This window comes from Triticum aestivum, chromosome 4B (assembly GCF_018294505.1).
Source record: "Triticum aestivum cultivar Chinese Spring chromosome 4B, IWGSC CS RefSeq v2.1, whole genome shotgun sequence".
Taxonomy (NCBI): domain Eukaryota; kingdom Viridiplantae; phylum Streptophyta; class Magnoliopsida; order Poales; family Poaceae; genus Triticum; species Triticum aestivum.
The window spans coordinates 672,244,932-672,314,766 of record NC_057804.1 but is presented as its reverse complement, the minus strand read 5'-3'; the positions used below and the strand labels follow the sequence as shown (position 1 = coordinate 672,314,766).

The 69,835-nt window shown below is 45.4% G+C and overlaps 5 protein-coding genes and 1 long non-coding RNA gene across 10 annotated transcripts; 3 read left to right on the top strand and 3 right to left on the bottom strand.

The window, feature by feature from the left end:
- The first annotated feature begins 12,214 nt into the window (after positions 1–12,214).
- LOC123090455 (anthocyanin regulatory R-S protein-like) lies at positions 12,215–26,095 on the top strand. Its single transcript, XM_044511748.1, has 8 exons — positions 12,215–12,652; positions 15,166–15,269; positions 15,673–15,900; positions 18,831–18,927; positions 19,027–19,041; positions 19,150–19,206; positions 24,879–25,553; positions 25,727–26,095. The coding sequence occupies exons 1-8, from the start codon at positions 12,215–12,217 to the stop codon at positions 25,940–25,942; spliced, it is 1,830 nt and encodes a 609-aa protein (XP_044367683.1). The 3' UTR covers positions 25,943–26,095.
- Positions 26,096–29,374: 3,279 nt separating this feature from the next.
- LOC123094080 (protein HLB1) lies at positions 29,375–35,796 on the bottom strand. The gene is made up of 14 exons (XM_044516160.1): positions 35,388–35,796; positions 34,144–34,263; positions 33,983–34,052; positions 33,720–33,830; positions 33,386–33,469; positions 32,823–32,873; positions 32,187–32,216; positions 32,026–32,088; positions 31,852–31,917; positions 31,606–31,722; positions 31,079–31,114; positions 30,235–30,354; positions 29,956–30,126; positions 29,375–29,855 (listed from the first exon to the last, which is right to left on the bottom strand). Exons 1-14 carry the CDS (start codon positions 35,687–35,689, stop codon positions 29,745–29,747), a joined length of 1,452 nt encoding a protein of 483 aa, XP_044372095.1. The 5' UTR covers positions 35,690–35,796; the 3' UTR covers positions 29,375–29,744.
- A 2,749-nt stretch (positions 35,797–38,545) lies between these two features.
- On the bottom strand, positions 38,546–40,750 carry LOC123089862 (probable L-gulonolactone oxidase 4). The gene is made up of 2 exons (XM_044511420.1): positions 39,967–40,750; positions 38,546–39,726 (listed from the first exon to the last, which is right to left on the bottom strand). Exons 1-2 carry the CDS (start codon positions 40,651–40,653, stop codon positions 38,629–38,631), a joined length of 1,785 nt encoding a protein of 594 aa, XP_044367355.1. The 5' UTR covers positions 40,654–40,750; the 3' UTR covers positions 38,546–38,628.
- A 6,594-nt stretch (positions 40,751–47,344) lies between these two features.
- On the top strand, positions 47,345–51,887 carry LOC123094079 (heat shock 70 kDa protein, mitochondrial). Its single transcript, XM_044516159.1, has 6 exons — positions 47,345–47,543; positions 49,195–49,271; positions 49,372–49,450; positions 49,567–50,136; positions 50,269–50,889; positions 50,999–51,887. The coding sequence occupies exons 1-6, from the start codon at positions 47,475–47,477 to the stop codon at positions 51,614–51,616; spliced, it is 2,034 nt and encodes a 677-aa protein (XP_044372094.1). The 5' UTR covers positions 47,345–47,474; the 3' UTR covers positions 51,617–51,887.
- A 4,773-nt stretch (positions 51,888–56,660) lies between these two features.
- Positions 56,661–60,082, top strand: LOC123094077 (glycolipid transfer protein 2). 4 transcript variants are annotated; one of them, XM_044516155.1, is made up of 8 exons: positions 56,661–57,231; positions 57,347–57,477; positions 57,588–57,640; positions 57,768–57,823; positions 57,980–58,110; positions 58,197–58,332; positions 58,566–58,709; positions 58,816–60,082. In XM_044516155.1, the coding sequence occupies exons 1-8, from the start codon at positions 56,953–56,955 to the stop codon at positions 58,849–58,851; spliced, it is 966 nt and encodes a 321-aa protein (XP_044372090.1). In that variant the 5' UTR covers positions 56,661–56,952; the 3' UTR covers positions 58,852–60,082. The 4 variants fall into 4 exon arrangements, with proteins under 4 accessions (XP_044372090.1, XP_044372092.1, XP_044372089.1 ...); XM_044516156.1 differs by lacking the exon at positions 58,816–60,082 and having other exon boundaries at positions 56,763–57,042; positions 57,176–57,231; positions 58,566–58,773; XM_044516157.1 differs by lacking the exon at positions 58,816–60,082 and having other exon boundaries at positions 56,662–57,231; positions 58,552–58,709.
- Positions 58,268–60,313, bottom strand: LOC123094078 (uncharacterized). 2 transcript variants are annotated; one of them, XR_006445744.1, is made up of 2 exons: positions 60,086–60,313; positions 58,268–58,847 (listed from the first exon to the last, which is right to left on the bottom strand). It is a non-coding gene; the product is annotated as an uncharacterized lncRNA (long non-coding RNA). The 2 variants fall into 2 exon arrangements; XR_006445743.1 differs by having other exon boundaries at positions 60,081–60,306.
- Positions 60,314–69,835: the final 9,522 nt, after the last annotated feature.

The window sequence follows — 69,835 nt, the reverse complement described above, 5'->3', positions numbered from 1 at the left end:
CCAAACAGGCTCACGTTTCATGCAATTTTTTTATTCTCTTGGTGAACAGTGTGTACAACAATGAACTACTTTGAAAAAGAAAATATGACTGTACACCGTGAGCACCATAAGTGAAGCCGCATGTAATTTGGATTTGCCATGGGCCACAAAATACGACATGGGATTCATCTACAGATTAATGTGTTACCTAAAGAAAATGTTTGACCACAAATGTATATGCCATGTGAATTTCAAGTTACTTACAACTCCAATTAATAGTGTATATGTAATGTCAATTTAAAGTTGCGTAAAACTGCAATTCATAGTGTTTTTCATGTCAATTTAAATACGTATCCTATTTTTTATGCACAAGACTTAGAGGTTGACCCTGTCTAGCTAAGCTGTGGGTCAGTGGTTAACATGGATGAGAGGAAAACATCACCACATCCTATTCTCTCATTGTCATGGTAATGATAGCAAGAAAAAACAGATTGCATAAACAACAAAAAGATGGGAATTTTCATCGCTTCCTAGCTCTCTTGTTCATTGAGACGGCAGAAGGATCTAATGATCGACTCGATGCTTAAAGTGAAATAAAGTTGACTGCATTATCGACAAGATGACAGGGCAAATTGGAAACAACGATCAAGATTAGCAAGCAACTACATTAGTGAAGTGAGTGATCACACTTGATAGTGGATGTTGCAGAAGTACTCGAAAAATAAAAGAAACATATGCATACAATGGAACAAAGATTCTGCAAGGAATTCTTATACATAATTCTCAGTCCTAATTCTCGTATCAACAAATGTATTGAGTTCCTGTTTCCTGAATTAGGTCTGTATGGCAAGATACACCAAAAAGAATTTGTACGGATTGTGTGATCAAAAGAGGGGGGATGAGGGGCAACAGAAAGTGCTGTTTTTATATTAGATGGATCAAAGAATAGCTGTTGAATACCGGTGCATATACCTTACAATGCAAAGTTTCAAATATTGTAGTAATAAGTAAGAACAAGTTCATATTATCATATATACATAGAAGTGCAAGGTTTCAGGATTCAGGAAGGGAGAAAAGACCTCAGTCATATGATTCCATAGTGGAGCAGCCGCCGCTGCGTCCGCCGACAAGATGATGGCAATCATGTTGTGGGGCGCTGTGTAGAGTTTTGGCTATGACTCTTTGGTTGTGAATCGCCACTGTTCTTTTCCTCGCATCTCAAATGGCAGCTAATAACAAGAAGAAGAAACAATCCTTAATACATTGCAAAAGGACCGACATGGAAATCACCAAGAACCACCTCACAATACTGGAGGCAAGAGGACATTTCTCAAACATCTCCCCATCTCCAACCCGTGACTGCTATAGGAACGAGTAGTGTTGCTGAATTTTGAACAATCCTCATAGGGGTTGACTCCTCCGCCGAGCTAGGGTTCGTCAGCACAGCGATGGCCCACGCTCTCACGGCATGGGTTGGTCGATGTCGCACTCAGCCATGACGAAGCGGCCGCCGCCGCGGCATCTGCACTGATGGCCCTCGCCCTCGCAGCCCTTATCGACTGCTGCGTGCCACCGTTACCATGCGCCGACGATGCCCTTGCAGCGTTGTCCTGTGAGACCACGCTGGGCCATCCTCAAGGCGCCCACCTGCAAGAAGCCAAAACATGGACGATATAGTCACCGGGCAAGGACGAGCCACGAGCCATGGACATGGGTGGGTTGAGGCTGATCCCTAGATCGGACTGGGGATGAGATGGGGAACATAGGCGAGGCAGGAGCGGGAGAGTGTAGGTGCCGGGGTGGTTTGGGACTTCGGGTTCGGGAGAGATATCCTCTGCAAATTGAGATCGTGGGAGAAGTGGAGGACGTGCAGGTTTTCATGTTTTTGCTGCTTTTTTTTTTGAGGGAGTGTTTTTCGCTGCTTTGGAACGTGGATTTTCTCGGTAGACTTTTTCCTGCGTGGAAATCGTATGAGAGCGGGAGACGTGGGTGGGAGGACGTATCCATAGCTTCTGTCGACTACTCAATGTGTACGTGCAATGCACGTTAATTTAAAAGTGTAATAAGTGCATGCGGATATTAAGTAGGAATTTGCGTGTTATTAAGTGATTAGCACTATATTTGGCATGAAATTAAATGCACGCTAAACGTGTTGAGTGCTCGACATTGAAGCAGTCTAGGTCGTTGGATTGACATGATTTGATGGCCGAGATTAATTTGATCTGCCCCTTTGGGTCTTTTTATATTGGTATAGATATGATGCACAACACATAAGAAGGATGACAACCACACCTGGATCATGGAAACTTACGAGCTTCATGGCTTACACAGAGACATGCCACTGCTTGTAGGGTCATTGTTCACGCACATTTGTGATGACCTAATTAAGAGATAAGAAGCCCTCCACCACCGGTGTGCCTCCATGAGGCCATCGCCATGTGTTGTTGTTGTTGTTGTTGTTGTTGTTGTTGTTGTTGTTGTTGGAATGTGATCGTTATGGTGGAAGGTCTACGGGGAGGAGGGGGCGGTGATGCCACACCTAGATGGATACTCTCTCGGTTCCTAAATATAAGACGTTTTGGCAGCTGAATTGAGCTGCCAAAACGTCCTATATTTAGGAACCGGGGAAGTACTTGACAAAAAAAAATAACATGCTACAACATATCAGAGCATAACCACGGAAAAGAGAAGCTTAGAAAAAAAATTATAAGAGGCAAACTGAAATCAAAGGCCCATCAGAAAATGTAAGAAAGCGGACGACACCGAGTGACTGAAGACTGTAAAAAGCGGGCGATACCGAGGCAAATTGAAATCAAAGGCTCATCAGCATCATAATTACCGGCCTCCTGTGACGCCTCGTCACCCGATCAAGACAACGCTTTCTTCACCTTCGCCTTCAACTTCTGTGGCCTCAACTATTACTCGATCTGAGCAAGGGAACCCACCAGCCTGTGATATGATAGCATCCATAGATCGATCTAAGCAAAGATATATCATATATGAGGCAACCAAGTTGTCTACACTGGTTTCTTAAGATATTCCTAGAACCTATTAAAATCTGCATGGCCTTTTTGCAAGTTAATTTTGTAGGGATGGCATAAATAGTTTTAGCATAAAGGATGAGAAACATGGGACATACCTTATTTCTTACTAAAATATCCATAGAAATAGTAACGGCCAAATTTACATCCCAGAGACGTGTCCATTCTAAAACAAAAACATATGGTACTTTGGAACAGATGTAGCAAGTACACCTACAACTAAGACGAAATTTGCACACACCTGTGTGTGTATGCACGGTACTATTCATAACTGATTTGTATCAGTATGTAGAGCAATAATAAGGCAAAAGTGAACTTGCTCCAAATGAAAGAAAAAGTTGGAGCTAATTATCATTAATAGCTAAAAAATATCTACTGAAACCAGTACTGTTTCAAGCATAGTATGAAGAAAATTTATAAAGACCTTAAATAGAAAAAACCAATCTGGTATTATATTTGCATCTCTGTACTGAATAAACATTTAATAACTATATTATTTTTCAGTTCAAAGACATGCGTTAAATAATGTCCATCAGTAGTCAGAACAGGTCACTGGGAACACCTCAATTTTGCACCATCGAGAAGCGTACGAAGATCTTCTTGTCCAGGAAGATCGTCCTTGTGCACCATCACTTCCTCACTGGACAGAACAAATTAATCCAGCAAGTTAGTGATCCTAAAAGATTATAACACCACAATCTTTGGGGCAATAACACAAGCACCTGGTGCAGCGGAGAGTGGTGTGCGTGTGGGTCGCCTGCTCGTGGAGGCGTCGAAAAGCCAATAGGGAGCGAGCGCGCCGGTGCTGCGTGGTGGCAGCGGGGAGGTCCGGCAAAGGGAGCAGGGAGGGAGGCGATGAGGCCCGGCGATGTCGGCATCTGGGAGGCTGTTGACGATGTTGGTTGGGAATGGACGTGACGTGCGGGCAGCAATGGGGCACCGGGCGGCTGTTGGAGGTGGATGGCGAGGCTCCGGCCGCCGTCCTTCGGGGACCCTTGGTCGGTCAGCGACGGATCTGGCGACCTGGTCTCCCGCGTCCACGGAGGCCACCAAGCAGAGGAGGATGGCATCGATGGGCCACCCCCTAGACCTCTCGGTGCCCGGCGCCCTCAGGAGTAGGGGCGGCGACCGGAACAGCCGTCGGCATGGGAGTGGCGGCGGCCGGCGCAGGAGGCAGGCCGGCGAGGGAGGGAAGGCGTGCGGCCAGCGCGGGAGGCGGAGGCGGGGGCGGCGAGGGACGCGTGCGGCCGGCGTGGGAGGAAGGAGGAGCGGAGAGGTCGTGCGGGCGTGGGCGTAGTGCGCAGTGGTTTTTTTTTGTTTGAAAGGGTGTGTGTGGGTTAATGATCGTGGCTTAAGCGTGGCTTGTTGTGTTAAACACGGAGATATTTTAGACCCTTGGATCTAGTAAATAGACAGTCCGTGTTATTTGGATCTGCCTCTCTCTTTCTTTTATAGGGGTAGTAGATGCGTGACCAGCGTGGATGGGAGGTCGAACCATCACGACGTTCGATCCCCTTTAATAGTAGAGACTCTTTGACAATGCCTCCATGGAGGAAAAGGCGCCCTCCAGCGCCATGCATCATCATCGGTAACGACCCTCGTCGAATCAAAGGTTTCCCAGAGCCTTATTCCTCGCCACCTCACCAGATCCGGGTAGGGGGGAGAACCTGTGAGACCGAGCCACACGGTTCCGTTCATATTCATCAACGGCGGATCGCACCAACAAGGAGCAAAAGGATAGCACGACCAGACAACACCATTGAGGGCTACTGGAGTCGACGCCGGCACCACACGAGCCCATGTCCATCCCACAATTCCGATGCGCCCGTCGCGCATCACCACCACCACATACCATGGCGACAACAATACAACAACGCCATGCATCCACAACCCTGGCAACCACAATAAAATTGCCACGAACGCGCAGTCGTAGTACCAGCAACCACCACGAGAGTGGCCACCCGGGACCAGATCGGGCTCGCAACGCAATTGCGCACCACCCGTGCAGTCGTCACCACCGCAGCTCCCTGTTAGCAGCAGCAAGCGGCCACATAAACACCGAAAGCTGGCCCAAGAGACCAGGGCGAGATCGAACACCTCCGGATCGGGCTCCCGAGCCCATGCGATGCCCCATCCCTGAACGCGGTGATGCAAGCCACGCCGCAATGGCCGCCAACTCGTGGGCAAGCCACACCACAACGCGGAGAACCGATCCCGCCGCCGCCGGCTGCCTGTGGGCTTTGCCTGTCGGAGGCTTCTGACAATGGCGAGAGGAACAAGGAGGGGGAAGGGGCTGCAGCCGGAGAGCTGGCATCACCGCCCGTGTCGCCCCGGGGAGAAGCAACATGGGGGAAGGAGGGCAAGAGGGAGTTTAACTTCTTCGAGCATCTTCAGCCGCACCCCCAACAGGCCCCAGGGCGACTTTTTGGGCGCCGACGCCAAAAAAAGCCTCAATCGCGCCCCCAAGATGCCGAAATCCGCCGGCTAGGCCCATTTTTAGACCAGCAATCCCAGGCCAAAACCAGCGCGCTGGGGGCGCCTGGGTGCTCTGGCGGAAGGAAAAACACGTCTGGGCCACACTGTCAGGCGAAAAGTCAAGGAAATCGTCCAGATTCGCTCCCCACCCCCGCGCTCGGCCACCACCCCTGCCGACCCCGGTGCCGCCCACCGCCCAGCACCGCTAGATAGGCCATTCCCCGCCGGAAAGGATAGAAGGTTTCGCCGCGGCAACCTCTTCACCACCTTCCGGGCGAGTTGTCTGGTGCCCCGGCCGCGCAGGGCGGCATACCGGCGACTGTGCGCCTACGACGCCCGCCAGGTATTCGGCGATTTGTCTTCCCGACCCGGCGATGGACTCAGACGACGAGGAGGCGCACACGGTGTTGCTGGAGGAGGAAGCCAAAGCCGACGTCTAGGAGGATGAGCATCTCATGGTCCTCGCAGGAGATCCGAGACCCATAGGTGCATCAACAACTGCAGCATGATCTGGTGGAGCACCTATGGAGGCTCAAGGGCAACGCCTAGCTCGACGTGTGATGAAATAAGAATTTTTTATTTGTTGAACTTAATTTGTATTGAATTATGTTGTTGAACTATTTGATTTCTATTGATTTTCGGTAATGAACTATGTGATTAAAGAATTACTTGTGTTGAATTTGCGCCCAACGACGGCGAACAGTGGCCGATTTGCGTCGATATCGGGCCGATTTGTCGCCGAAAATGGACCGAAAAGTGGGCGCTTTGCCAAACAGATGGGCCGATATCGGCGCCGGGGGCGGTGATCGGGAACCCAATCGCCCCCAGCGCCGATTTTTGCGCCGGCTCGTCCCAGGCGGCAATTTTCAGGCCTCCTTGGGGTGGGGGCAACGGCTGGAGATGCTCTTAGATATTAGGTGAAGATGGAAGAAAGAGTTTTAGTTAACAAGGAAGTGGTGCCAAACTTGGTAGGGATATTTTACGCTAGGACGATTTTAACACCCAATAAATGGCTTTGCCAACTTGATGGTAAAAAAACTGTTCTTGCTAGAAAACAGAGAAGCAGAAGAAGGAAATTGTGTAGCAGTTCTTATCAGTTTAAATGGAGATAGAAAAGGACTAGAAATAAATAAATTATAAAAGTAATCAAGAAGTATTCCACTTAATTAATAAACAACACCTGACCACACTTTGAAAGATGAAGAATGAGCGACTATTCTCCTCTGTTCCGATGAAAGCAAAACACCAGCAGAGGACCGTTTATAGGAGGTTCCATTTTGGCTTTTACTCCCATCACGCTCATTTCTTTAATGATTAAACGTACACGCATATTATTCCTTATAGTTTACAACAAAAACGTCGCGTGGAAGGCTCTGGAGCGAGCACCGCGGGCCTGGGCCGTGAAAAAGTTCATCGATTTTGACAAAAGTTCATCGAATTTGAAAAAAGTTCATAGATTTTAAAAAAAGTTCATCGATTTGGAAAAAAGTACATCAAATTTGAAAAACGTTCACCGAATTTCAAAAAAAATTCATCAAATTTGAGAATAAGTTAATCGATACTGAAAAAGTTCATCGAATTTAAAAAAACGAGCACTAAAGAAAACAAAGAAAGATGAGAATAAAGAAAAAAGAAAAAGAATAAAAAAAGAAACCAAACTGAAGAATAAAGTACAAAAGAGGTAAACGAGGTAACTAGTCACTCGTGGGTGGCTGTTGTGGTGGCTGTAGCCGTGTGGTTGCAATAAGGGGATTATCATCTAATTACTTTAATGATTAAATGTACGCTCGTGCATTATCAGTGCATATTATTGCAGATAGCTTACAAATCCGTCTGCTTGCTAGCTTCACTATTTGAGCACGTTCGGTTGTTTATAATTGATATGATCTAAACAGAAACACGGGGACAGGTTTAGAACAGAAACAAGAGGTGGCTAATATGGACCACTCCCCTATGGTTAGTATAAGTGTTGTTTTTTGTTATTATAAATTCCTTAAATGTATATGTTGCTGTTGGTGTAACTGTGTAAGCACAGTCCTTGGGTGCCCATGTTGCTATTGGTGTAACAGTGTGAGCACAGTGCTTTGATGTCATGTCCCTGTCATTACTTGTCTGCTCCCGGATCTGAATATTCCCCAGATCTAGCATGCCTTGGATTGTTGGCACATTTGCATATATAGGAGGTTGTTAATGATGAATTGTTGTATAGTTCTTCTTTCTCTGCACACAGCTAAAGCTTTAACTCTGTTTCAGCTGGAATTTTCCCCATTATTGGCTAGCTTGATTTCGAGCTCTCGCTTACTGTATTTCTTCATACTTTCAGGAGTTTTTCTTTTGCGGTCAAGGCATGAGTTTTGTCTATTGTATTAAGATAGGAAAAGGCAAAAGGTAACTACAAAGCATTTTAAAAAAACACGCCGATGCGGACCCAAACAGCCCACCACCACCTAACACGGCCACTACCCGGAGAGATAGAAAGCGAGGTCTTCGAAAACGCCTTCAAGAAGGGAAGCGACACCCAAGTGCACTGTTGTCGCCGGCATCGAGCCCCATCCACCACAAAGTTTTATTGCGGACTTGTGCTCGACCCCTCCACTTGTGCTCGACCCCTCCAACAAACCTTGGGTAATGGTCCGACTAAGTCAACAAGGATTATCGCCGCACCCACTCCGAGTAGGCATGCTCCAATGTTGAGGAAGTACTCCTCGACAATTACTCCAAGAAGGAAAAAGGGTGCCCTCGAGCGCCATTATCATCGGGAACGACCCTTGTCGAATCAAAGCTTTTCCCTGAGCTTTATTCCTCGCCACCTCAATTGACTCCGGGTAGGGGGCCTAGTCGATGCGAACTTGCGAAACTGAGATGCGGCTCCGCTCATATTCATCAACAGCGCATCGCACCAAAACGGAGCAACAGGGCAGCATGGCCACGCAACACCATGGAGGACCATTGGAGTCGATGCTAACACCACATCGGCCCAGATCTAGCTCACAACACCACTGCACCCGCCGCGCAGCACCACCACCGCACACCATGGAGACACCAGTACCACAACGTCGTGCGGGCGCAACCCTGGCAATCGTGATACCAATGCCACGAAGACGCAATCGTAGAACTGTCAACTACCATGAGAGCGGTCCACCCGGGTCCAGATCAGGTTCGCAATGCAACTGCCCGCCGCCCGCGCAATCACCGCCGATGTATTCGTAAGCGGCCACGCTACAACGCAGAGAGCAGATCCCGCTGCCGCCAGCTCCACGTGGGCTTTGCCTGCCGAAGGCTACCGACAACGGTGAGAGGGGGGAGGGAGGGGGTTGCAGCCGGAGAGTTGGCATCACCGCCTGTGTCACGCTGGAGGAGGAGCGACGCGGTGGGCAAGAGGGAGTTTAACATCTGAGATATTAGGTGAAGATGGAAGAAAGAGTTTTACATAGTAGCAAGGAAGTGCTGCCAAACTCGGATGTGATATTTTGCGCTAGGACGATTTAACACACAATAATTGACTTCACCAAATTCATGGCCGAAATCTGTTCTTACTAGAAAACAGAGAAGGGGAGATAGAAATAGAAGAAGGAAACTGTGTAGCTGTTCTTATCAGTTTAAATGGGGATAGAAGAGGACTAGAGATAGTAGAATAAAGAGACTACAGAAGTAATCAAGAAGTATTCCACTTGATTAATGATAACCAGCACCTCACCACACTATATAGAAAGATAAAAAGTAAGAGACTATTCTCGCCAAAATTTGTACTCCCTCCGTTCACTTTTATAAATCGTTTCAACAAGTTAAAATGGACCGTTTTGCATGTTGTGTGAAATGTCTTCAATATCTTAGAAAAGTGAACGGAGGGAGTAGCTAAAGTGAACGGAGAGATGACCTCATGAGTGTCTAAGGTGTCAGATCCAAAATAATTAATGCCATGATCTCACCTCACCATGTATGCGGCCGCGATGACTAGACAAGCAGGCCCGTCATCCGTCCTCCAGCACCATCACCACTCACATAGTCAAATAGTATCACCATCATTCCATCCAGCATCACCATCAGAAAATCGACTACTAGTAGTATTACCCAGAGCCATCATTCGCTCCGTTTCATGTGCTGAAAGCAAAGCATTTTGTTTCTGTCGAGAGCAAAGCATTTCTCTTTAGATTCCCCTCGTTTTCGGTACAGTTGTAGTACTCCCTTCGGTCTTTTTTACTTCGCATATTCGATCTGTGTCAAGTCAAATTTTATAAAGTTAATTTGATCAAATTTATATTAAAATATATCAACTTCTACAATATCAAATATATATATTATGAAACTACATTTCATAATGAATTTAATAATGTCGATTTAGCATTATGAATATTGATACTTTTTCTATAAATTTGATGAAAGTAGAAATACTTTAACTTCGGATAAAACTTATATACAAACCAAAAAGGACCAAAGGGAGTACTCCACATGCACGCACACACTGGTGCGCAGGTCTAGGGTAACAGTGGATACATTGCACTAGCTACCTCTTTAGTCTGGTCATAGTGGGGAGTAACTTAGAGATCTACAGCCAAACGCCCGCAGACGCGATCGGGCACATCCGCAGACAATGACCGATCATGCCTCAGATTAGCCACTCTGCATATGCCTCTCTCATATTTCATCCCTTAGATTCATACAAATCATGCAAAAGAAATATTGCTTACTACATGCTACGTACTACCCTATCTAGTCTTCGTCGCCGGAGATGACTACGACAGCGGTGTCGGGCGCCGGCTGGACGCGCGGGTAGGAGGGCTCCGGCTCATCCTCCTCCTGCTCGACCTCATCCATGTAGACGAACATCTCCGCCTCCTCCATGGCCTCTTGCGCCTCCGTCTCCTGCCTGCAATGGCATCTGGCCTCTGCAGCCGACTCCGACCGGAGGGAATCGATGATGCCCTGCTGCTCCGTGCAGATCTGTGTCGCCGGCGTCCCCCACATCCTCCTCCTCCTCCTCCTCCTCAACCTCCAACTCCTCCTCCGGATCCACTGCATCCGGAGGTAGCCCCGCAGCGATCCGGGCTTCGAGCCTAGCCCGGACCTGCTCAAGGAGCTTGAGCCGGCGCTCTGGTGTCAAAAATGGCTCACTCCTCACCCGGCGGCGTGGGGGCATGGCTACTAGGCGGCCGGGTGGCGTGGAAAGTTGTGGCGGCGGCGGACAGGCGGAGGCAAATGTGGATGAATGGTAGGGTTTCGGTGCCGTCGGTCGACTTACATAGCCGGGCCAGGCAGTACGCGGCCCGTTGGAGCGGCGCCACACGGCACCACTAGTTCGACGAAGGAGATGAGCTTCGGACCGTTGGGTTTTCGGGCGTTTCCGAGTGGGACCCCGCCGTCAGTCCGATGTGGCGGGCGCGCCCGGGAGCCCCCATATTTGGGCTGGATATGAGGGGTGCCAGTCAGCCCGGGCGTTTGAGAGCCGTTTGAGGGGTGGGCGTCTGGATCAAAAAATCGTGACCGGACAGTGACCGGGCGGCCCGCCCCGGCGTATGAGACGGGTTTGAGGCGCCTGGATGTAGATGCTCTTATAGAACACTTTTGTCTACGTAGAAGAGAGAGACATGAAAAAAAAGTCAAAGGAATAGGCAGAGCCTGCCTCTTGCCTCTGTGTGTGCTTCTAGATAAAAATATTTAAGGAAAGAAAAAAGATAAAGAGAAAGTAAAAAAATAGCTGTAAAACCTTTTAACCAACCTTATAGTCAGCCCTATTATATAAATAATTACTAATGCTAACACTTCTTTTTTCATGATGCTAACACTTGATCATACGGCACACTCATATAGCCAGCGTGTGATATGCGTCCCCCAGGATTACTGGCAGACAACAGTCGGTAGAAGGTTCCGTTTTGGCTTTGTGCTCCCATCACCCTCATTTTCTTTAATGATTAAACGTGCGTCCCCCAGGATCAATATCAGTTTGCAAAAATGTATGCTTGCTAAGAAACAAATTAATTTGGGAAAACTTCCAAAACTGTTACTTCATCCTGTCCTGGCATCTCCATGGCGCGACTTCTCCCGCTAAGTCTAGGTCGCTAACTAACCCCCACATGCCCAGCCCCAGCTAGCCGAATTCAATTCATTTTCAGTACTCGCTTTGACGAGGACGGCGCCACACCGACACTGCACGATCTCCTCTCTATCAATTATTTGAAATTTTGGCCACCTGCGCGAGCGTAATGACAGTAAGTATTAAGAGCAACTCCAATGCAGCTATCCATTTCGTTTGCCGACGCCCGTTTGGGTCGGCACGAACAAATGTGCTGGCCCAACGCGTCGACGCATTCCCAAAACGCGTCCACTTGGCGTGTGGGCGGATCCACTTGCGGCCGAAATGTGTCGGCGATGACGCACCGCGTCCTTTCGGTGTCCGCCATGTACCCACCTGGCGGACATCCAACTACCGTGGCCGTCTTTATTAGTGACGACCGCCCACCGCAGGCCCATGCGTCAACGACGGCGATCGACCTTTGTTAATCTGAGCGTGCGGTGGGGAGCAGTTGTTCGCCTTCGAGCATGAGGAGGCCCGCAGGTGTGGCGTCCGCGACGTGCGGCATGGCTCCCCGTCGCCAACCCTCGTCATGCAGGGCGAGGACTAGGAGGCAGAGGCCGCCTACCAGGCGGCGCTGGCGGCAGTCTTCCACGAAAGCGAGGAGGAGGAGCGCCGCAAGGAGGAGGAGGAGGCGTAGCAGGAGCGCATGGCGGAGGCCATGCCGCTGTCTGCGGCCGGCGACTGCGTCGTGTCACCGTTGAGGCCGCCGTTCCCCGTCAAGGCCGAGCCGGCGCCGACCCCCACTGAGCCCATCGAGCGCTGCTCTTGGACCGGGGTGGTGCGCGTTAGCACGCCGCCGGTCTGGCTGGGGGCGTCAGCGGAGCAAGAGCAGGCGTGCTTCGAGCAATGGTACCAGCAAAGGCTGGCTGAGGAGCACCGTGAGGGGGAGTACCTCGAAATGCTGGAGCGCGACGCCGAGGAGGAGCGCCGCGAGGCGGAGGAGGAGGAGGAGTGTCGTGCTCGCGCTGGTCCAGCCCAGCCGGCAGCGGACAACGTCGCTAGAGCCTGGTCGACGGCATTCCTGTGGGCTGGCCCGGCGCCGACGCTCATCACCTCACCGGCCCCGACGCCGCCGCCGCCTTGGGCAACGCACCTCCTAATAGTGTGTAGTTTTATTTAATGTTTTATTTAAGGTAATAGTGCACTATCGCCGGCCTTTGTGGCCGGCATTAATGTTTAATTAACATCTTTTCAAAATGTGTGGTGGAATGTTTTTTTTCGCGCCGGCTAAAGAATGGGTCGGGCCAGCATCGGGCGCAAGCGCCGACCCGAATGCAAAAGCGGACATGGGTGTACGCCGAGCCAACCCAAACAGACAAAATGCGGATAAAAGCGTCGTCCGTTTGGATCGGCGCATTGGATTTGCTCTAAGCATATTGTAAGATGCAACTAGTCTGATCCGCTCCCATGGATGCGCCATCATCATTGGTAACGACCCTCGTCGAATCAAAGCTTTCACCATAGCCTTATTCCTCGCCACCTCAATAGACCCGGGTAGGGGGTAAGCCGATGCGAACCTGTGAGACCGAGCCACGTGGCTCCATTCGTATTCATCAACGAGGATCACGCCAACAAGGAGCAAAAGGATAGCACGGCCATACAACACCATGAAGGACTACTGGAGTCGAAGCCGGCACCACACGGCCCAGATCCATCCCACAACTCTGATGCGCCCGCCGCGCATCACCACCACCGCACACCATGGCGACAACAATACCACAACGCCGGGTTGAGATCCTCTGCAGTACTGTACGGTGCTGTAGTGTACAGCACCACACGGTACTGCAGAGGATCCTAACCCCACAACACCATGTAGCTGCAACCCCGGCAACCGCGAAATTGCCACAAACACGCAGTAGTCGTACCAGCAACCACCATGAGAGTGGCCCACCATGCCCAGATCGGGCTCGCAACGCAATTGCACGCCGCACATGCAATCGTCGCCACCGCGGCTCCCCGTCGGCAGTAGCAAGCAGCCACACTGTCACAAACATCGGAAGCTATCCCAAGAGGTCAGGATGAGATCGAACACCTTCGAATCGGGATCCCAAGTCTACGCGTTGTCGCCACCTTGCTACTGAGCCACCCGCAGCACTAAACGTGATGATGCAAGACACACAGGACACAGCGCCAGCCGCCGCTGCGAGGCCCCCAACTTGTGGGCAAGCACACTACAAAGCGGAGAGCAGATCCCACTGTCGCCGTCTCTGTGTGGGCTTTGCATGTTCGAGGCTTCTGACAACGATGAGAGGAAGGAGGAGAGGAAGGGGTTGCGGACGGAGAGCTGGCGTCACCGCCCGTGTCGCCCCGGGGAGGAGCAACGTGGGGGGGGGGGGTGCGAGAGGGAGTTTAACTTCTAAGAAAATGTGTGAAGATGGAAGAATGAGTTTTACATAGCAAGGAAATGCTGCCAAACTTGACAGGGATATTTTACGCTTGGACAGTTTTAACACCCAATAAATGGCTTTACTAAACTGATGATAAAAAAGGGTTAAAATCGGCGAAGATGCAAATAGAAGAAGGAAATTGTGTGTAGCAGTTCTTATCGGTTTAAATGGAGATAGAAACTAGAAAAGTAATCAAGAAGTATTCCACTGAATTAAGTGCATAATTGGTTTGCTGCCCATTTTTGGCTTGCCAAATATAAGAGATAGGCACGAACCAACCAAGTAGTAGCCAATATTTGACACAATACCAAACATTGGCATGCCAATTTTTGATAACAAACCAATTATGCTCTAATAACCAACACCTGACCATACTTTAAAAGATGAAGAATGAGCGACTATTCTCCTCTATTCCCGATGAAAGCAAAACAGTAGCAGAGGACCATTTATAGGAGGTTCCATTTTGGCTTTTACTCCCATCACGCTCATTTCTTTAATGATTAAACGTACGTAGCTGTCAAACGTACGCGCATATTATACCTTATAGTTTACAACAAAAACGTCTGCTTGCTAGCTACTGTATTTCTTTAAAAAGGAAATATTGACAAACTTCCAAAAACTATTTCTTCATCTTGTCCTAGCAAGACTACCATCTCCGTGGAGCGAGTTCTCCCGCTAATTGCAAGTCACTAACCGTTGAAATATGGAGCGGGCTTTAGACTCATTCAACAATTTCTAAAAAAACTCTAAGGGCCTATGTGTGCTATACGACTAGGTGGTGAAATTTTTAGTACCACCCCAGATTTGAAAGAAGAGTTGGACCTCTATGTAAGGAGTTCTCTTCTACATGTTGTTGGAGTTTGAGAAGATGAGTGGTTCCCGCGCGCTCCTTCATCGCCTGCCTTGTGGTGACCTATATCACGGCAGTATCTGTTTTTCGTGAGGTGACTAATGCGCTGGTGCGGTACGGAGGGAGAGCAAGGTGCTTTTTTGATGCCTAATGTTGCTGTTGGTGCAACAGTGTAGGCACAGTGCCTTGGATAGTTACTCGTCTGCTCAAAGATCCAACACGCCTTGGATTGTTGGCCCATTTGCATGTATATATAGCTGGTTGTTAATGGTGAGAGATTGGTGTCTAGCTCTCTCTTCTTGCTCTTCTTGCGAGTTGTGGTGATCAATGGCTGCTCCTTCCGGTCCCGGTCCCGGTCAGGAACCGCCGGCGGGGAGGCAGTTGAGCTACCACCTCGCCGCTGCTGTGAGGAGCATCAACTGGACGTATGCCATTTTCTGGTCCATCTCCACCGGCCCAGCGGGGTAATTACACTTTCTATTCGTCCTCTCAGTCCATGAATTTGTTTTTTTCGTACAGGTCGCATTTCAACGTTTTTCATCCTAAAATTTTACACACATACACATAACATCCTTGTTTATTTGCACAAATTTTTTCAGAATTTTTTGAAACCAAAAAGTTTGAACTTTGATTTTTCTTTTTTTTAAAGGCCTCCGTGGAGGCCGAGAGCCAAACGCCTGTTCTCAGTACTATAGTACTACCTCCGTGCTAAAGTAGAAGACGTTTTCAGGTTAAACTAGCTAGCCCGTAAAAATATCTTATATTTTAATACGATGAAGTATACTTTTTGAAGCAAATACCCGAGCTAAGCTAGGTTCCTACTTTTCATGTATCAAGCCCATCGGTTTGTTTTCATTTGTATTGTAGAGTTCTGGCGTGGAAGGAAGGATTCTACAATGGCGAGATAAAGACGAGAAAGATGACCAGCTCAACCACGACGACGGAGCCGAGAAGCCAGCAACTGAGGGAGCTCTACGAGTCGCTCTTGTCCGGCGGCAACTCCGACCGCCGGGCAAGGCTCTCGCCGGAGGATCTCGGCGACGCTGAGTGGTACTACACCATAAGCATGAGTTACACCTTCCGGCCTGGCCAAGGGTACGCCTCTGTCCAGATGCATTATATTAGGCGCCTAACGAAAATTAGGTGTTTCCACAACGTGACACAAGTTACTTCGATTACCATCCGACCAGGATAAAATTGATGGTGGATTTCAACAGTCGTATACTAAAACCGTACACTCAAATGCCAAGTGCACAGACCTATGCAAAACATCTAAATGACGAAACCTCACCAGTGCTAAATAAAAAAAAATGCGAGAAAACTTCCGACCTATTCATCTTCAATCATGACAGTATAACAAACACCAGAATTAATGAAAATTACATCCAGATCCGTAAACCACCTACCGACGACTACAAAAACTGAAGCGAGCCGAAGGCGCGCCGCCATCATCGCCCTCCCTCGCCGGAGTCGGGCACAATTTGTTGTAGTAGACAGTCGGAAAGTCGTCGTGTTAAGGCCCCATAGGACCAGCACACCAGAGCAGCAACTGCCGCTGATGAAGAATAACGTAGATCGAAAGGATTCAACCTAAAGACACACGAATGTAGACGAACAACAACCAGATCCGAGCAAATCTACCAAGGATAGATCTGCCAGAGACACACCTCCACACGCCCACCAACTATGTTAGACGCATCACCGGAATGTGGGCTAGGCGGGGAGACCTTTATTCCATCTTCAGGGAGCCGGCGCCGTTTCGTCTTCCTGAACAGGACACAAACCCTAACAAAACTGAAAGAAGCGACTAACAACGGAGCTCTCCCGCCGGCCCTTGCCATGATCCACTGCGCCCCCATGGCCCTAGGGTCACTGGAGGCAAGGCGGACCTGCGGCGGCGCCGGCGAGAGGCACGATTCCTAGCTTTTTTTGAAGAGGATGAGGCGGTCACCAGTGCTAAATAATTAAATGGACAGAGTTTAGCTACAACAAGTTAAGTAACTAAGCTTTGGGACTTTAGTCGTTAAACTCTTAACACCTTACCTAAGCACTTATGAATTGGAGAGACCTAATGCACCTGGACGGAATGAGTACCGAAAATGTTTTTTTGATCCTGGAATCCAGTGAGCTTGGATTTTCTAAAAAAAATCTAGAACAAAATTTTCAAGTGTCTAAAAAAACAAATCTGAAAATTATGCACGGCTTGTTTAGTCCTGAGGTGGAACACCCTTCTTTTGCGGGGAAGGGTGGGTACACCCTTATGTACCGTACAACTTGCCTTCTAGTGCATGGGAATCTGAACCATGTGCAAAATTTATTTGCATTGTTATATTGGATACTGTTCATCATCTAGTGAATCCGTATTTTGTTTCGGACCATAGTTTAGAAAACCTGACTACATTGCCGAACCATTGAGCCTGTCGGTTCAGGTTTTCACCGGCTGGACCTCTGGATCACCAGTTTATTTTCTGGTTTATTACCATAAAATAATATATGTCGAGTAATATATAGATGCTAATATAGTGTAAAACAGCGGTGAAATAAAATTACTTCCTTAACCTGGACAACAAAGTAGCAGAGCCAGATTGGTAATTGGGCCTTGGCTAGGCCCTGCCTGATACTCCAGCGACCTGGGAATCACTTCTCCTAGCGAAATTTTCGGTTTCTATAAACCAGGGTCGCCAGTTGTGGCTTGGTAATCCTCATGACCCTTTTTGTATTCCTATGAACTTCCCGGTTAATCAATAAATAGGCCTTCACTGCAAAAAAAAACTTCTCATGAATTCTATAAGAACATTTTTTTTTCTGGATTTTGTTCTTCAAAGGCCTGGTTTATTCACCGGTTTTTTCAGAAAACCAGCCAGTTTGTGTGAAATGGTCTTATTAGCTTAAGAAACCGCCAAGGCCCGTGCTCTAGTTGGGTTTTTTTACCTATGTTTCTGATAGAGCTATTTTGTGCTAATCCGTACGATACCGCGTGAATCAAATTGCAACTCCTGCACCTAGCACCTTCAGGCCTCCTTTGGTTTGTAGGAATTTTGTAGGAACTCTATAGGATAGGATTTGCAAAGGAAAAATTCCTTCGAAGCGCTTTGGTTTATAGGAATGGATTCCTGTTCCTATGTAGGATAGGAATCAATCCTTCACATTTTGGAGGAAAAAAAACATTAGCCTAGACTCAATGGAAAAATTCCTATCCTATGCACCAGATGGTATCTCTTTCTCTATAAAAATTGAGATGCATGTCATCTCACTTCCTATGATTTTCCTATTCCTATAAAATTCCTATCCTATCCACCAAAGGAGGCCTCAGTCATTTCCATCATCTTCACTGAAGCTACTAGTCAGAAGGTTCAGTTGTCCCTTTCTCTCACTATTGTAGAATAGGTTAGCAATGACGTGCACAAGTTGCCTAGCAGTGGCAGGCATTGATGTGGAGGGTGCCTGCCACTGACCTCCTACCACTACTAATAGTTTATCAGTGGCGGGCAGGGCGCCAACCACATATAGAAGATTTCCGGTGGTAGGCTTTAGTTCCTACATGCCATAGGTCTTACAGGTACCACTGCTCGGGCCCCTACGCGACCTCTGCTGAGGGAACCTACAACAGTGGATGTACCATCATTGACGAGCTTGAGGACCCATCCTTTTTTCTCATCGCTGACATTCATCTTCTGACAGGTGTCTCTAGTCGGGTAAGGGCTATAAGTGAAAACGTATTATGCAATAGTATAAATATGCGGACGTGAAAATAGCAAGCGATACATGCACTATTTGCTTTTACAAATCCACGAATTCATCTTTTTTATGTCACTCACATGTACATCTATATAAAAATGTGAAATTATTTTCAGATTTTTCTTCAAATCTTTTTAATACAATTTATAAATAAAATGAAATTTTTGCCTTGTACGATCTGGCTACGTGTGATATAGTGACATTAGTACCTACTACATACTTGGCCCAATATAATCACAACCGTTGCTAGAGTGAATACGTACTTACTGAAGTGTTTGTTCCGTCAGGTTGCCAGGCAAAAGCTTTGCGAGCAATCAACACGTTTGGGTGTACAATGCTCAATCCGCAGATACCAAAACTTTCGAGCGCGCGCTCTTAGCAAAGGTAACCCAGATATCTCACGCTTAATTTGTATACATCTTTTGGTCGTTAACTAACTACTAATATACTCCATCGTGGTGCCTACTGGACGCTTAAAAAAAGACCGTGCCTATTAAGGTCAGCACACTACTTCCATCACGCTTCCATCATTGCATATGCATTGATCTATCACGTACATGTGTTCCCTTCACATCTCTCATCTCAAGTTGGCTCGCATTTTTCCAGACAGTCGTTTGCATTCCCTTTATGGGTGGTGTGCTCGAGCTCGGGACGTCGGATCCGGTGAGTGCGCATGATTTTCACTTTTAAAGGAATTTCATACGGATTTTGGAGGATTTCGTTCTTTAGGATCTTTTCCTATAAAACTTGTTTGGTTTGTAGGATTAGAAACCATATAAACTATTCATGTGGTCTACTTTATATACAGTTCCAAGGTAAAAAAATTCCATTGAGTCTAACCTCATGGATTTTTTTCCTTGTTTCTATAACAATTATGCATTGCACCTAATGCTATAGGAAAGTTCCTGCATTTTTCATGCGGTGCAACCAAACAGCTTCTATTATAGATTCCTCAATCACATAATGGTTTATCATTGACGGGTGGGCGGCCCATCATGAGGTATTCGTCAGTGATGACCTATAAGCGGAGAGGCCATGTCACTGACGGCCACAATTCTTCCGTTGTGGGCTGGGAAGGGCTTGTAGAATTAGCCCGTCAGTGATACAAGTCCAGGGGACGTGAAAATTGTCATGTCTACAGCTTGTTCTGTGCAGCCCGTCTGTGGTGACTTGTTTCCTACTGCTAGCACCTAGCGGTGCCTGAAAACCCATTGCTAGCAATGCAGCCCCAGCCGCACTGCCTCTTAGCAATCCCAGTCGTTGAGGGAGCACATTTCCTATATACATAATTACATATACATACACACATATTGCATTCTAAGCACATACAAATCAAGATATATTTATCTACGACATAAGCAAAATTTGATCTTCTAAGATTTCAACTATATTACATAGTTTACAACCAACAGAATAATACATCCATACCATATGCATCATAAATTGCATCTAATGGGAAGTTGTAGAAACCTAATAGACATAGTTCTAGAAATCTAATAAGTTGCCAACAAATGAAATATGTTGCTTTCTTGGTTACGTCATTGCCTTCGCAATGGGTGCCAAAAGATGAGCAGGCCAATGTCTTTCCAAGACCATAACCCCACAATCAGGATGCAACACCCGAAACATCCAACACCTAAGACCCTTGTCAGCTCCATCTTCGGATTTGTCCGGATTATGCTCATGGTAATGTCTGTTTGTATAGCATCATCAAAATAGAAGATCTTCACGGCTATGACATTCCAGCAACACTGTACAAAACACTCTTTCAGATAAATGTCTCTTGTACAGTGTGCCAAAACATGGCACTAACGGCGAGATGAAGTAGGTCTCTCCCTAATCTACCTGTTGACACATAAATAAAGAATTTCTTCAGTTTTGTGCTAATAGCATATCCAGTCTTAACAAGTATAATCAGTTGAATCGGATGTTTGGAGATCAAATGTTGGGGTAAAACATAACAATGCTTTTCTTGGTTACATCGATGCCCTACTCATGGCAAAAATTCTCACAGGAGAACTTAGATCCATCACCAGTAGTTTTGTACAATGTGCCAAACTAGGCCCCATGTTTTTAAAATTCAATTCAACTTAGCAACGCAAGATTCAAAATTTTAAAAACTCGTACTTAGTTTAATTCAAGATCAAGGTCATGTGAATGCTACAAAAGCAAGCTGAGGTTTTATTGAATTCATGCTCCAGCCAACTCATCCAAAAGTCCAAACTGATGGAAAGAGGTGGGCAACATTTTCATCACCCCCTCGTGTCTAGCCTATTTTAGTCCTTAGATGTAGGATCAACGTAGGTCGTAGTACCATTTTATATAATACTGCGTTGGCAGGGTCTTGAACTCAAGACCTCTTGGCTCAAATACCATACTGAATTCATGCTCCAAACAAATCATCCAAAAGTCTGAAGTGATGGATAGAGGTGGGCAATATATTTCAACAGGTTTATTAGGCATACACATGTCAACTTTATGAATAATAGGCTTAGGTATGGACAAAGTTGTGATATATCTGAGTTTGCTCTTTGCAGCATCGCACGAAAGTCAGCAATGAAAGCCAATAGAAATTGGCCCATACTAGTTGAATGCAAGCTTAAGACCATGCAAATGCTACAAGAGTAAGATGAGCTTCATCAGGAATGTAGATGGCAAGTTTATAGATAGCATTGTTAGCTACATGTTATGTATAAAGTTGTGATCTATTTATCTAATGAACATGAACTTGGTATTGTAGCATCACACAATAAAAAAGCCTCAAAACTCAGCAATAAAAATCAATATAAATGGCCTCAGACTTGCATATATAGCATGCATATAGCACTAACTTCTAATGACCGGCGCTAAAATCATGGCCAATGGGCTACATATGACTAAGTTAGAAACCAAATCAAGGGAAAATATCAGGTGGGCCCAAAATGTTATCTCTTCCCCAATGTATTTGTTGATGCAATAAAGGCATGTGGTGAAGGAATAACATATGTGAGGACCATGTGGAGTATATCATTGGATTAGGCTACGAATTAACCTTATGTAAAGAATTGGTCATGCTTTTATCGGCCAACAGAAACTAGCGCTTACATTATTTCAGGAAATTTACTCACAACTGGCAATAGAGTACCTATGCTACCCATATGTAAACAAGATGCTAGTTTTATTTATTTAGCTAGTATGCAAAATAATAGCTTAGACCTAGGATGTTGTTCCCTTGAATAGTAAGCACTCTTTCTCCTGTTGGATCATGTAACCACGAACAATGCCTATTTATACAATTGGTTGCATGTACAAAATTCGTTAGGAGATAGACATGCTTACAAATGATAGAAGCAACAAAAATTCTTGGTCCATCCATTGAAACCATGGCCAACAATTATGTCTCGCCTTTCTTCCTTCTTATAATGAAAAGGAAGGGCTCCTGCTGGTAGCAAGAAAATTGGATCACATAACCCCCAAAACTGTCCAATTTGGATGACATAACCCCCTCATCCTTAAAACCAAGTTCTTAATCCCCTAAACTATCTTAAACCGGACAAATCACACCCCCCCCCCCCCCCCGCCCGAACTCAACTTGAGCGGTATGGGACGGCTGTTTTGCCTAGCGACCGGCCACGTCAGATAGGGGCTAGTGCGTCCGGTATAAACGAAGCCCCGAGCCAGTTCCAACCAGACTCGTCCCCTTCCCATGCCCTTGCCCCTTTGCCTCCCTTCTCTTCTCCTCCCTCCCAGATGCAATATTGAGAGGAGCACCAAGAAAAGCAGCATGCTACTGGAGCTTCCATCTACAACCTTTAACACATATGCTCTCTGTCCAACTGTCTAAACACAAGATTTTCACTCTCTTCGTTCTTGTCCAAACATCATCATGTACATCCTTAATTAGTTGTTGCTGGAGAGGTGTGCCTGGTTTATCCAACCACTTGAAGAACAAGCATCCACCAATGCCTCCAATCTTGCAACAAAACAAAGTGGGGTATTCTTTAGAGAACAGAAACTACCAATCAATGGTTGCACTTGTGATATATCCATTCCTGTATTGTAATCGCTCCACGAAATCCAGCAAGGCATCTTCACATCGCACTCACACTTGAGAATCGGCTTGTACTCGTATAGCGGGAAATTGAAAGACCCAAATGACAGTGGTCCCGCCTCATTGAAAAACCCGCGACAAGCATGTGCTTCCTGTGATCATAATCACCATGGTGTGTGGAGGGGAGGAGGAGCAGAAAACCTAGTGGCGTTGGAGGAAGAAAGGAGAAGCACCGGCGGCGCAAGAAAGCAGAAGAAGTGGCGACTCGTTTGCTTGGAACCGGCTCAGGGGCTCGTTTTAAACCATATGCATTAGCCCTGTCCGATGTGGCTAGTTGGTGGGCTCAACCTAGGCGCCAAGTAAGCAAAACAGCCGTCCCATACCGCTCAAGTGGAGGCTGGGGAGTGATTTGTCCGGTTTAAGATAGTTTAGGGGATTAAGAACCTGGTTTTAAAGATGAGGTGATTATGTGATCCAAATTGGATAGTCCTGGGGGTTATATATACATTTTTCAAGTTATTCTTTAGAAAACCAGGTAAATAAAAAAGCTAGGATATGCATGCCATGGATATTACCCAACTTAGAATAGGGTTTAGGGTGTAGGCTTAAGGAGTTGGCTTTAATAAAATTAGAACCAAATCCTCAGGCCTAGAGCTGATAACCTATTGTCTTATTATGAGATTTTTCATCATTAGCAAAATATAATTTTTCCTGTCAAAGGTATAGAGTGCCTCGGTATTAGTGAGTGAAAAATTTCCTATTCTTGTAGGATTCAGTATCCCATGTCATCTAAATGCTGCATTTTTAGAATCTTGTGAACCAAAGCGTCCCCAAGAAACATGTAAATGTTTACTAGCTCAGAGATACGACTATCCTAGCCAAATTTTCCGTACAACCATCAGTGATGTGTCAACCCGTCATCACACAATTATTGTTAGATATACGACATGCAATGGAGAACGGAGAAGATCAAATCAACACAAAGGGACACAAGATTTTAACATGGAAAAACCCTCCAATGTGAAGGGAAAAAACACAAGAGACAGTCAGAGAAACTTTATTATATCGGTAGAGGTTACAAACATTGGGGATTTACAATGATGAAGTTATCCCGTGCGGCGGCTTACAAAGGATATATATTCTAGCGGTTACCTAGGCTAATATTGATCCATACCTCCCATCTCCTCTATGGTTCAAGCCTCCCGGCGACAGGTCTCCGCTCCGCTCCGACAGAAGTTATCCTTTATATAAATTTGGATCACAACTTAAAACTTACCACATACATGTTTCTATCCAATCAATCTGAGACGTGTGTCATTTCTAACATATTCGGCCACTCGTCAACAATGATCCATCAATGATAGCCTAGTGTATTTCCTTCAAAAATTGATAGCCCAGTGTGTAGACTATTACTAACTTGTTAAGGCATAGCCTAGTGGTGGAAAGGGACCGACGCCTTCCCACCAAGCCAGGTTCAAGGATGGTACCTGCAATATGGTTTGTTGCACCAATTATATTATAGGGGGCTTCCTTACTTACTCCCCTCCCTCCCCCCGTGGTTCTTTTCACTCTGCATATAAAATTTGTTTGAAGACAAACTACACGAAGTTTTTATATAGAAAATATGAACATGTATAATACTAAAACTACATAGTATGAAAATACATTTCATGATGCATCTGACAATATAGATTTCATATTGAGAGTGTTGAATTTTTTAATATAAAGTTAGTCAAACTTTTAAAGCTTGACTTTGACTATTTTTTATATGTAGACTAAAAGGAAAAGTGGGAGTATAACTCATGTACAAAACACATGCTCATTTTTGTTGGCAAACAAAACATGTTTATCATGACTAGCAGTATGAATTGTTTTTTGCATGAGGATAACACAAACTACCAAATCAACAGGAGGACACGTTTTTCCATTTCATCGGTCCATATCCTATAAACCTAAGAGAGTCATCTCGACTAGCTTAATTATTAATCTCAACATGCAAGCGTGCCACCTCACCATACAAGTATGACTGGGATAAGGCCCATCTCAACATGCAATCATGCAAGGGAAAAGACCCACCACAACATTCACCCATGAATGGAAAAATGTTTTCGATTTAATATTCTACTTATATTTAGTAAACATTGTTACAAGTATACATAATCAAATATAATAAGTCATATGCATTTTAAATTTTGGTTCTCATGTTATCAACCCAGTTTTCATCAACCAATTCCCGTAGAAACGCGTGAGGTATCCTCTAGTTAATGAAGTGCTACTAACAAAGTGCAATCAATGGACTTGCTAGGTTTTGGAGGACTCGAACATGGTGCATCAGATCGGCACATCTTTCTGGGAGCTTCACTTACCATCGTTCCCGGCATGCTCGAAATCAGAGGAGCCATGCTCCAACCCATCATTAGCAAACGAAACCAGCGAGGCTGGCATCATGTTGGAAGACCTCGATCACAACGCCATTGAGGGGATGATCTCTGAGCTAAGGGAGGTCGAGTGCCTCTCTGACGTCAACCTTGAGTGCGTCACAAAGGAGATGGATGAGTTCCAATTCCTCCTCGAGGGGCTGGACAGTTGTGCTCTCGAGGACAACTGGGTCATGGACAGGTCCTTTGAGTTCATTTCTTCCCCGCAAACGGTGTCGTCTATGGACTACCCATGCACGGAAGATGTGATCGTCACTTTAAGTAGCTCCGTTCAAGGTACTCGACCATCCTGTTTTATAGCCTGGAGGAGGTCACTGGAGTTGAAAGATATGGTTGTGCGGGTCACCGACACCGAGGAGTCACAGAAGTTGCTAAAGAAAATTGTGGCTGGCGGTGCATGGACGAACAATGGTGATGGTGGCAGTATGGCAAGAGATCGGGAAAGTAACATCAAGAACCATGTCATATCAGAGAGAAGGCGTCGCGAGAGGCTCAACGAGATGTTCATGGTTCTCAAGTCACTCGTCCCATCCATTCACAAGGTAGTAATATTAAATATGGTATTCCTCGGCCGCCGTATAGAAATATTCAGTTTTATTTATTATATTCCCTTCTAAAAGAATTTTTAGTTATCTTGCACACATTTCTTTTTAGCGAATTGCACCATTTGTTTTTCATACAGTAGCTTTTATTTCTGGATCATTGTTAATTGCAGGTGGACAAAGCATCAATCCTCCTACAAACGATAGCTTATCTCAAGGAGCTGGAGCAAAGGGTAAAAGAGCTAGAATCCAACAGAGCAACAATAGAATGGAGGCTCCATGATGTCGTAGGCGGGAAGAAGAATGTCTCAGTTGGATCCAAGAGGAAGGCATTGGAAAGGGAGCATAATGATGGCCAGAGCAACATCGTCAATGTGACCGAGATGTAGGGATTATCTGTGTCCTACAACTATTTAATCCCATTTGGAAATAGTTATTCACTATATATGGAACTATTGTTGATGGAGCTATAACTTGAGGAATCTATACATACTCATGGTGTACTTGAGTAAATACTTAATGAAGATTATTGGAATACGGTATCAAAGAATATACAGGAAAAATCACCCGAGTACAAGTACTAATTGGAAGGAGCTAGGTTTATTGTCAGACTACAGCCCTGATGAAAATTAACCTACATAAGTAAATTGATATTTAATTATTACACATGACTCACACATGTGTGTTCGAGGACGAAAGCAACATTGTCCAATTACAGATGGATTATATTATGGTTGTTAATCTTATCTGGATTATGTTTAAAACACAAGTTTAAACAACTTGAAAAGTCACATTTGTAAAACACACGTGATCTTAGAAAATAGGAGCACAAGGCTAGTCGTAGTGGGGAGTAACTTAGACTAGTGTCATGTATATGATACTAATCAATGTTACTACATTCATAGTGCAAAGTATCATGATCGATGCATTTATTAGGTCGTAGACTCACTTTGCATTAGGTTGCGTTATGTTATGGTGCATATTTAGAGCAAGTACAATAAGTTGATGTAAATGGACTATGAGGATTTAGATATTGTGTTTTGCTGAATTGGAAGAGAGGGAGATAAAGAAGTTGGATGTAGATTTACAACCGGATGTAGCACGGGCTCCAAGAAGTTTTGTAAGCATGGAAGGTGGGTCATATGTTAGTAAAGTAACACTTGTAGCTAATTGCGATACATGTTAGCTATTACATTGAATATAGATGACATGGAAACATGATATAGACAAAAACCGGCTATATTACTAACCATGCTCTTATGTTACCATAAACACCTCTCTCATCATTACCTACTTGCCACATTAGCAAACTTACCTTGAGGTGTGTTATGTTACTAGTTAAGCTACTTCCACTATGTCTAGCCTAAGTAGGTTTCACCCTCTAGCCTCAATATGCATTGTCGGCGGCACCACCAGTAAAAACTTAAGATAGAAGAATAGAGGGTAGGCCGAAATCAAAAGTTCTTACATTGATATCAGCAAAGGTTTTGGTCGCGGTTTAACCAAGTCCATACCAAACTCTGTTGTCACCACTAGTGACCAACTTTGATGCATCCGCGGCAAACATTGCAATCAAAAATAGTTCACAAGAAAACAATTTTTTTTGAGAACTTTTATTTTTCAGTGAAAATTGTATTGCCATGGAAGTACTTTTATGTTGCCACGGTAGCAGATTTTGTTGTCATGGCGGTTGTTTTCTATAAACTTTCAAAACTTAATAAAACTAACAACTTATAAATAAAAGGGATAGAGAGAATTGATCAAAACTTCAGAATTTTGTACTTTTGAAAAGAATTTGATAACCAAGGTGATCAGGCCTAATTAACAAACAATTTCAAATTTACAATACTGGCAAACTTCAAACAACACTTATGTTTCCTCAACTTGGATAGGAAAGGTTCCAATCATAAGAGTTTGATATTTCCTTTTAGACGGAATAATGGGCAGTTCAAATTCATCAATAATGATAGTTATAATTTTTGCATCCTTTTGGGAACCATTCCTTTTATCAAACTTCTTCAAAAAATAAGCAGTATGCTATTCCCATTAACATGAAAGTAACCATGTTTTTGTTAGGATCAATGATAACCCTTGCGGTATTAACAAAAGGTCTCCCAAGAGTGACATATAGGTTGTTATCCTCAGGCATCTCAACTCTCAAGTACAACAAAGTTTGTTAAAGATCAAAACATTAGCAACCATAAAAGGTACATTGTCACATATGCTTATAGTTATAGCAGTAGTCTTATCAGATATTTGCGAAGATATATCAGTAGGCGTAAGTTTATCAAGTTAAACCTTTTATAAAGAGAAAAAGGCATAACACTAACACATGCACCTAAATCACATAAAGCAAACTTAGCATAATAAGTATTAGTAATGGTGCATGGTATGGTAGGTATTCCTTGATCTCCAAGTTTTCCAGTAATATTTTCTTCAAGAGAATAATTTGTAAGCATTGTAGATGTCCCCGGTATTTGAAATCTTCCTCTTAATAGTAACAATATGTTTCATATACTTGGAATAAGGAGGAACTTTAATAGAATCGGTCAAAGGAATTTGCATGTAGAGAGAACTAAGCAAATCAACAAACCTAGCAAAATGTTCATGTCTTTAGTTTTAGAAAGCTCATTACGAAAACACACAAGTTTTGAACAAATGGCTCTCTTTATTTACCATAATTCCTAGCTTCTTTATTTCTCTTACCATGTTTCTTAATTTGAACATGAACATCTTCCTCTATAGCAGATTGTACTTCTCCTTCATTTTCCTTATCAGACTCTATAACATCATCATTCTTATCATCTTGTTGAGAGAGTTCTTGTTCATCCCCACTCCGAATCTCAACATCAGAAATAGAAACATTATTAGGATTCTCTTGAGTTTCATTAACAATATGAGGTTCCCGAGAACTATCATAAGCAGGTTCAACCTGTTTAGACTTATTTTCCTTTTTCTTTCTAGATGAACGAGAAACATTGCTATCAATATTTTGAGAATCTTTTTTCTATTCTTTTAGGGTGTCCATTAGGATATAGAGGTTCTTGAGTATGGGCACCTCCTTTAGTACAAACATAAGCATCATATTTCTCAGCAGATTTAGCCATATCACGTAATAAATCTTGAGCACTCAGCACTTGTTTAAGTTGAACCTGTATCATTCTGGGCACCACCGCCAAAGATGGAGGGAAGCGATCAAGTAGAACTAGGAGATTCTCAAGGGTGCGGGGAGGAGAGAGAAAGAAGAAAAATGTGGAGAGGAGGAGACTGGGAAAGAATCAGGTGCCCCAAAGTCTCGTATGCTCCCATGCTCCAACGTTCAAAAACTCAAATTTGAACGTTTCAAAAAGTCCAGAAAAAAGTGGACGCTCACAAGACATATATGTCTACATCCCCTAAATAGTTCATGTTCAAATTCGAAATGCACACAGAGAACAAAAGTAACAAATCCAGCATGAATAGTGTCAAAAAAAAGACAAGAAAAAACATTATTCACATATAGATTTGTCTTCTTTTGTTTCCTGGTGTGTGTTTTGATTTTAGATTTGAAATATATGGGAATAACAGAACATTCACAAAAAAAACCCAGAATTTTTTGACGAGCAAGATATTCTCCCTAGGAGACTCTCAAGGGTACAAGGAGGAGAGAAAAGGAGAAGGAAAATGAGGCCCATGCAGTTTCTTTTTCTTGGACTACTCCTTCAGCGTCATTTTGACAACATATACATAAAGAAGTTTGACTTACGATAAAGCTACAACTTTAAATAATTTCAACAAACTGAGTAGATGGATAGAGACAAGTGATAGGTACCACTTGGACATTGACCCTAATACAACATTGGTTTGAATTTGGAAGTCAAAAATACAGGACAGAACATACAAACATTTGATCTAGATGGAAGTACAGACTCATCTTCTCATCCGTCGTCTATTGCAAGTCATACAACATACTTGAAGGTATATATATGTGTTAGAGGTACAAAACAATGCCGTGAGCGGCGCGCCTATGATTCGGATGGGTAAACACATCACTCTACAGAAACTCTGAAAATTCACATCGGAGCAGTCAAGGGGAGGGGACGCATAAAATCAACTGTGGTGGGGTTTTTGAATTGACCCAGAATGCATATTGATATACATGCCGCTCTGTCCAGACACAGCTAGTCGCACATACAACGAAGACATCATCGATCAGCCGGTGATGATGCCCGCCAGGACATCGGTCTTCCCTCTTGCGAATATGGTGTACACCAGGCGTATCGCGTCTAGCCAGCCGTCGAGAGACTCCCAGGTATCAGCAACCTGACACAGCGAAAACATAGAGGTGGACAATTAGTTTGAAAACCAACAACGCTTTCTAAGGCATCAGATCAAGAGGAGTTCAAGAAGAGGAGGCGCATACCAAGAACACGGGCCCATGCGTTGTGTTTATACAGAGGCCAGCGCCAGGCGGCAGCGTCAGATCGGAGCACGTGGACACTGAAACTATGTCCGCGACGTCTACCTTGATAAACCTTTTGGCTTTCTCCACGAGCGCGTTTGCTTTGACAGGTGCGCTTTCGGAATCATTGACCTTAAATTTATGATTGCAAACTCAGTAGCATAAAACAAAGATGGATCCTACCAGTGATATGAATAGACACACAAGTATGCTATGCGTTATTATCAGTAACACAACTACCTGCTGGAGTTCCGTATGGTTTAAGATGAACTGTGACCTCTCCCAATGTTTGTGTGGTGCAACGGGGTCGTCTGCCGGAGGAGCAGTCAAATATCCCACTTTCAAATATGGCAACGGTAGCTGCAAAACAAAGCATAGCAGCAAGGATGTCACAAACTCCATAATCGAGACTGACCCAACATATGCGTACTTACCAAAAAAAAATTGAAAATTAAATATAAAAAAAAAGGAAGATGAATGTTCTCCTCGGTGCTCACACACTGAGGGCATGCTCACAAATCTTACTGGAGAGGCACACTTAGAAGTTCAGAGTTTACATTCTGTAATTAGAAGAAGGCATTTCATGATTTGTGTGCTTCTATTACTACGTACTAGTTTTTATGTTCTGCTTTGTGCACAACCATGTAATCAAATCAATTGAATTTCAATAACTGTGCTCAACTTTTAGAATATGATGGATAACTCGTGGCTAGCTGGAGCAGGAGTGCTCCCAGGCACGCCCACCAGCATTTGAGTCTCAAACTCCACAGGGTGGGTGTGCACATATCTTGTTTAGAAAAAATGCCACCAGGGGCTAGTCCCCGGTTGGTCGAGTTTTGATGGATAACTCGCAAAATCAAGAATCCAGTATTCCCTTTTTTTTGACAGGGTATTCCTATTTCAAGTTAGCCCTGACACCAGCCAAATAGCAACATACAGGACATCTCAGGTTCATCTACGATCTACCGGAGCACCAACCAGTTAAATACAGAGATGGGCTGCCTAAAGGTAATACACAACACATGATACAATTGTACAGACTGTAGAGAAAAAAATAACTGAAATCTTAGAGCTGCCAACGTACCATTGACCGGACTAACCGTAGAGCACTGCGGTAAACCTGCATTAAGCAAACAACAGAATTTAAGTAGGCGTTGACAACTGTTATGCCTAAATATTAGTTAATGAGTAACCAACAAGTGGAAATTAATCTTCTAGATACATCATGCTAAAAGGCCCACAATCTTGCATATGAGAAGTACCCCTGAAAACTATAAGGTGCTACCAAAGCCCATGGGCTCACTATTGAAAACTGGAAGCGATTAAATCGGTAGACTGACATACAAGTATAACAATCAGAAAATACTGAAATTGGTGACGAGTAAACAGTTCTACATCAACAAATATAACGTTGTGGTAAGATTTTATTACAATCAAGGGCAAACAGCAAGACTTTCACAACTTAGGGAAATAAAATAAAGCTGAGTTAGAATATTTTAAGGTGCGAGATAACTGAATTGCTTACAGTGACAATGTAAAAACGCAAGCTTCCAGAAAGAACCGATAGGGAAATTAGCAGGCAGCACAGTGGCAAAAAAAGAAATCACATACCGAATAATTTGGCTTCAATGCATGAGCAGCTGCAACGTAAATAGCAGACTGACTATACAGATCATTTGGAGAGGTATCAGGACCCCCAGACCTTGAGGTATCCTCGGCCAAGCCATACTGCAGCATAAAAAGGAAACAAGAGGGCGTTGATTATTGTTACCAGAGTTCAATAAGCTAGCGTGTATTCAAATTGAAGCAGTGCTGTCCACCGTTTCAGTCACTATCAAATAGAGTAAGAAAACACACCAGGACAGTTCCAAGGTTGTAAATAGCCCGGTGGAAGTCAAACTGCAACTGGATGGCAGAACGAAACTGTGCGACAAAACAAAAGGAACTTAGTTTCAACACTTCCTTGAATATACATTTTGTGATAAAGCAATGCTCAGAAGTAATTTCCACAAAGATGGAAAGTGGAACTACCTTACTTATAGCTGTTTTTATGATTGTTTGCTTGTCTTTAGCAGGAACAATCGCGCTCAATTCCTGCATCACAAGTTTGTACCCTTGAAAATGAGTGAAAAGCAAAATGTATGGATGAAGAGTTAGTCATTTCTAATATTACAGTGCATACGCTAATGTACCTGTAGTCCAAGGCCCCAGTTGTTGAGAGCCTGCAATCAAAGAGACAGACACACAATAACTGAGGCATGAAGATTAATGGCCAATTACATAGATTTAGAGGATTGATGGAAAACAAGAAGAAATTAACTACTTCATGCAAGATCATGGAATTTGAATGTAAAAGGTCTTATTTCAGAGAACTGATCTGACATACAGAATGTAAAGCAATTTAACTTGATGTATCAAATATGAGAACTTTATGTAACTTGGGCAAAAATGGATGGAATCATTTAAACAGTGTTCTCAGAAGAGGTCGTCTAACGGAGATGTAAGCCATTGATGTTTTATCCAGGGGATGTATACAGAATCATACAGATTGACTGCTCAAAAGCAACTGTACGGACTCTCACAAGGTTTTCTCCAGTGCAACCTTATAACTGCGGTAGTGTGGAGTAATAGCAAAAAGAATATTTGTGTGATATCATATGTTTGGTGATGGTGTGCATTTATGTTGCTGGTATTCGTGATGAATATTGTTCGCACCATATTCCAATTGTTTCCTACGGTGAACTTTCTACCACGTTATTTAAAACACTTCAAAATTAGGAGAAGCATTTATTATTTTCCATAAATCAGTCAAGAGAGTCAGTTCTCACCTGGGGGCTGTTCCAACTTAACTGGACTGCCTTGTCGTAGTTCCTTATAGCCTGAAAAGGAAGAAAACAATGAGTATATAGTAACTCATCAAAATCCAGCATTTGAACAATATAGTATTTTTTTAATGTGGAAAAAAAATGACCAGGCCATTTTTTCAACGTAATGGTAAAATCGGGAATGTTATCAATCAGTTAAGAAGCACGCCCTTATTCTTAAGAAAGAATAATATGCAGCAAGAAGGAAATGGTAAGGGACTAAATATTATATTTTACTTAACGCTGGGAGTTGCAAACTTGATTTCTAGACTACTACTATTTGACAGAGTAACTATGTAATCAAGAATTTTAAATAAATATTATTAGTTCGTAAGTTCAGTTAGCGACACTAGGAAATAGCATTGCCCCTTTTCTACTGACAATCTGAACAACACCAAAACTGGAACAGTGGATGTGACCTTGAAATATAACAGAACAGGGGATTCGAACCTTTTGCCCTTTGGTCTAGCATAGTAAAAACAGAACCATCACGGAATGCAAGCAAACTTTATTAGCATTGTTATTACCTGCTGCCAGAGTTCTTCAGCCTCTTTGGTACGCCCACGCATTTTGGCCCGATCAGCTATAGCAATAGCCCAGTTATAATATGCCTAAAAGGATAAGAAAGAGGCATGAGAAGTTGAGAACTGTTATGTTTTTCAGCAGAGTAGCAAGTTAGCATGAGGCATAAATGCATAAATGATATTCATGTGCGTCTCATTGATTTTCTTTGGTACAAAATTAGTGGTCCATGCCAAGGCACTATGGTACCAATTCTCTTTGGTATAACAAGGCAAAAATCTGAACAATTTCCAATATAGTCCAGAACATGAACCAATAAACTCGGAGTGGTGAACTTACATCATACAGTGTTGGGCAAAGTCGTGTAGCTTCAGCATACTTCTTGCAAGCCTCCTCAAGTAATGAATCTTTCGAAGAATCAGAATTAGGATCCACGTTGTCTGCACTTTCCTGCAAACATATTTGAAAAGGTTAAAATATTTCCCTCGCAATGTTCATTTTACTAGCATGCTTTAAGCAACAGAATAAACGAAGGCCTGCAAAGGTCATCTTCAAGTAACGTACGAGCCGGTGTGTACTGCAAATAAGGAATGCACTTTTACCTGGAGAACTAGGGCCCAGTTATAATATGCATCAGGGTCTTCTGGATTTCTTTCAATGGCGCTAATATATCTGCAAAACATACCGTTAGAAAACATGCAAAGTTTGAGCTAATTATAATATTACTACAAGATTGGGTTAATCAGGTGAGTAAAACCAAAACCTTTTCGCTGCAAAGGTAAGAATACGTTGGCGAGAGCGACCTTCCTCATCAACTCCAGTGACACTATTTATCAAGTCCATGGCAACATCATGATGGGTTGAGAGCTGCAGGCTGTCCTGGCTGAAATGGAAAAATGGAAGAGTTCTATAACTTGTGTTTATCATAGCTAATTCAAGAATATGTCAATAACCGAATGCTTAAATGTTATACTCTATTATTTCCCTTTTGGCAGAAGATAAATTGGCAGTGCCAGCTGTTAAGAAGGCAACTTGTAGTCACATGAGGCCATGGGCCAATATATACACGTACTGGACTGGCCTAATATATGGAAAATTGGAAACTAAAGACTCCCTCTGTAAACTAATATAAGAGCGTTTAGATCACTACTTTAGTCAAGCATCCACAGTATATTAAGTTGGCGCTACTACAGGCTTGCAGTGCGGCAGCCCCCTGCGCCACGAAACTCCATCCGTTTCATTTTCTCCCCCCACCAGCGGCGCCCAGCACTATCCCCCCCCCCCCCCCAACTGCCCACCAACGCTTCGCCACCCCTCCTCTCCCAACACTGGCACCTTCTCCTCCAGCTCCGATGCCTCGCCGCCGCCGCCTATGGTCGTCGACCGTCATTGCCTCCAGTGGTGTCAAGTCGGGGCGCAGCTGTCCCCCGAACAAGCTCTCAGCTAGGCCCATCAGGGCACTCCTTACTTGCCAGACGTCATCGCCTCCACCACACCCACACAGCTCAAACAGCGCAATGTATGTCGGCCGGTACTTGACATACTTAAGCGTGCACGCCCTGGACATTGGGTTGCTACCTACAATAAAATCATAGACCTGTATTCCATGCCTACTAGCAGCAGCCATCTGAAGCAGCAGCACACAGCACATTTCATTCCAAGCTTCACGGGACATGAATCAACACATCTAGTCAATTAAACCGTGCTGCAAAATGACATGAGGGATCCAGCCTGAGACATCTAACAAGTCAAGCAACCCATATGCGCAACTGGAAGCAGCAAGCAAGCAAGCAATTCAGGTTCAGCGCAGCAGCAACGAGCACCGTACAGATACAGAGCTAAGCAGGAGCAGCGCAATTGCGCGCAAACTACATCAGAGATCTGCAACTAAGCGCAACCAAGCGGCACAAGACTGCTAAAGTAGAGGTCGTTGGTTGGGGCGATGGAGATCCGGGCGGCCCGGCGCGGGCAGGGAGGGAGGGAGGGAGGGAGGGAGCGGGCAGTGACCTGGAGCGCTCGGGGGTGGCGGATCCGGGCCCATTCCCGTCGGCGGCGAAGTCGGATCTCCCGGCGGCGGCGGCCTCGGCGGCCTCCCCGAGCAGCTCCCCCATGGTGTAGGGGCGCCAGCCGTCCGCGTTCGTCCCCGCGCCCTTGGACGGCTCCGATCTCGCCGCCACCTCCTCCTCTGCCGCCGGCGCGGCGGCAGCGGGCGACGGCGGCTCCGGTTCCGGGTGGTCCGGGGCCCCGGCGCCGTTGGGGAGCTCCGGGTCGGCGGGCTTCGGCTGCGTGGACTCCTCCATGTCCGGCATCCGGCGAGAGATCTGGGACTCTGGCTGTCAAGTGCGGGCGGGCGATCTCCAACTGTGGTGTGCTGTGGGGGTTGAGAGCACGAGAGAGAAGCTTCTTGCCACGTCTTGGCCTCACTCCTCAGGGCATCTCCAGCCGTTGGCCCCCCAGGATGCATACAAAGCCCCCTCTGGGGCGAGCCGGCGATACACTCGACGCTGGGGCGGTTTTGCGCCCAGTCGTCGCCTTCAGCTCGCCCCCAGGCGTCAAAATTGGCCCGCTTTGCAGCCCAATTTCGGCGAATAAACGGCCCATATGGGCAAAAATAGGCTCATAATCGGCGTGGTTTCGCCGTGTCTCGGCGTTCAATTATCAACACAATTATTCCTTTTCACATATTTCATCTCAGAAAAATCAAATACTTCAACAAAATACTACAACAACAAATAGTTCAATACAAATTATATAGTTCAACAAATAAAAACTCGTATTTCATCACGCGGCGTCCCCTTGAGCCTCCTAGGTGCTCAATTAGATCTTTCTGCAGTTAATGATGCACCTGTGGGTTTCGGATCTCCTGACGCATACTGAGATAGGCAGTCCAAGTTGCCGGTAGCTGGTGATCAACTTCGGCTAGAGGACCCTGCCTGTAGTATGGTTCAGTGTCAAACACTGGGTCTTCTTGCTCGCTCTCGATGATCATGTTGTGCAAGATGACACAGCAAGTCATGATATCCCACATTTGATCTTTCGACCAGGTCTGAGCGGGGTACCGAACAACAGCGAATCGAGATTGGAGCACACCAAATGCCCGCTCGACATCCTTCCTGCAAGCCTCTTGAACCTTCGCAAACCAGGCGTTCTTGCCTCCTGCCACAGGGTTTGAGATCGTCTTTACAAATGTCGACCATCTCGGATAGATGCCGTCAGCTAGATAGTACCCCTTGTTGCATTGGCTTCCTCCTCCAGCAACGCGGCGAGCTCTTCCTCCTCATCCGAGTCCATCGCCGAGACAGTCAAAACGTCGAACACCTTGCGCTCGGTGGGCGTGTACCCGCTGTTAAACCGCGCCTCCGCGGCCGGAGACGGCGGCCGGAAATGACCAGCTGGCTGCGGGAGGGGCTGCCGCGGCGAAGCGCTGCTATTTTCCGGCGGGGAATGGCTATCTAGCGGAGTAGACCGGCGGCCGTCGCCGGGATGTAGCTAGTGGTGGCCGAGGGCGCGGGGGGTGCGAGGCGAGTCGGGGGAAGAAAACCTTGACTTTTCCCCTGTCGGTGTGGGCCAGGCGTGCTTTTTCCTAGCGCCGGAGCCCCCAACGGCTTCCCAGCGCGTCGGGTTCGGTCTGTGACCGCCGGGCGGAAAAAAGGTCCGAACCGGTGAAAATCGGGCTCTTGGGGGCGCGACTGGGCCATTTTTTCGGCGCCGGCGCGAAAAAATCGCCTGGGGAGGCCTTCCTGGGGCGCGGCTGGAGATGCCCTCAGTGTGCAATGCGCTCTCCTACAATCACGATGCAAACTTGTGTGTTTTCGTCACACCTCCAAAGCGGACCCTCAAATCGCCCGCATCCGGCCGGACCGCGCTGTCCGGACATAATTTACCAACCAAGCACGGCACCACATCGGTACACAGAGCGGTCTGGATATCCGTTTTCCCGCGCATCGAAACCAAACAAAGAGAGACTCTGCGGGGGTCCGGACATCCTCATGATAAATCAAAAGCCGCCACGTACCCCCCTCTTCGTCCGGACGGCGGAAAACCGCTGGCTATAGTTGTTAATTGGCGGAAGGCTAGCATGTTCAAAGATGAATGGTGATTAGTATTTGGGCATTCGGCGGAAGCTTTGCAGATAGATTTGGGTATTTGGCGGGAGGTGTACTTCGCCAAATTCTATTAAGGTTTTTATCACACGTTTGACGGAATGACGGAAGATTTGCAAATAGATTTGGGCATTTGCTGTAAGGTTTGAAAATGATCAAACCCATTTTTGCGGAGGTGTATGATTAGCAAGGTGATTAGTTGTTTACTACTAAGGTTTTTTTATTAAGTTTCTTTATAACATGTTGGCAAAAGGTTGTTAATTTGCAGAAGAATTTGGCGAAATCTTGTTTTTTTAGTTAATGAAACCGAACACTTGGGGTATATGGTTGGATGCCGCGCTCCCGTATCCATGTCCGGACACCAATCCAGACCGGTCCACGGACAAATACCGTGTCCATTTTAGGGAGAATCAGCGTTGGAGATGCCCTTATTACTTACTTACTTCATTCCAAAATATAAGGTGTGTTAGTATTTTCAAAATTCAAACATATGCATGTTTGATCAATTTTTTAGAAATATATATTAATATGTACTGTGCCAATTTTTTATCATTAGATCCATCACAAAAGTATTTTTATATTTTATTTAATTTTGTATTGTAGATGTTGGTATTTTATTCTATAATTTTGTTCAAAAATACATAAGTTTGACTTGCACATAAACCATAGACAAGCAATTGTTCCCCCGCCGCGCCCGGAACCCCGCACCCCATCCATCCATCCATTGATGCGGATTGTGCCGTCGGCCATATTGGGCAGAGGAGAGAGAAGTCCATATTTCAACCCTGAACTAACCACACGGTTTAATTTACAACCCCAAACTCCGAAACTGGTTGAAATACACCTCCAACTAACCTTGAGGTTCACAACTCAACCCTGGTTTTGGTTTTGAGTTAGTCGGGCGGTTTTGACTTCTACACTGCCAACTCAGCTGGCGCAAATGAAAAAATCCCCTCTTTTTTTTTTCTTATTCCTAACCCCGACCACGAACACACGTAGCAGCAGCTTTTCGCCCACGCAGCTCGTTCGGGAAAATGATTTAGATAACCATGTGGAAGAGAATGAAGTAAATCAACACACCACTTACAAAAGCATAGTAATTCAACATTAGATCGCACCACTTCTTGACCCATCCATGACTAGATTCATATTTCATCGTTGTGCTCGCGGTGGGAGGTGGGTCGGAATGAGCATACCCTTGCCTCCGCGTACACCTTCCCCGGCCGGCAGAAATAACCTTGCTCCGGCGCGCAGTGCGAGTCCTCAGAGCACACGCAAAGCCCTTCAATGGCGCAACCCTTGTGGACGACGTTGGGGCTCCCATCGACGCCGAGCACGTGGTCGCTCCACTCGCTAGAGAAGACCCCGTCCGGGTCGTACCTCTCCTTCACTTTGAGGAACTCGCCGGCCTTTGCGTACTTCGCGACGGCGCCGTCGAAGGCGAAGTTGCGGTTCTTGCCCCACTGCGGGACGGCGCCGTACTTGCGCAAAGCCATCTGCTCGAGCTCGTCGATCACATCGGAGTGGGCGCGCGGCCTGCCCTGGGTGTAGCTCCGGTAGTAGGTGAAGTCGAAGTTGACCGACTCCTCCGCCTTGCCGAGGTAGGCGGAGGAGGCCCCGACGTAGCGGATGAGCACGCCCATCTTGGCGTCGAGGCCGCATAGGGCACGCGGGTCGAGGTCGCGGAGCCGCTGCATGTCGGCGACCAGCGCCGGGGCCTTGGAGAGCGCGACGCTAAAGCCGGTGTTGTAGAAGAAGAGGCTCCGGACACGTGGGTCCCACGGGCACGAGGAGCGGACAACCAGGGTGTCCCTGGCATTGATGCACGAGCCGGACGCCTGGATGCGGTGCTGGTACCCGACCACCGGGTACCCCGTGAAGGAGGAGCCGTCGTTGGTGAAGCCGTATGCCTGCATGGGGAACGACGCCGGCAGCACCCCCGCGGCCAGGCACCGCGCCATGTCGTTGCTTTCCTCCACGTGCTCCTCCGCGACTCTCGCGATGACGAGCCCGAGGGTTGGGAAGGAGCGGAAGCCGAGGTAGTCGTTGAGGCCGTCGCCGGGCGTCGAGACGTCGACACGGTCGTCCTCGCGGTAGATCACCTTGCCCTGCCGCGGCAGCCACGTCATGTCGCCGAACTCGTGCAGATGGCCCCACACGGCCACCTGCGCCGCCAGGTCAGAGTCGTCGCGCTCCAGGAACGTGACGGACCGCTTGAACATCGGCTGCAACTGCAGAGTAACCTGCGCAAGCATGACACACATACACATAAGATTTTGTGTACATCGAAGCGATATATACAAAAATTGTACGCTGTTCACCGTTGTGTGTGTATGTGTACGTATGTATGTATGTATGTATGTATGTGCGTACGTATGTATGTATGGATGGATGCGCATTCGTAGGCAAGCAAGTGACACAAGACTCACTTCAGCACATTGGCATGCATGCGCATTGGCAACTACCACACGTGTAGGACGTACCTGCGAGACGACGCCAAGGACGCCGAGGGAGACCTTGGCGGCGTCGAGGTCGGGGTGGTCGGCGCCGAGCTCCCGGACCACGGCGAACCCCTGGCTGGCCGGCGCCGGCGTGACGATCCTCATCCCGACCACGTACTCGTGCACGGCGCCGCCCTTCCCCCACAGCGAGCTGCCGTGCGCGCCCGTGGCCAGCAGGCCCCCGACGGAGACGCCGTACCAGTAGGGTGAGTGCGGCAGCGCGAGCCCCGCGGCGGCGGCGTCGCGGATCAGGTCGCGCAGCACCATGCCGCCCTCCACGGTCATCAGCCCCCTGGCGGCGTCGACGCGCACCGTCCGGTTGAGCCGCGCCGTGCTGATGACGGTGCCGTCGCGGCCGCCCGGGCAGGCCAGCTTGGGGAAGCTGTGGGAGTGCCTGGGGACGGCCTTCACCTTGCGCTTGGCGGCCGCGGCGGCCGCCACGGCGGCCACCAGCTCGGCCTCGGTGCGCGGGAACGCGGCGTCGGCGGCGCGGCAGGCGGTGCGGTCCGGGAAGGAGCCGTAGGCGTTGGCGAGGGTGCAGTCGGACGTGCCGCGCGCGCAGGTCACCGCGTCCGGCGGAGGGCTGGAGCCGGCGCGGCGGCTCAGGAGGAGGCCCAGGGCCAGGAGGAGAACCGCCGGAAGCAACGACGACGACCTGCTAGCCTCCATGTACGTACGTACCGCGCCGGCGGCAGGCAGGCATGGACGTACTTGAATGCGAGTGATCGGTAGCTCCTAGTGCTTGTATACGCAAGGCGTTGCTTGGGTAGACGGTAGCGAGTGAGCTAATAAATGGAGAAGATGTTACGTGTATATGGCCACGTACGATCGAAATATGATATCTCCACTACGTATTAATTGTGTATATAACTATATAAGCGGCCCATGTCGTATACTCCCTCCGTTCCTAAATACTTGTCTTTTTAGACATTTCAAATGACTACTACATACGGATGTATGTAGACATATTTTAGAGTGTAGATTCACTCATTTTGCTCCGTATGTAGTCACTTGTTGAAATGCCTAGAAAGACAAGTATTTAGGAACGGAGGGAGTATATAAAACCAACGTCTTTAATTTCCTTCGCTCTCATTCAACAAGTTAGTTCACCACACTTATGTTTTAGTTTAGAAGAGGGATTTTAGCTGCTTTAGAGTCTTTCAAAAGAGGATAAACACGTAGAAGATTTGTGTTTGGCATCAAATTTTGGCATGAAAAATAAAGCGTGGTTAAGATCGACTTAGATGAAAAAGTGTTCTGCATGAAAATCCTTTCTCCCGTCAAGACAAACATTTTTGCTCTTTGTATATTCTCAATCCAATATCGTATGCAAAAGTTACACTCAAAACTGTGCACTACAACATCGGAATTTTACCCTATAGATTAGAGGTGATGGCTAATTAAAAAAACACAATCACAAATATTTCTAGAGTGCAGTTTTTTGTAACTCGAGCTCCACATCCGTTCATTCTGCAGTACTCTATGTAGAGACATGTGCTATATATGTGAGCAGTTCTTGCCAGTAATTAACAGAGGATGAACATTTCACGTCGCCCCACCCAGACTAGACGCACATGATGCGTTGTACATAAAATAAATGGGGTGATCCCCTGGTCTTTCTCTCACATTTCACCTCCCTCTCTCACATGAGTACAGTTGATTTAGATCCAGCCATGGTTGATTACTGCTGCAGAATGTGACGTGAGATGGAGAGGCTGGGCCAATGCATGCTGCACCTTGACAGAAGTGTGGACAGAGAGACTGTGAAAAAACAGAAAGAAGAATCATTTTGATATAATCCGGAGAGAAAGCGTGTGTGTGAGAGAGAAATCTGCTTTTTTTTAGAGAAAATAAAGAGCGAGCCGTGAAAGAGGAAGATCAATTTTACAGGAGAGAACTTCTATTTTGTGAGAGAGAGACGGGATTGTTTTGAGTAGGGAGAGCCAAAGAGAGCTGCATGTGACAGACAAGAGGGAGAGGGAGTGTGTCAGAGGCTCAGAAGAGCTGCATGCGAGCAGGAATCAACACCCGAATGAGTACAAAACTACAAACACCCCTCTGCTATTGCTTATGTCCACAAACATTTTAGAAAATCAGTGAACATATTTTGAAACAATTCTCAACATTGTTGGAAAAGCGAACAATTTTTTAAAATGTGATCAATCCTTTTTATTTTTGATCATTTTTGCTAAGAAACTAACATTTTTTTGAATCCAAACTTTTTTTAAAATGTAAACCAAATCTGAAATTTTGACCATTTTAAAATACTATTAACATTTTTTGGTATCCAAACATTTTTTTAAATGTAATTTTTTTTTGAAAATTTTGACCATTTTTAGAAATTATGAACATTCTTTGGAAACATGAATATTTTCTGAAATTTGGAACATTTTTTAAAATATGAACCAAATTTGAAAACTATGAACACTTATAAAAACATGAGAAAAGTGTGATTTTTAAAAAAGGAAATAAAAAGAAATAACAAAAAAGAAATCAGAAGAATAGTAGAGGAAATAAAACTAAAAAGTCTGGTATAGGAAAACCAAAATAAATTATAGGGCACCCCTCTCAAAAGTCACAACGACCTTCTCTAGTATGGGCAAGTGTCGCACTGCATGTGCGCCACTTGTTGCAACTTGGAGGTTTTTCTTTTTTCATAGATTCATTTTTTTCAAAATGTTTAATCTCTTGAACCGCGTGTTCAAATCATGAACTATTTTCATGTTGAATTTGTCACATCAAGATACTCGAAACTAGTTTCATGATAATAGATTTTGATGAAATTTTTTGCATGAAATCAGGAATTAAAAGAACAAGAAACAAAAAAAACAAAATTAGGAAAAAAAACAAAAACCAAAAAGACAAAACCAGGAGCTTGGGTTCACGCCTGATATGTTGGCCCCGACGCTAGGTGAACTTTTTGAAGACGCAGACCCACAGGGCATTAAGAGGAAGCAGCTAGAAGGAGGAGAAATAATGACAACCCATGGCCCAATAGAGTGGGAGGTCAAAGTTGGGCTGCATGCTGCGAGCATTTTATGTAAAAGGGGGTCAGGATCGTAGATGTGAGGCATCAAGAAATAATAAGTAAAAAAACTATGCGAAGCGAGAAGCTGCTCTTCTCCTTCATCGGCACCCCTTTTCCCATTCCTCCCTCCTTCCTCTGAGATTTGGAGTGGGGTGCCACCAAGGCGTGTGAGCCCCTGGTGGGTCCCCTCCTGCCCATTCTTACTCCATAAATCTTCATATATTCTAAAATAATTCTTCAAAAATCCACGTTGCATTTTGAGCTCTGTAGAATTGTTTTTCTTCTATTGCTTTTTCTTATGTTGCGAAATGAGAGAGAGCGAGACCTATTTTGGGGTCCCTTTTTTTAGAGAGACATGACCTAGCCGTCTCCTACCCGGTCCCACCTATCAGCATTTGAAGGGTCCCACACGTTAGTAACCAAGCCAAGCACACGTTTGGGCATTTTTGAGGCTGAGCTTAGTAGAGGAGGGAAAAAGTGAGGAATATTAGCTGGGCGGGGCAAAATTGAGCACAACTAAGCAACCAAGGGAATGAAAATAGGAAACATTAATTAACTGTTCCCAATTTTTTAAAAAATGCTCATCAATTTGAAAAAATCTTCCATACTTCTTACAAAAAATCATAGCTAATTTTTGAAAAAAAATCCCAAAATTCAGAAAAAATAAGAATTTCAAAAAATTATCACGAGTTTGTAAAACATGTTGCGAAGTTCAAAAATTATTCATGAATTTGAAAATTATTCCCATATTTCAAAAACATTTTTGAATTTAATGAATTTGAAAAAATGTTCCCATATTTCTAGATTTCAGAAAACGTTTTTAGATTTTAGAAAATGTTCACCAGTTTAAAAAAATGTTCCCAAAATTTAAAATGTGTTCTTATTGTGTCTTAAATCTTCCTGAATTAAAAAAGGAAGGAAAATGTAGAAGAAATGGAGCAGAAAAGAAACAAAAAAACATAAAAGCTAAAGAAAATCCAGAATAATCATTAACCGTTTCAGGGAAGGTCCTAGAACCTTGTCGAAACAGGTAATTTGGAGGAAACACGAATAGGCTAGCCCATATACTAAGCGTTTTGTTAGGTGAAGGGTGCGTTTGATCGTTAGTCCCGACCCATGCGGGGAATATGATATGGACCATAAATTGGATGGGTGGTAAAAAAGAAATAAACAAATGTGTAGACACGTCCAAGGGAGCTCCTATATGCCGCTCATTGCAACAAGTAGTTGCCCTTTCGCATGGGGGTGGGAAGTGCGAGTGGGTCGGCCGATTAGTAGCACATGGAAGAAAGTGGGAATTGCACAATAGCACTAGACCGAGTACTGCAGAGATTGACCGAGAACTGCAGCACTGGCACAAGGCATTGTACCAAACATTTTAGAAAAAATGAGAACATTTTTTTAAATTTTTTGGAACATTGTTGGAAGAGCGAACAAATTTTAATAAATGTGATCAATTTTTCTGATCATTTTCTCTAAGAAATGAACATTTCTGGAATCCAAACATTTTTTAAAATGTAAACGAAATTTGATATTTTTTTATCATTTTTTGAAACTCTGAACATTCTTTGGAAAACATGAATATATTTTGAAATTTTGAAAGATTTATTAAACATGAACCAAATTCAAAGTACCAACCTTTTCCAAAAAATAGACCGTTATATTTGAAAGCGCAAATACTTTTTTCAAATTTGCAACCCTTTTTTTTTAAAAAACTGTGATTTTTTGGAAAACAGGAAAGAAAAGGAAATAACAAAAAGGGAATCAAAAGAACAACAGCGAAAAAAAACCCGAAAAATCTGGTATAAGAACACCAAAATGTCTTGTATGTGTTTGCTACCTAAAAATGGGTCGGTCTGGTTAACTCGTCCACTACCCCCTCCTATGGGTTTTTGGTGTCAGTTTGACCGGCATCATGAATTAACAGGTACCCCTTTCAACCACCTTCTCTCGTGTGGACAAGTGTCCCACTGCATGTGCGCCACTTATTGCAACCTGGGAGGTTTTTCTTTCTTCGTACATTCTTTTTTTTAATGTTTTATCTCTTGAACCGTGTGTTCAAAATACGAATCATTTTCATATTGAATTTTCACATTAAGATATTCGAAATTAGTTTCAAGTTAATAGGTTTTGATGATTTTTGCATGAAAAAACAAAAAAAAGGACCAATTAGTACAACGCGGAAGCAAGCGGGAAATTGAATGTAGGGTTGGACCGAGTACTAAGAAATTTTGCAACACTGGAAAATGTATTGTTGCAAACATTTTAAAATATCTGAGATTTGTTTTGAGAAAAGTCGGAACATTTCTGGAAAAGGGAACAAAATTTTAAAATGTGATCATTTTTTCTGAATGAACTTTTTTCAGAATACAATTTTTTATTGAAATTTTGATAATTTTTTAAAACTATGAACATTCATTGGAAAACATGAATATTTATTGAAATTCAGAGAAGTTATTTTATCAAAAAATTTATCTCTTTAACCATGTGTTTAAAATTTTATTTATGTTTTTTATATAATGTTCATAAATTTAAAAATTGGTTTGTCTTTCGAAAAGGTTTATTAATAAATTTTCTTTTTCTTGATTTCAGAAAATGTTCCTGGATTTCGAAAAAACTTCAACAATTTAAAAAATGTTCCCAAAATTTAGGAACTGGTACTATTATTTCTAAAATGTCCATGAAATGAAAATGAAAAGTAACAAAAAAATAAAATTGACAGAAAGGGCAGAGCAAGCAAAAAACCATTTCAGGGAAGGTCCTAGAACCTTCGCCAAATTGGCAATTTGGAGGAAACACGAATAGGCTAGACCATATACTAGGCGTTTTGTTAGGGGGAGGCTGTATTTGACGGGAATAGGAGCTGGCCCTAAAATTGGAAGGGTGGTAAAAATACAAGAAAAAAAATGTGTACACAAGAATGTGGGAGCTCCTATATACCGCTCATGTGACAAGTAGTCTCCCTTTCGCACAGGGGACCCCGGGTAGGCTGGCCCATTAGTATCACAAGGAAGCAAGTGGGAAATGCATAGTAGCGCTTGGCAGAATACTGTAGAGATCAACTGAGCAACTGCAACGCTGGAATAAGGCATTGTAGCAAACACTTTAGAAAACATGGGAACATATTTTGGCAAGAAATTGGAACATGGTTGGAAAAGCGAACAAATGTTTTAAAATGTGACTATTTTTTTAATCATTTTTTTCTAAAAATGAACATTTTATGGAATTGATTTTTTTTTAAATGTAACCAAAATTTGAGTTTTGATCATTTTTTAAAACTATGAACATTTATTTGGAAAAGATGATTTTTTTTCTGAAATTAAGTACATTTTTTATTGAAATGTGAAGAAGTTTTCAATACTGTGGGCATTTTTGGAAAGCAGAACTTTATATTTCAAAATTGCAAATATTTTTCAAATTTGTGACCATTTTCTAGATAAAGTGCGGTTTTTGAAAAAAAAGGTAAAGAAAAATAAATAACAAAAAGGAAATCGAAAGAACAACAAAGAAAAGAAAACCGAAATGTCTGGTATAAAAAAGCCGAAATGTCTTGTATGTTTTGCAACCTGAGATGGGTCGGCCGAATTAACTCTTCTGCTGTCCCCTCCTTGACGTTTTTGGCGTCAATTGGACCGAAATTATGAATTAAGGGGTAACCCTTTCTAAAGTCACCCCCGCCTTCTTTGATGGACAAATGTCGTACTACATGCGGGCCACTTGAAGTAAACTAGGAGTGTTTCTTTGGGGATCCAGTTATCATGCCAGATGCTTGTGATTTGGCCGTTACCGATCCTGCGTATTAAACCTTGCTTGAGCATATCCCGACCGTCAAGAATAGCCCTTCATATTTGGGACGGCTGAGTACCAAGTTCAGCCTCCAGAACTGAACCTTGTGGAAAATATGAGGCCTTAAGGATTCTTGCACTAAGCGTTGCTGGTTCTTGAAGCAACCTCCATGCTTGCGGTGCCAACAATGCAAGATTAAATAATTCCAAATCCCTAAATCCGAGACCCTTCAGGTATTTAGGCCGTGTCATCACCTCCCATGAGACCCGTGGATGCCGACATGGGTTATCTTCAAGTGCCTAGGGATGCCGACATGGTAATTCGTGGAAAGGATCAAAGAGGCACAAATGGCGGGAGTCCTAAACGGAGAGACCCCGTGGCGGCCCAAGCCCAAGTAACGGGAAAAAAAAGCGAGGGTGACGAGAGGAGACAGGCCTCGGCCCAGTCTCTGGCGTGTTCCAGAGTCTTCCACCCTCTCTCTAGAGCGGCAACGCTCCCGCCCTCTCTAGACTCTCCATTCACTCTTTTTTTTTTTTTGCGGGAGACTCTCCATTCACTCTAGAGAGAGAGAGACTCCCCCGCGCACAAAAGCAGAGAGAGAGAGAGTGAGGGAGCTCCCAAACCCTCCCCCAAATCCCCAAAACCCTAGAGAGAGAGAGAGAGAGAGAGAGAGAGCATGGCGGCCTCGATGATGCTGCTCCTCCGCGCCGCGCGCCGCCGCGACCTCGCCTCGCCGCTCGCCACCGTAAGCTCCCTTCCCTTCCCCTCTGTTTTTTTTTCCTCTCTCTTGTCGTGATGAGATGAGATGAGACGACGGTGATCGCCTCCTGCTCCTGGGTGTGCGGCGGAATACGGTGTCGTCCGTGCGGTCCGCTCCGTGATCCTTTCCTTTCCTGCGCCGATTTGCATGTCGAATCGAGGCTAATTTTGCATGTGTACGGACATGCCTCGAAGGTTTGCGAAATGCTTAGCTACTTCCCGATCTATCCATCTCATGTCACGTAGCAGCGCCACTGCAGCCTGCAGGGTTTCCATTTCGCCTACTAGTAGTACTACCATTACCATGCCTGCCTTTTTACCCCTCTCAAAAATTATTATAAAGTGTTATTACTCTGTCTCCTAGCTAGTAGAATCATGGCTCTGCTGTATATACATACATACTAGTGCCTGCCATCATGTCATGTGCCACCATATCTTGTTCTAACTATATAAGATTACCAGACGCATTACTAGTGGCTTGTGCAACAACTTTTCTCATGCCCATCAATGGTTGGTGTGCGCTGCGGTAATCAATTGGTACTGCTTACTGAATGAATGATGTGCATCTTTCTTCAGTTTGATTGTGAAATGTCCCCCTTTTTGTGGATACATACATCTGCCCCACTAATTAAGCCAACAGAATGTTTTACTTAGTGCTTCATAATATGTCAATAGTGTGACCCTGTCTTTACATTGTCTCCTGGTAGAATTATTATGCCTCTCTAGTACAACTCTGTGTTTACATTGTTCCAATTTCAAATGCCCATGGGTGCAAAGGGTGAACACACAACACACTAGTAGTAAGTGCACAACTCTGTCTACTTACCAATTGTTGTGGCATGCGCCTACAAGGATTTGTACTGGTTACTGAATGATATGTATCTCCCCCTTTTCTGTGCTTAGATATGCCCAGTAAGCTGCCAAAATGTTTTAGTGCTTAATATTGTCAATGATCTCACTTGCTGACTATTAATTGTTTACCTCACCCATGCTTAATATTTTTACTATTTTCAATGATGTGATTACCCCTCTGAAAAAAGCATGTCCTTTACTGGTATTGGCAAGCAGTGATTATATTTCTGTATGTATTGCTGTAGAGGTGACTGTGAATTTCTTCTTTGCATGCAAGTGTGAACTGTCATTCGTTAGTACTGAGATCATATGCCATGTTCTAGTTCAACCCTGGATCAGATGCCAAGTGTGGACTGCAGGTTTCTGTTTCGATGTCCTGTCTCCCAGCAGTATGCCTTGTTACCTCTCTGAAGAAAACATGTCCTTAACTGCTAGTGTCCTGGATTCCTATTCTTTCTGTATTGCTGTCTGTAGAGGTGACTGAATTTGTTCGGTACATGCAAGTATGGACTTCTAGGAATGATTGTGTGTACTATTATCATATACCATGTTTTGATTAGCAAACGATCGTTGACTTGGAACAATGTTTCATGCAAATGAGCGGGTCAATCAGGGGTTAGAGCATTGCATTTTCACTAATATGCATCTTTCTTCCGTTTGGAAACTGTTCCCCTTTGTTGTCTGTGCATATAATAGATCTGCCCACCAAGACACCAAAATGTTTTAGGCCTTAATTAATATTGTCAATGACGTGACTTCCTGATTATTGATTGTTTACATTTCAGCTGACCGCCAACGTCCAATCAACATATGCTGCTGCAAATGTGTGCTCCAGATGGGGTAGTTTTGCAAGAGCTTTCAGGTAACAACCTTCTTGTTTTGGTTTATACAGTATAAAACTTGGGGAGGATCGTTGCAGCGTGCATATCTAACTAACTCTTCTCTGTGCTTTTATTCCTCAGTGCAAAGCCAATTGGAAATGAGGTTATTGGAATTGATTTGGGAACGACCAATTCATGTGTCGCGGTTATGGAGGGAAAGGTATGTCGTGTGGCCTCAGCATACTATACTCTCTCTGCATGTACATGTTTTGTTCTCTGCTAGCTCCCCCATTCTAATTGGTCTGAGCAATTAAATCTCTCTCTAAATAAATGCAGAATGCAAAGGTGATTGAGAATTCGGAAGGCGCCAGGACTACACCGTCAGTTGTTGCCTTTTCTCAGAAAGGAGAGCTACTTGTGGGAACTCCAGCCAAGCGTCAAGCAGTGACCAACCCGCAGAACACCTTCTTTGGCACAAAGCGTATGATTGGGCGGCGCTTCGATGACCCGCAGACACAGAAGGAGATGAACATGGTACCATATAAGATCGTGAAGGCTCCGAATGGAGACGCTTGGGTTGAGACCACAGACGGCAAGCAGTACTCGCCGAGCCAGATTGGTGGGTTTGTGCTGACCAAGATGAAGGAGACAGCTGAAGCTTACCTTGGCAAGTCTATTTCCAAGGCTGTCATTACCGTTCCAGCTTACTTCAATGATGCTCAGAGGCAGGCCACCAAGGATGCTGGCCGTATTGCTGGACTTGATGTCCAAAGGATCATCAATGAACCAACTGCTGCTGCTCTGTCTTACGGAACAAACAACAAGGAGGGCCTGATTGCTGTATTTGACCTTGGAGGAGGGACCTTTGATGTCTCGATTCTAGAGATCTCCAATGGAGTGTTTGAGGTCAGTGTTTCAGTGTTTGTAACTTGCATCTTGCTAGTAGTAGTTTGCTTTAGTAAGGAAATTAATCAAGTTGTTTACACAGTGCTTCATTCCCATTCCTGATATGTTGTTGATTATGTTCTTGATTGACAGGTCAAAGCAACGAACGGCGACACTTTCCTGGGTGGAGAAGACTTTGACAATACTCTGTTGGAGTTCTTAGTGAGGGAGTACAAAAACACTGAAAATATTGATCTGTCAAAGGATAGGTTGGCTCTGCAGAGACTGCGTGAAGCAGCTGAGAAGGCGAAAATCGAACTCTCCTCGACTACCCAGACTGAAATCAATCTTCCCTTCATCACTGCTGATGCCGGTGGAGCAAAACATCTGAACATCACACTGACAAGATCAAAGTTCGAGTCTCTGGTGAACAGTCTGATTGAGAGGACCAGAGAGCCATGCAAGAGCTGCTTGAAGGATGCCGGCATAACCACCAAGGATGTTGATGAGGTCCTTCTCGTCGGTGGAATGACAAGGGTTCCAAAAGTGCAGGAGATAGTCTCTGAGATCTTCGGCAAGGCCCCTAGCAAAGGAGTCAACCCGGATGAAGCTGTGGCCATGGGTGCTGCTATCCAGGGTGGCATTCTCCGTGGAGATGTGAAGGAGCTTCTTCTCCTTGATGTTACCCCTCTGTCACTTGGTATCGAGACTCTTGGCGGCATCTTCACCAGACTGATTTCCAGGAACACTACAATCCCCACCAAGAAAAGCCAGGTTCGTAACCATGCTTGCTTGCTTGGCATGCCCATAATATTGTTTTGGCAGCATATAAGTACATTACTAAGAAGCAACAGTATAATGTGTGTGCTCTTAATTTGTGCAGGTGTTCTCAACCGCTGCTGACAACCAGACGCAAGTGGGCATCAAGGTGCTGCAAGGCGAGCGCGAGATGGCAACAGACAACAAGCTCCTGGGCGAGTTCGACCTGGTGGGCATCCCGCCGGCGCCGAGGGGCACGCCGCAGGTGGAGGTGACGTTCGACATCGACGCGAACGGCATCGTGACGGTGTCGGCCAAGGACAAGGCGACGGGCAAGGAGCAGCAGATCACCATCCGGTCGTCGGGCGGGCTGTCGGAGGCGGAGATCCAGAAGATGGTGCAGGAGGCGGAGGTGCACTCGCACAAGGACCAGGAGCGCAAGGCCCTGATCGACGTGCGGAACGCCGCGGACACCACCGTCTACAGCGTGGAGAAGAGCCTGGGCGAGTACCGGGACAAGGTCCCCGCAGAGGTGGTGTCGGAGATCGAGGCGGCCGTCGCGGAGCTCCGCGCCGAGATGGCCTCGGACGACGCCGAGAAGATCAAGGCCAAGATCGACGCGGCCAACAGGGCCGTGTCCAAGATCGGGCAGCACATGTCTGGCGGCGGTGAGCCGGGGTCGCAGGGTGGTGGTGGTGGTGGCGAGGCGCCGGAGGCGGAGTACGAGGAGGTGAAGAAGTGAGGTGCGTGACAGTCTCGACTGCGTCTTACTTACCCTCTGTTACGCATGAGAGGTGAAGAAGTGAGGTGCGTTAGTTTTTGTGGTGCTCTGCTGAAGGTGGTAGGGTAGTAGGATTACGTGTGCTGTATGATATAAGTTTGCTGTGTGTTTTGTAAGCTGGTAGACCGGCGAGGACGCAATGTTACCCGTGACCATGAGAGATGAGATGACAAAATCTTAATCTTGTGGTTGATTGATGCTTGTTGAATGTGAAGCAGCAGCAGCTGTGTCCCGTTCGGTGTCTTGTCAGTCAGGTTGATTGGGTGGTGAGCACAAAGAATACCTTAGATGTGCTGCTCATGGACTAAAAATTCCAACTTGTCAAAGACCTCAAAAGTAGGCAAGCCCACTAGACGTCTTATCTCTCCAGTTTGCTAGAGCAAATGTATTACTTGTGGTTCAAACAGATGTAGGATCCGTATTACTTGTCGTTCAAATGGATGTATCTAGCATTAATTATATTGAGCTTAGCTACCATTTCCCGGACTGACCGTACCGGTGATTGCATGCCGGATTCCTCTAGAACAAAGTATTCTGATCGTACCGGTGATTACCTGCCGGATTCCTCTAGAACAAAGTTGTTAATACAAATCATCAATGATAATGCTACTGTAGCAAATTATCTATCAGCTGGGTTGGGTTGGGTTGACGGATGATGACATGATGAGTGTCTTATCCAACTAGATGATGACACTATGATGTTCATACCCATTAATAACTAAACTAAAGCACAAGGCTTATCCAACCAGCTTCTGCATATTTTACACGACTGTACATTCCGGAAAGAGATATCTTCATCCAGTTGCTGATGGGGAACTGCCAGGATCCCGAGGATTTCGGGGAAGATGTCATCATCTTGCTCTCATTTGTACAGCCTCTGCTAGAGGAGACGAATGCCATTTCGGTCGGTGTTCCCCATTATCAACCCCTACAACTTCTTAATGACCATTTTGGGGAAGGCGTGTGTTTGCTGATGCAGCTCATGGTGGTTAATTTACAGGTTAAGCACCGGCTCGACAGGCTGAAATCCACCTGATGACTCTACTTATCTACCACTGTACCGTATATAATAAGCTACTTAACCTACCTTGCCTTGTAAAATGGAAGTTAACGATTTATTTTTGGCGGTGGGTTCTAGACTCCTTTTTGTTTAACAAATGTCGGCGCTGTATTTGTTGCTGTACGTGTGTAGTTTAGTGGCCGGTTGGACTCGTATCATCAGAGACCTTTAATAACTGAAACACAATGCATCTTTTGTTGATTTCTTCCCCCCTCACTCACTGTATTTTTGTTGGTTAGTGGCAACACCGTTCATGCTTTCGCAAAAGCAATCACCGAGAATCTTCTTCTCGTCTCTTGTTGCTAACTGCATGATACTTCACCTAATCTCTTGAGATGTGGCCGAGGATGACAATGGCTCTAATCTTCGATTTAAAGCTACTTGCACTCTCATGGCAATAAAACCAAAGATGTTTGCATTGTTGTGTCACCGGTCAGCACAAAGCTAGCTATGCGCAAATATATTTGTTCTAGTTATTGTATACTCAAACTAATGATAAGAGCGATGATAGTATATATGTTAGCATGTTATAATCTCTACTTAATCCATTGTGCAACTTATTTTTTGTTACCGAAAGAGAAAAAAATAGAAAAGCAACGACTTAGATTAAACTAAAAGAAGGAGAAAGCAACTAATGCGAAATACAGAAACCAAAGAAAATATGATTTTCACCTAATCTCCTGACACGAGGATGACAATGACAATGACGCCGACCTAAGGGCATCTCTAGCCGATCCCTTACAATTTAAGTCCTTGTGTGCGCCCAACCTCCTTATACTCATCTTCTTATAATTTGAGGAGTTAAAAGTTGGCCGGACCTTACCAAACCCTTAAATTTAACTCCCTATAGATTATATTTGGTTCACACATTTCGCCAAGCACCTACTCCCTCCGTTCTAAAATAGATAACTCAACTTTGTATAAAGTTAGTACAAAGTTGAATCATGTATTTTGAAACGGAGGGAGTACAATGCAGCACTCAACGGACACACAACCTACAATTTAGCCGGCCGCACACAACGCACATACACGCTCGTGAACTGAATGGATTGGGAAACCACTCCCCGCGTGAACTGCAAGCCGTGGAGCTGCACGCGTGCGAACCACCTATTTTTTTTTTGCACGCAGCTCAACCCGCTTGAGCAGAAACAGAATCTACGGTCCGATTAGAACACTATATTTCTACTTAATCTATTTTTAGAATTTATATCCCAACAAAAACCATTGTTCGAGTTTGATATATCAGCGTGATTGTCAATATCTGTGTTAGCTAACCTGATCGCATGAAATCAGGTTTATGAGCGCCACGCCGTTACATCTTCTATAACCAACAATTGTATGACCATACTAGTAGAGTACTAATGTAACGTCGTGGCGCTCATTAACAAGTACAACTCATCTATGGCAACTTCATTAATAGAGGACCAATATTTGTTTATGGAGGGAATACAACTCATCCATGACAACTTCATCAAAGAATTTGTGAGGTTTGTGTCCCTCTCCTACGTCTAGCCAACTTTCGGGTTATTGTCTAGCTCTCCTCGGTGCTAGGATCAATAATTTTTGGATCGCTACTTCTAAATGCACCAGAGCTTTAACAAGATTGCTCCAGTAATGTGATACTGTGTCATATGTTGCTGTCATTGATAGGTTCTTTCCGTGACGGCTGACCAGGATGGCAGTAGTGAATTGCCGGAACTCTCTAGAACAATGTTAATAAGGTCCAGCTATATAATATATGGTTTGGTACTGATCGTCAAATGGGTTTGGAAGGTGCACGGGTGAGTGTCATCAATGATTATTATAACGAATTATCAGTTGAGTTGATTGATCATGACATGATTATTTTCTTTTACAACTAGATAATGACATGGTGACCTATATACACATTCCTAAACTAGTGAATACCAGTTTGTAACCCGTATTTTTGATACCTTTTAAAGCTAATTACCCAATTAATAGCTTTTCATATGGATTACCCTAGCGAAAGTTTTGTTGGTTTTTATACCCCCTTAAAGTACTTTAGGTCGAAGATAACTCCTACTTACAGGATTGATGGAGTTATGCCAAGTATATGTTGCATCACCCGAAAGGAAATGCGTTGAAGAAGAATGAGGTGGAAGCAAAGAACAAAGGGATGCATGACATGACGAAGGAACTCATCAATGTGAAGTGGTGCGTACACACACTAGATGGCTGTGATAAAAGAAACCATTTACTCCCCCTCTCTCAGTTTACAGGGCATGCACATACCCCTAGGTCGTCAATTTGACCAACCTAATACAAGCCATATATTACAAAAAAAATACCAATACAAACTTCAGATTTTCTATTTTCAAACGGTGTAATTTTTGTGTTATATAGTTTATATTAGGGTGATAAAATTGGCAACCTAGATATACGTGCAGGACTTGTAAACTGAGATGGAGGGAGTACCGTTAAGCCATTTGACCTATTCAAGCGCAGGAGGAAAAGCCGGGAGGAAAATCGCAACATGATAAGCCACCTGTAATTAACGATTGAGACCCACCTGGTAGATCATTAAATGGTGTAAAAAAGAGCAAAACTTTCTCTAAACTGAAAAACTATTGAATGGAGTACTTTGCATAAAAAAATTCCGAGTAAAGAAAACATGACTCGGGTAATTTCTCTGATAAGATACCAATCTTATTCGTCTACTTAGTGAGGACATCATGTCACCCGTTATTGACATCAGTTTTTGGCAAGGCAAGATGGCCTCAAATGAAAAAGTGTCCGGTACGAAAAAGTTTTATATCGTCTTTGATGTTTGGGTCATCATCATCCGATCACATCTCGAGGACCAAAATTGTGCTCGAAGTACTAAGATTTTGTATTCCGAGTACTATTCGGCTGATTATGCCTCCAATATGCCCTGATATGAAAAAGTGTTCTACAAGGATTGTCTTTGTTTCGTCGAGCCGATTAATTTTAATATGTGATTTATCTCAATCCGAGGTTGTACACAAAAGTTAGAGCCAACGCAGCGCTGTCCGAGTATGAGTAAAAAGTGGCCCGCGGCACCAGACACCCATATGACCAATGTCTGATAGGTAGCGCGAGTTGTTGCATGATTTGACCGAGCGATTTAGCCCTCAATATGGCCTCGAATCGAAAAACGTTCATCACAAAAATTGTTCGTCTTGTCAAAATGGATAAAGTTGCTTTTGGGCGTGTCTCCACCCGAGGTCGTATTTAGCCTGTGGAACCCCAAAACCAAAGTGTTATCTTAGACATACCGAAATCCGAGTTCAGTTAATTTTGGAAAGATTTGGAGTCCTTTTCTTATATAGAAAGTCTATACACCTCATAAATTGATGAGAGGTGATGGCCAATTGAACAACATAGAATCGACAAACACATCTACCACTTTTTTCTTTTGCCCAGTTCTTCTTTTTCTCATTTTTCGTTCATTCTTTGTTGCAGGGCGGTGATCCATGAGGACCTAGGGGCGATCAGGTCGACCTTGGGCAGTCCATAGCCGCCGCACGCCACGACAGGGTCTCACCAGGACGTTTGGGTTTTGGGTCTACAAAAGCGTCCGCTGGATTGTTTGCGTACCGCGCTTCCGGCCGGGTATCCTTCGGCACGAGCTGCGGTGCATCACCCACGGTGTCAACGGTACACGTTGACGTTTTCATGTGCGAACACTCGTGAGAGATGATTGACGAGGAGAAACCAAAGGTTTCCATCTCAAAGTAATATTTTTCGCACATGCACCTTTCACCCCGAAATAAGGCCAGCTGGTTAACCGTTAACTAAAATAGAGCTATAATTAATTGCCAACGTTCTTTTTTTCCGGGGAGCCAATGGTTTAACAACACTACAACAAGTACAAGGCCAGCTGGTTAACCGTTAAACAAGTACATCAACCGAATCAAATCATCCATTTCCAAGCTAGGCGACAGAGCCACCACCTCATATTTTACTCCTAATAATACACCATTTGCTGCTCTGACCTCCCATAGAGGATAGCTCCAAGTCATAACAATTATTACATTACAAAAATAGCATCGAGAAGTTGACCCCCATCATTTGTCCCAAGAAATGGCAGCAGATGAGGCTGAATCTGTGTGTATATAACTAGGGGACTAATGGAGCCAGATGTCAAGCTAAGGTAGTACGTAGTAGCTAGGAGAGATGGAAAGGGAGAAGATGGAGAGGGGCAAGTCTGAGCTGAGGATGGCCATCGAGGACCTCTCCTTGCCCAGCTCAGGAGATGGTGAATATCAGGAGCAGCAGGGGAAAATTAGGAGGTCATCCACCATGGATCTCCTTTGTGTCTCCAACCAGCTTCTCCGTGTCCTTGGTTAGTTACTTGAACGAAACTGAAACTGAAAACTGTGAGGATCGAACTTCGATGTCTTTAGAGCTACTCTGTTTTAACCTTGGTTTACCATCTCTTCTTCTTTCACTGTATGCTTTGTTTTTCGCCGTCAAAGATGCGATTGGGCCAACGCTTCTAGTCCTCAGGCAAGACATTCAGCAAAATGTTCAGGTAATATTGCGACTCTGCATTGCACTTGTTCACATAACTAAGCGACTGATCGAGCATATCGACTCTGCGTTTTAATTGAGTGAAGCGATCACAGTTATCTATCTTCCTTATGCAGAGATTACAGGATCTCCATGCAAGAGACTCTTCACAATACGTGAGCTTGACGGCGATCGTGATGGAAGAAGTGGAGGAAGGGAACTCAAAGAAGACCAACAGTTGTAGCAGGGCAATTATCTGGCTGGCTAGGTAACTTAACTGTACATGGACATGGCTGATCTATGCAAAAGAATAATGGTAAAGAAACACTCAAACCCACCGCCGCACACCACTATTTGACCGTGGGGATCCCGTTCCAGGCCGCAACGCGTCCAGTCCAGAGAACCCGCATTGGAAGAGAAGATGAGCTGCGGTCTCTGGCTCCCTCTTGCAAAGTTGACACAAGTTGCATCTAGTTTACCGTTTGCACTTCTTTCACTATGAATATATTTGTAGATTCAAGGTCGAGCTAACAAATGCTTTTTTTTTTGCCGTCAAAGATGCGATTGGGCCGACGCTGCTAGTCCTCACGCAAGACATTGAGCAAAATGTTCAGGTGATTGCTCTTTTTCTACATAATCATTACTCCCATGTTGCCTTGCACTCTGCATTGCATTTGTTCACATAACTAAGCGACTGGGCATACTGACTTGATTGTGCTAATTGCAGTGAAGTGATTACAGTTACATAATAAGCGAGTTTCCCTTTGCAGAGATTACAAGATCTCCATGCAAGAGACTCTTTGAAATATGCGAGCTTGACGGCGATGGTAACAAAGGAAGTGGTGGAAGGGACCTCAAAGAAGACCAATAGTTGCGCCAGGGCAATTATCTGGCTGGCCAGGTAACATATGTTGTTTTATACCATATGTGTCAATTCTGTTTCAAAACCTTAGTTTTTATGTTTCGCCAAAAATGCGTTGGGTTTAGGTCGGTGAATTTCTCGATACATTTGCTGGAGGGATTAGTGAAGAACTCAGAGTCAAGCCTGCAAGAGATGGTGGAAGAAGCATACAAGAGCACCCTCAAGCCGTTCCATGGATGGATCTCATCAGCTGCTTACAAGGTATGACCACTTTACTTTGATCAGCTGACATACTGCTGTTCATCATCACGACTTTTAGTTTTACACGACTGCACAAGCTAGCAATTTTCAGGAGATTGTTCACCTGATAAATCTAGTTCATTACTTTTGATAAATGGCAATACATTAGTAATATCAAGCTGTTATTGCAGCCATTAGCTGGTTTGAGTTGTGTCCACTGAACTAATGTCGCGAGCATAGTTGCAAACTTTCAGGTAGCATTGTGTCTTATTCCGGAAAGAGACATCTTCATTCAGTTGCTGATGGGGAGCTGCCAGGATCCTGGGTATTTTGGTGAAGATGTCATGGTCTTGGTCTCCATTGCACAACCTCTGCTAGAGGAGATAAATGCCATTTTGGTCGGTGTTCCCGATTATGCACATGCACATATTCTTAATGAAACAGTCACCGCATTGCACTGAAGATATGTGTTTCCTGATGCAGTTCATGATTGTTAATATATAGGTAAAGCACCAGCTGGAAAGGCTAAAATCCACCTGAAACACAAGGATGAACAGTCACCTGATGAATCCGCGCATCTACCACTGTATTGCATAACCTAACGGTTAACATTTGACAAAGCATAGGCTTTCATACACCCCCTTATCTAGCCATTCATTTCCGCATCAAGATTTGTGCGAGCACTTTTGTCTTTTTTGTTTCTTCCAAATAAAACAATATATGAACTATAAACTTTGGAGGACAACAAAACATTCTAACCAGAATGTTAGAAAAAACTTTCAGATTTTTTCGTGAAACATATATACTAAAACTAATATTTTTTACCCCCCCCTCCCAAAAAAAAAAATCTCATTTTGTATATTTATGTCGTACCAAAAAATCTGAAAGTTTTTTCCCACATTGTAGTTAGAATGTTTTGTTGTCCTGGAAAGTTTGAAGTTCATATATTGTTTCATTTTGAAGAAACAAAAAAGAGAAATATGCATGTAACAAGTTAGTTGTGTAGCACGGATCTCAAAGCAAGATTGTAGGGTATGGATAGGAGGTGTCCAGTAGCCTGAGCTTTTATAAATCCACATTCCTAAGCTAACTAACCTGCCTTGCCTTGTAAAAATGAAAAATAAGGACTTGAAATGCAGGGCTTGTGCGCTTTTCTGCAGCGATCTCCTGTTTTAGAGAAGTTGACAGATCTTTAAGCACGGTATTTACGTTTGATCCACATTCCCCAGTTTGATTTATATAATCGTTCGCACACATCTTTTTTGTTTTCCACGCATACTGAAAGAAATGTATACTAGTACATGTTTTTTCTTAAGATTTATGAACTTGTGTGGATGAGAAGCGAAAAGGTGACAGACGTTCATGCTTCCGCAAAAAGCGATCACCGAGAATCTTCTTCTTCGTCACTTATAATTGATATATAAGGTGTAACATATTTGTTGTGTTCTTCTTGCTGGCTGCAAGATACAGAAACAAAGCAAATCTTGATTCTTCACCTAATCTCTTGAGATGAGGCTGAGGATGACAACCAAAGATGTTTGCGTTGTCGTGTCGCCGGTCAGCAGAAAGCTAGCTACGCGCAAAGTTACTACTTTTTTTTAGTTATCGTATACTCAAGCTGGTGATGATATATGCAAGCGCATCATAATCTCTACTTGATTCATTGTGCAACTTGCTAGTTTGTTACCGGAAGAGAACAGTAAACTAGAAAAGCAACGTCGAGAAAACTCGAGCAATATTTCAGCTGGCAAGTGTTGTAGAGAAATTACCTTACCTTTTGGAGCAATATTTCAACATGAGGGAGGGCTATGAATATGCATGCTTCAAGCAAAACAAAATCGACAAGTATCGGTGGCCTTCTAGCTACATGCATGCATGTGCCATTTCGGTAGTTCGTGCTACTTGGTGAGCTGCTACAATAAACCATATGTACCAGTATGCAGTGTACTTATGCCATAGGATGGCCCGTTCCCAGACGTACCTACACGATCATCATCATCCAAGGAAACTCCGGTACGTACGTACGTCGGGACCAGCAGATATTGCCATGCCCAGTTTCTAGTGACATGGTGGCAATTGTATGCATGGTTCCCACACGATGGAGTTTTCCTGGATGGCGATAATGTATGTATGCAAGTAGGCCTAGGAGAGGAGCAGCCAGCCATCATGTGGCATAGTAGACCACATACTAGGGTTGGGGCTTACTGTGACAGGCCACCAAGCGGGAACTGCCGACTTGGCGCACAGATCGATCTCACCATGGAGCCACAAGCCGGCATGGGCGGGCAGCCAGGCACATCACCTGCGCCCCAGGCCACCGCGGAGAAAGAGCAGCATTTATAGCTTGGCTCTGCCGGTGTAGGATTGTATGACTGTCTGGATGTGATGTACCTGAGCTGATGGAGAGGAGAAACCCATATATATAGCATGCACCTGAACTGAACTTCCATGGGATTTGATTCTGTTAGACGTCTCTCCCTCCCTCTCTCTGGCTCTGGCTCGCTGCTTGTGTGTGCGCCGTTAGCCATCACTCTCTCTCTCTCTCTCTCTCTCTCTCTCTCTCTCTCTCTCTCTCTCTCTCTCTCTCTCTCTCAACCAACTTGATGGAATTTGATTCTGCCGTTAGCTGTTACAATCTTGAGCCCAGAAACAGCAAAGCGAGGACGCCCCTGCACCTGCATGCGTGGGATGCATGTGCAGTCTATACAGACATGAAAGCATGGGTGGTACTGCTTGTACCCAAGTTGAGTTTGCATGCGTACCAGCTAAACATTTGCAATTCAACCGACTGCCCGGTCTAGTAAAAACTGACTCCCAACAGAATGATGGGAGGATTTAGAATTTGCTAGGCTGAAAATCCCAGCAGAATGTGATCCTAGCGTCCTTACTTTCTCTTGTTTTGTTGGTGAGAAGGACTGTACTAGTGATGACAACAACTAACAACATAGGCGCAGGTACGGTACGGTTAATGATTCTTGTGTTTCTTCTAATTATTTGTACTTCGTTATTCTTCAGTTATGTTCATCGATTCCAATGCGATGTGTTCTTCTAGGAAGTAGAGTATGGGATCAGAGGACAAGCAGGATTGGAATAATGGGGTGATTCTGTTGCTAGCGTCCAGAGTGAGTAGTAACTTCATTTTGAGTTGTTGTTCGTTGTTGTCAGCTTCTATATATGGTTTTGGTAGGCTGTAGCCCTTCATCGGCTTTGCGCATGTCTTGGATGTTCATTTTGGGAGGTATGCACAACACTCGCGGCATAGGCGGCCGTGGAGAGCAGAGAGATTTGTCAGCACGGGAGACACGACGATGTGGGACTGATTGTTTGGCTCTCTGATCGGTGACACGGACGAATATATATATATATATATATATATATATATATATATATATATATATATATATATATATATAGCACCTCAAGTTGGATGATGCTTTTCTATCTCTCACCCTCATGAAATTTGATGCTATTAGAAGTCGCTTTCTCTCTCGCACCTTGATGAAATCCGATATTGTTAGTCATCGCTTTCTCCCTCTCCGGGCTGTTAGCTGTTGCCATCCTCGGCACAGCAGGAGGATTCGCCGAGGATTGCAACAGCTAACTGCCCGGAGAGGGAGAAAGCTACAGCTAACAACATCGGATGTCATCAAGGTTTGGGAGTCAAAGAGACGGCTAACAACATCACATTTCATGAGGGTGAGAGAGAGAAAACGATATCCATTTCTTCAGCATCTGGGACTGAGAGATGGCGCTTGGTGTAGTAATAACTAATATCCTGGAGAGGAGAGGAGAGGAGCAAGAGAAAGAGCAGTAGCATATATAGGAGGAGACATGGCGCTGTACGTAGGTGGGTGTCTCTGATTGATGGCGCGTAGAGAAAGAGCAGCAGCATATAGTATATAGCATGCATGCACATGAACTTCCATGGAATTTGATTCTGTTATACGATTGCTAGCTAGCTGCATCTCTCTGCCTGTGTGTGCGCCGTTAGCCGTCCCTCTCCATCTCTCTCTCTCTCTCTCTCTCTCTCTCTCTCTCTCTCTCGCCTTGGAATTTGATTCTGCCGTTAGCTGTTGCAATCTTGGGCCCGGAAGCAGCATCAAGGACGCCCATGCACCTGCATGCATACGTGGGATGCATGTGCAGTTAATGAATGTGTGGTAGTACTTTGTTTTACCCGACCAATTGAGCTTTGTATGCGTAGTATACATTTGCAATTCAATCGACTCATCTAATAAAAAACCGACTGGTAAGATAGCAACCAATTTCTCCACACTTCCTATTCAATTTGCACTAGCCTTTTAACTACAGTTTAAGAATATGTCACAGAAATATGTAGAGCACCCTTGCACCGCGCACATTCACCCACACCCATCAATCCTGTTCCACTCCTCTGTCGATGATGCCCGTATCGTCCCCATTTCCAGTGAGGTCCTAACTAGCCCTCGCTGCGGACAACACTGCCTCCTCCTCGGTGCATGAGTAATCAATTCATCCAAGAAACAATTTCACATAAGTGATGTTTAGCAAATTCTGTAAAAAACTAATACCTATCCCTCTTTGATATTCTTTTCCCCCAACAACAAAAATTAAAACAGTTAAAATAAACAAGAAAAATAGTTAAAAACACTTATTTTCTCGTCAGATGATATTTTTCACCTTGGAACCCTTATTAAGGTTCAATGTGCGTGTGTGTCTGTGTGTTATGCCTCTGCTAAAGGAGATCAATGCCATTTTGTTCAATGTTCCCCATTATTCACACATATTGAAAGAAATGTACCAATACTTTTGTTAAGAGAAGCTAAAACATGACAACACCGCCTGTGCTTTCGCAAAAGCGATCTCTGATAATCTTCTTTGTCTCTTGTAATTGATATATTAGCTGCTGGGCAGCGATTAAGGATCGTAAACGGTGGTGGTCGTGAGCTCTCTGGACTCAGGCCATGAGGCCCATTCGGAAGCCCAAGCCACGTCCGCGATCGATTCTACGTCCTTGCATGCGGTGTCGGTGCCTGAGTCATCTCTTAGTGTTGTTGCGGCTAGGGTTTTTCGGCCACAGAGCTTTCCTTCGCTTGGGGCTGGGAGAGCCGTCAGAATCTCCGTGGACGCCGGTGTGATGGCTGGCCGTGGAGGATCGCTGCATGCCAGGCAAGGGCCGCCGCCCGCTGCTGGGTCCGACCGTGGTGCGCTGCCTCCTGCGAGGCAGGGGCCGCCGCTTACCGCTTCGGGTCCGCAATGTTAGGATAATCATGACTTTGTTGCATGGATAAGCTAGCTACATGCGTGCCTGAGTTGGTTAGTCTATGCATGGCGTGAGTTAGCTGGTTAAGTTGTTAGCTACGTGCATGCATCGCATGGATATGGGTGCATGTGGTTGAGATATTCTAGGAGGTGAGCGTCCGTGTGTGTGCATGGATAGAGTTTGTTAGACTCCAGACTCCAGGGTAATTAGCTATGTGTGCGTTCAGGCTATGGGGTGGCCGGTGCTTCTGGCTATTTAAGCCATGTAATCCAGTCCATTGTTGTACGGTATGGTGCCGAGCGAGTTTGGACTCGAAAGAAAAAAAGAACCGCCGTTCGTCGGCGTGGCGCCGTTCGTGCGGCGGGGCGTTTGTCGCCGGAAAATCTAGTGTCTCTCTCTTACTTCCACCTCCGTATGTCCGACTGTGTGTGAGAGAGAGATTCGTTCGGCGTTCGTGTCGTCGGAGGCTACTCGGCGTTCGTCGCCGGACCGGGTATGTCCCAACACGCAAGCTGCGGGACCTCCAACGTTGGCTGCTAACTGTCGGCCAAACGCGCGGCAGCCGGAGGAGCCGGCTCAGCCGGCGGCGGCAAAAGCTCAAGCCGTGGGCAGAGGCCATGGTGCAAACCCGGGATGGGATGGCCAAGGCGGCTATGGCAGAGAGAGGCAACGATATAACCGGTACAGTCAGTGGGGCGATGATGGCTACGACGTGTATGGCGAGGGATAGCACCGTAGATCATCTTCTGGGGGCGACCGTGGATACAACTGGCACAATGGCGGTGGCCCAGGACGTGGCTTCCAGGGTCCGCCCGACAATTTTGTGGAAGGGGTCGCCGGCCCTAATGACCGTTTCCGAGGTGGACATCGCCGTGGCCGGAGAGGAGGTGCGAGGCGCCCACCTCCACCGCTTCCACCTCCATCACCACCACCACCACCGACTGTTGACGCGACACATGCGCCCTAGGTGGCGGTGGTGGATACCATAGCAACGGCGGCAGCGGTTGTACCTGATTTGCCGGCAGTGGCTGTAGACACAGTCAGAGCCTTGGCAGCGGTGACTATTCTAGCGGCCACTGGAGCTACTAAGTCAGGTGATGGTGGGGCGGACAAACCTTCGAACAAAGCGGATGGTGAAATGCTTTCGAAGTGGGTCATTAAGAAGAAGAAACTGCCTTGCCATAGGTGTGGTGAGCCCGGACACTTTGTTGCAGAGTGTACTAATGAACTTTGAGACTACTGCCTCAGATTGCAGCATGTGTCCGGTGACTGCCCACTCCTTTTCGGTCCTAAGCCAGGGGTGAATATTTTTGGAGTGTGCTGCAGAGAATTGATGTTTTTTGAGTCACCGGATGTGGCTCCTCTAACCCAGGTGGTGGAAAGTTCTTTCCCAGCAGTGGTTAAGGTTACCAATGGGTATATGACAGAGGCTCAGATTGTGAGGCAGTTGCGAGAGCTGGTACCGGGCAATTTTCAGTGGCATCTTGACAAGTTGGAGAACCAGACTTACAAGATGGATTTCCCCACTAAAGAGGATCAATTGCATATTCTCAAGTGGGGTATGTGCAGAGTTCCGAGTACCAACATTATCATGGCATTCGATGAGTGGAAGCAGCAACAACCAGAGGGTACACCTTTAGAGAAGGTATGGGTATGGTTCTATGGCGCACCACCCAAACCGATTAAGCACTTTCTGGTAGCCTGGAGTTGGGGACCTTTGATTGGCAAGACGGAACAGGTTGACATGCCTTTCACTCGTGCACAGGGAGCTGCAAGGTTACTTGTCAGTGTAGTTAGCATTGAGCTTGTGCCGGATGTAGTCAAGTGGACACATGCCGGAGTCACATACATCCTAGAGATCGGGATTGAGGACACACTGATTCCTCAGGAGAGGGATGAACATTAGGATATGGACACAACTGAGGGAGACGGAGCACCCGGGAATCAAGATAAGGGGCCCAAGAATACGCCACGAGAGTCGGCTAAGGGGCCGAATTCACAACTGGATAAGATGGATATATCTACCAAGGAGGCACCACCATCCACAACTCCGGTGAACACACTTCGGTTTGGTACTTTTGGAGCGAGGTCAGTGCCTAGTCGGTTATGGAGCAACCGAGTAGAGGCGGATGATCCGGCGGAACTTGAGTTACCATCGGTGATAGTCCCTGACTGTTGAGTCACCGACGATTCTCTCTTCTCAGCGGGTGGACTCCGGGCTGACGGTCACGCCGAGAGAGGTGATGGTTATCCCAAAGCTGGCCGCATAGGAGGCACGAGACACACTTTCTGACGCTGGCCTGGTCACGATGGGGACGAGTGATCCGATGATCTCCACGACCATTGGTTCGGATGGTATGCTGACCGTGTGTGTGTGTGTGGGGGGGGGGGGGGCGTGGGCAGGAGGCGCGCAGCGCCCGCCTACCCACGGCGGCCTCGAGCTTTGCTGGGGAGGGGCTCAGACAGGAGGTCCATGGAGCCCTTTCTCCTCCAACGGTCCCAAGCGAGCTGGAGAGGGGCGTGGGCAGGAGGCCCGCGACTTCACCTCTTCGCGGGACTTTGCCCAGCAGCACGGACGGGGGCCATGCCGCGTTGATGGTGGTGGTGGGGGGAGTGGGACTATCGAGCAGGTGGCTCCATGGTCTCCTTCCCCCATTACTACCATTGGCGATACCCGCTCGACCGTGCCTTACTGATACATGCATTTTGCATCATGCTTTTATATCGATATTTATTGCATTATGGGCTGTTATTATACATTATGTCTCAATACTTATGGCTATTCTCTCTTATTTTACAAGGTTTAGCATGAAGAGGGAGAATGCCGGCAGCTGGGATTCTGGCTGGAAAAGGAGCAAATATTGAAAACCTATTCTGCACAGCTCCAAAAATCCTGAAACTCCACGGAAGTCACTTTTGGAATTAATAAGAATTATTGAGCAAAGAAAATACCAGAGGGGGCCCACACCCTGGCCAGGAGGGTGGGGGGCGCCCCCCCTACTGGCGCGCCCCTGTCTCCTGGGCCCCCTGTTGGCCCTCTGGTGCCTATCTTCTGCTATATGAAGCCTCTTACCCTGAAAAAAAAAACATAAGCAAGCTTATGGGATGAAACTCCGCCGCCACGAGGCGGAACCTTGGCGGAACCAATCTAGGGCTCCGGCAGAGCTGTTCTGCCGGGGAAACTTCCCTCTGGGAGGGAGAAATCATCACCATCGTCATCACCAACGATCCTCTCATCGGGAGGGGGTCAATCTCCATCAACATCTTCACCAGCACCATCTTCTCTCAAAACCCTAGTTCATCTCTTGTATCCAATCTTGTATCAAAACCACAAATTGGTACCTGTGGGTTGCTAGTAGTGTTAATTACTCCTTGTAGTTGGTGCTAATTGGTTTACTTGGTGGAAGATCATATGTTCAGATCCTTAATGCATATAATACTCCTCTGATCATGAACATGAATATGCTTTGTGAGTAGTTACGTTTGTTCTTGAGGACATGGGTGAAGTCTTGCTATTAGTAGTCATGTGAATTTTCTTTGTTTCATTCCTCTCATGATCTTCAAAACCCATCCTCTCTAAGACATAGTGTCTTGCATGGCATGGAATAAGCTAGTCGAATTGTGAAAGACGAAAATTACACATTGAAGTAGTAGAAGTCGAGCTTAATTACGAAAAAAACACTTTGCGTCGTAGCTTACGGTATCACAATCGAAGGCCTCCTCGAGCTTAATGTTGAAGCGCCGACCTTCGTCCAGGTGAGGCCTGTCGCAGAAACCCCTGTTGTCGCCGCACCAGGAGCACTCCCCGGGACCTTCTTCGTTCGACGACATTTCCTATGTTCATAATTCAAAGATTAAACTTGTACAATTAAAACTCTCAGCTTGTTCATTATTCCTCACGGGTTGACTATCGGTCTATCGAGTCTTTTCTTGAAAACTCTCAGCTCACGTGGTGTATAGATTCGACCGTCGGTGATGGTAGCTCCTCATTTCGTTCCCGAGTGCATTACACCAAATTGTCTAGCACACGGAAATGAAGGAGAAGCTACCCCCACGACAACAGTCGGGATTCTTCGTCCTCTCATATATGGTGGAGACTCTCCCTCACTGATTCCTCTCTGACATTTGTGACCGTCGGTGATGGTCGCTACTTCTCCTTCCCCTAGTGCATAACAAAGGTCTAGCACCTGGAGAAGAAGGAGAAACGACCCCCACGACAACAGTCGGGATTCTTCGGCCTCGACAGACTTAAAGTCAACCCGAAATATCATTTAATTATCTTCCTAGAAAATACAGGTCACTCGATATTTCCTACATATTCTAGCACAAGTCATGCCAGAATTCACGGAAAATTCCGGCATGACCTTTGCTAAAACAGGACATATCGAGCGCCTGAAATTTGCCGGAACGGAAATTAATCAACACTCCGGCAAAACATAGGCCACTCGGAGGTGTAACCTGAACATGACCGGCCACTTGGGCAACCACATATCCTATTTGAGCAACAAAAGATATACATGTTTTTATCTACATCATATCTTATAGGACTCACATTGACATGGAGATTTGGATGGTCTCACCTAGAGGTTGGAGGGGGTCGGTGACGGGGACGACGACGGGGATGATGGAGGGGCTCCTTGATTTCTGCAAAAGAAAAACCCTATAAGTTATCACTAACACATCCCGAATAGTATCATACATATAACATCACTAATACAACTAAAACCCTAGCGAACGATGGGTATCAACGACGAGGATGCGGGATAGGCATCGTCGATGTCGATGCGGGAATAATTGCTTAAACTAAAAAATAACAACAAATGTGACATGTTCAACTAGTTCTATTAATTCAACTAGTTCTTACTAAATATAAATTTACTATAAATAGAAATAAACTAGTTTTTTTTAAAATAAACTAGTTCAACTAGTTATATTAATTTTCTTACTAAAAATACATTAGTTCTATTAATTCAACTAGTTCTTACTAAACTAAACTAGTACAACTAGTTTATTAATTTACTTACTAATTATTTTAAACACTTACTAAAAACAGTAAAAAAAACTACATTATACAATAGTAAATAACTACAGTGAAAACAGAAAAAAGAGGGAGGGGGCGGCCGGAGGAGGAGCAGGGAGGGGGCGGGGGGTGGAGGGGGGGGACCGGAGGAGGAGGAGGGAGGGGGCGGGGGGTGGAGGGGGAGGGGGTGGCCGGAGGAGGAGGAGGGAGGGGGCGGGGGTGGAGGGGGAGGGGGTGGCCGGAGGAGGAGGAGGGAGGGGGCGGGGGGTTAAGGGGGAGGGGGTGGCCGGAGGAGGAGGAGGGAGGGGGCGGGGGGTGGAGGGGGAGGGGGTGGCCGGAGGAGGAGGAGGGAGGGGCGGCCGGAGGAGGAGGAGGGAGAGGGGCGGTGGGAGGAGGGCGGCCAGAGGAGGACGGGGGAGTACCTCGGCGAGGAGCAGCGTGGCGGCGGCGGACGATGTACGGGTTCGGTGCGGGCGAGAGCGAGTGAGAGGGAGTGAGTGTAAGAGGGTGAACCGCTTCAGGATAAGGTAAGTAAGTAGTAGCGCGTTTCAGAGAAACGCGCTACTGCTACAGTCCGTAGTAGTAGCGCTTGTCAGTGGTACGCGCTACTGCTAAGTGGGGCTAGCCATCTGCGCCCAGTACAAATATAGCAGCAGCGCGGTTTCGCAAAACACGCTACTGCTAAAATAGTAGCAGTAGCGCAGTCTATTTAAAAACGCTACTACTAAATAGCAGTAGCGCCCTGTTTTGTCCAGCGCTACTGCTAAGATGCCGTGTATAAGGTTTTTTCTAGTAGTGCTCGGCTACCCAACAAGAAAAAGATGGTTGGATGTGCAACCGCTTTCCCCTGTTATCTCCTCAATGCCGTGACACCAAAAACACACACCATCTTTTTCCCTTCCCGTTTCATCGTATCGCCGTTTCACACGCAGATCGCGTGGCGGAGAGCCTTGCCCGGCGATAGCGGCAATTTCGCCCCATCTCTTATTTAAGCATACCATCTGCCTTAGCTCCCTCCAAGAGAAGAGCTCGGTTCATCATCCACTACCCTCAACCGAACCATCACCCTCATCCACTAGCAACAAGAAATGGCGCATTTCTCGAGTGTCGCGCCGGCCGAGCTCACCGGCAGCCACCTCGACGAGGTCAAGCGCATGGTGGCGTGATTCCGTGAGCCTGTCGTCAGGATCCTGGGGGCCGGCCTGAGGGCCGGCCAGGTGGCTGCCATTGCACAAGCCAAGGACGCGGCCAGCGTCACCGTT

What these genes read in the sequence shown, in the direction of transcription:
- LOC123090455 (XM_044511748.1), top strand. Translation starts at nt 12,215, where the DNA reads ATGGCGGAGGCCATGCCGCTGTCTGCGGCCGGCGACTGCGTCGTGTCA. An exon ending in AGCTCGGGACGTCGGATCCG is followed by an intron (nt 19,207 to 24,878) that starts GTGAGTGCGCAT and finishes TGGACTTGCTAG; the next exon opens with GTTTTGGAGGACTCGAACAT. An exon ending in TCGTCCCATCCATTCACAAG is followed by an intron (nt 25,554 to 25,726) that starts GTAGTAATATTA and finishes TGTTAATTGCAG; the next exon opens with GTGGACAAAGCATCAATCCT.
- LOC123094080 (XM_044516160.1), bottom strand. Translation starts at nt 35,689, where the DNA reads ATGCCGGACATGGAGGAGTCCACGCAGCCGAAGCCCGCCGACCCGGAG. An exon ending in GCCACCCCCGAGCGCTCCAG is followed by an intron (nt 34,264 to 35,387) that starts GTCACTGCCCGC and finishes TTTCCATTTCAG; the next exon opens with CCAGGACAGCCTGCAGCTCT. An exon ending in CATTGAAGCCAAATTATTCG is followed by an intron (nt 31,115 to 31,605) that starts GTATGTGATTTC and finishes TGCTTAATGCAG; the next exon opens with GTTTACCGCAGTGCTCTACG.
- LOC123089862 (XM_044511420.1), bottom strand. Translation starts at nt 40,653, where the DNA reads ATGGAGGCTAGCAGGTCGTCGTCGTTGCTTCCGGCGGTTCTCCTCCTG. An exon ending in TCCTTGGCGTCGTCTCGCAG is followed by an intron (nt 39,727 to 39,966) that starts GTACGTCCTACA and finishes ATGCTTGCGCAG; the next exon opens with GTTACTCTGCAGTTGCAGCC.
- LOC123094079 (XM_044516159.1), top strand. Translation starts at nt 47,475, where the DNA reads ATGGCGGCCTCGATGATGCTGCTCCTCCGCGCCGCGCGCCGCCGCGAC. An exon ending in TCGCCTCGCCGCTCGCCACC is followed by an intron (nt 47,544 to 49,194) that starts GTAAGCTCCCTT and finishes TTTACATTTCAG; the next exon opens with CTGACCGCCAACGTCCAATC. An exon ending in TCGCGGTTATGGAGGGAAAG is followed by an intron (nt 49,451 to 49,566) that starts GTATGTCGTGTG and finishes AAATAAATGCAG; the next exon opens with AATGCAAAGGTGATTGAGAA.
- LOC123094077 (XM_044516154.1), top strand. Translation starts at nt 56,953, where the DNA reads ATGGTGAATATCAGGAGCAGCAGGGGAAAATTAGGAGGTCATCCACCA. An exon ending in ACATTCAGCAAAATGTTCAG is followed by an intron (nt 57,232 to 57,346) that starts GTAATATTGCGA and finishes TTCCTTATGCAG; the next exon opens with AGATTACAGGATCTCCATGC. An exon ending in GCAATTATCTGGCTGGCTAG is followed by an intron (nt 57,478 to 57,587) that starts GTAACTTAACTG and finishes ATCCCGTTCCAG; the next exon opens with GCCGCAACGCGTCCAGTCCA.